A 72,089-nucleotide genomic window follows, 5' to 3' on the forward strand; every position below is an offset into this window, starting at 1 on the left:
TAAGGAGGCTGATTTCATGTGAGGCTTATGAAAATGATCTTCTTGGATTGTAGCCCTGTTTGGCAGTGGAGCCAGGCATGGAAGGGCCTTGCCTTGTTCCCACGTGCCTCTCCACCCAGAGAGAAATGCTTGGTACTGTGGGACCATCTGCAAGTGCATGCCTATAAATCCTTACTCAAAAAATCCAAGTCATCTTTTCTGAAACTGGAAAATGCCTATTCCTGGAATGTCTCATTGAGAACTGAACGGGTTACTTCAGGTCTGAAAGGTTATGACAGGGCACATGTTTGAGGGAGGTGAGGACTGAGTATGGATGTGAGGACTGGGGCTTCCAAGTTCATGCTGAGGCAATTCATGACCCTGGCCCAGGTGGGAAAAGAAGAGCAGGCAAAGAGGGAAAGATGCCTGGGGATGGCAATCAGCTGTGACCCTCTAAGGGGACTGAGGATTCTATTACTGTATATTTGTATTTGATAATCCAGGTTACTATGCATATTTGTCAAGGTAAGAAGATAGATTTTACTTAACGGCTTGTCAGCTTGATTTACAACCTTTAACTATTTAAACCTGTATCATATACTCTCTAATTAAATACATGTCCCCACATGTCTTAGAGGGCTGTCCTGCTAGTCAAAAACAGTTATTTTTTAGAATTTTTTGCTTAAGGGTCCTTAATTTTTTTCTTTCTTTCCTTTTTTTTTTTTTTTTTTTTTTAAGTTTTTCTGGCTACATGTTGTTCAACACAAATAATCTCCTCCAACTTTACTAAGGTGGCTGATCATGTCCAAGACCAAATCTGGAATTCAGTTGCTGACCCATGCCTAGCCTCAGCTTTCTTGTTGGCACCAGGGGGGCATCACGCCATCTGTAGGTGTCTCTGTCAGCTTCCCCTCTTGTGAGTCTCACCACTGGCCCTCCAGACCTTTGGGCCAAGGCCTGTCAATCTCAGGACAGCTGTGACACCGTGGGGCAGCATTATCTCAAAGAGAGTTAATCACAGAGAAACTAGATACTCTTGTTGGTAAGGTACCAGTAGAAATGTCTCCAGGCAAACTGTTTCTTCAGCCAGCCTTGATACCTGAGAGACTGGATGGCCTTTAAGACATGAAGCTTGGGCACATTTTTGTCTGCCAGTTCTGCATGCTTAGGCATATAGACATCCCTCTTGGCCACCATCACTCCCTCCTTCAACAGGAGTTCATAAATGGCAACCCAGTTCTTTTTGGACATCAACATCTTGGGCGCTGCAGTGTCTGGGGCAGAGACAGGAAAGGCAGTGTCCCTTAATTTCTTGATGTCAGTAATATTTTATTTTGTTTTACCAACAGTAAAATAGATTTCGATTACACCTCAAGGCAAATCATGGTTTTCATCATAACACAGAAAAACAATATTGCGTAAGTTGTATCTGTCTATTGACTTAACAATAATGGCAGTACTTCAGTAAAGCCCTTGATGCTGATTTTAATGGTAGAGAAGAGACTGCAGATGATTTGAAGCTTGTCTAGTTTGGTTTTTCACTCCTTTTTTTATTGCATTGCCATATTTCAGCAGATTCTCATCATTTCAAAACATTCGATTTGGAAAATGACAGTTATTATTATTATGTGATTTAGTTTTATTTTCGTGCAAGAATGTTATTTATTAGACAACAAATATTTTTGGAATTTATTGGGCACTCAACAATGACTTTATGAATATTAACTCATTTAGGTGTTATGGCACTTTCAGATAGGTATTATTAATATTCCCATTCTAAAGATGAGAAAACATGGACAAAAAGAAATTAAGCAACTTGCCCAAAGTCGCTACCATAATTCTTAGAAATAGCAGAGCAAAGACTCCAACCCTAGCAATCTAATTCTAGCTATGTTGCGCCTAAGCATTGCTTTTTCGCCCGTAAGAGTGTTTACGTCTTAAAAACATGGATCATGAGGTTTTATTTTAAAATTAAGAATGCAAAAATATAATTTTGATGATTAGCAGTCATTAAAGGAGCAATTACTCACTTGATGGCTTAAAGGAGCTTAATTTTGCCTTGTATTATTTAGATTTTTTAAAATTCTAATATTTTATCTTCAAACTTGCATGAGTGTTATACTTTATACCTAAGAGGCAACATATTTTGATCCAGAAAGAGTACATGCTACCATATTGCCTTATTTTTTCAGGAAAACCAGATGAATTACATTTTAAACAATATAGCCACACATAAAGGTTTTCTTTTTTCAGCTTGCCTATTATCAGATAGAAATTTTTTTTTTAGATATTTACAAATAGCAGTAGTCACTCATTCAGGCAACTGAAGCTCATATCTGAAATGTAAATGAATTAATGAATTTCAATGCTGTTGAGAAAATAAATACCTGTGGCTGAAAGAAACAAATCTGACTGGGGCAAGAAATACTGACATGTTTTATTCTACAATAGGTGTGCACATTTCTGTTAGAAATTAGAATGGCTCAGGTTCACTCTTAACAAGACAATTACATGTTCTGTGAAGGGAGTTCCATGACTTCATTTTAGCTGTCTATGTAGCAAGTACTTCACATTCATATAAAGGTTTAAAATGCATGCTATACAACTTTTGAATATAATTGATTCTAAAGGAATAATCTGTATGTAAGGATATTCAACAGGCATTCACCTATTTGGTTATATAAAAAAATCCATTTCACATTATATGACCTCACTTTGCAACCCAATAGCGAAAGAAAATATGTAACGAATTTTCAATACAATATAAATGATATTTCATAATCTATAGAGTAAGAACTGTTCTTGAATGTTAAGATGGTTTCCATATTTTCTCCCAGTATAAACACATAAGAATATTATTTGGCCTAGATCAGTTCCTTTTATATAAATTAGACTGGAAAATTGCATCAGCTTTATTTAGAAATATCCACAAGAGAGATACTCTGATTATTGAGGTCATTGCTGTGACTACAGTAGTGACTTGAAACCCAGTCTCACAGTGAGGAACTTTATTATGGAAAGTAATTAAACTTAACCAAAATTAGGAGAATTAAAATCAATATCTAAAAGATAAAAAAGGCTTATTTTTATTAAAAATAATCTTTCATCAATATAAATATTAGAGTTACAATACTTTCCCCATAAAAAGGAGGATTAATTTTATTCCAGTGCTTAAGGAAGCGTATGCTTACCCCCGCTTGCTAAGGACAGAACAGGGCTCATTTAAATACAGGTGGTTACTTGTTACACACCCCCTCACACAAACACACCCCTCCCTATGTATATAGAAATTTCCTGAGCCCCTTACTATTTTCAGCTTTAATTAGGATGTGAAGAGAGGGGGCATTTTAAAACAATGGATTCCTGTAAATTTGGATTTCAGTAAAGTAAAACTCTCTCTCTCTCTATATAAATACTTCATAGATATACTATACATACATATCATAATGCATATATATGATATACACATATATATCACACATATATACTGTCTTCAAGTGCTCTTTCTCTCTCTCTCTATATATATATATATGTATGTGTATATATATATAATCTGTGGCATAACATTGGGTTTCCATCTTTTAATTTTCTCTTCTAAAGTCACAAAAAGCAAAACAGAACACAAACCTATTCTATTATACCATCACCATCATTTCATATGTGGTCAAAGGACATTGAACATTAGTTAAGGAGGACATAATCCAAGAATACTGGATAGCTCTTAATAAAAACAAAAAACAAAAACAAAAACAAAAAAAACAACAACAACAAAAAACCTGACAACTTTACACAATTTTCTATTAGAAAAGGCAAAAATCTTTATGCACCCCTCTGGTTTCATGAATTGGAAAATAGTATTTTAATTTCCTTATCCTAAAGCAAAAATGTCTTTTTTCTGCCACCTCCCTTGTATTCACTTATTTGCTCATTTGATTTACAAATAGTTATCGAACTTCTATTGTGTACCAGGCCCTTATGTAGGTTCCAGAAATCCACAGTGGACAGGAAAGATACAATTTTTGTCTTCGTGGAGCTTATCTTAGTGTGATATATTGGAAAATCATGTTGGTTCTACCACCACTGTATATATTTTCAGTATGATTACTGTTCCTTTTCTGCTGCCACCACCATTACTTCCTGTCTGGTTTACTGCAAAGCTCTCTTAACTTGTCTCCAGGAGTTCATTTTGCCCCCACACTCTAACCCAAGTATATTAGTCTCCAAGTAGCCAGAAAGATTTGTTTAAAAGATGAAACAGACCGTCTACCTCTCATGCTTAAAACCCTTGATGGCTTCTCATTTTCTACAGCCTTTCCATCCTGCTGCAGCATCAAAGGCAGTGTGTTCTGGCCTTTCCTGCCTCTTCCAATAGCTCACTCCCTAAAATTTAACCACATCACTGCATTTCTGTTATTTTTGCATTTCACACTTACTCCTCTTTTGGGGTCTTATCAGACCCTCCCCTGCTTTTGTTGGTCTGTAGGAAACAAAAATATGTCTACTAAAACATTGCAGGAAATGAGTTATCTCACATAAAGAGAAATAAAGTGGTAGTTTCTAGGGTGATTACTGCAGTATCTCCTTAGGGGTACTCTCAGAACTTACATTTGGGTGGGGAGAGAAAGAAATATGAATAAAATTTATATTGTGTGCAAAATGGTAGAGATCTTATAGAGGAAAATGAATCAAGACGGAGTCAGAATGAAGGGATATGTTTGGTTTAAAATAGTGACATAGTAATTGCTCAGTAAATGTTAATGTTACTATTATTCATTATTGTGGTTTTTGTTACTGTTACCAAAATGGAACAAAATTGAAAAAGGTCAGAGATTCATATTTTTTGTATTTTAAGCAGTGTCAATTTTCTAAGTATTATGAAAAGTTGGGAATGAAAAAGAGACAAACTATATTGGTGGAAGGCAAACTGTCTCTCCCACACATTCCACCTCTTTATGTCAACAGTGTCAGGAGTTGTCAAGCTAATGATTCCACATTCATCCATCCCAGCCACATTTCTTATTCTTCTCGTTTTATTTTCTGTACACTAATATTTGCCATCATGGAGTGATATTCCAAAGTTAAGAAAATGTTAAAATATGGAAACAAATTAACAAAAACAAAGACAGGCTGTAGTTGGTCCCAAAGGAATTGACTTTTTGACAAGTAAAAATTCATTAAGAGAAAGTGTGTCTCAGTGCAACCCAGTTTACAAAATATAGAATAAATATTAAGATGAGACATATACTTTTACAGAAAGACAGACCAGGAAATTTCTTTTAAAATGTTTTAAAACATTGAAAAATGTTTTCATTGACTAAAAATTATGGTTGCCCATAACTTTTCAAGAACATATCAATTGTATAAAATATAATCTAAGGCAAACTTTTAAACACTTTTTCATTTCATGGGATTGCTTTTGACTGGTGAAGTCAGTGTACATGCAGTTGTGTGTGGTATTACACAATGTACATCAATTGTCACTGTCGGTCTTTTCAAGTTTCTGAAGCAGCATGGCCAGTTTTTGCAGGCATTAAACCAAAGATTTTAATTTCTCAAAATAATCTTTTTCCCCCTTTGACCTCTCCGTAACCCTACTCAAACCCATGAACACAAACTTCATAGTTTTCTCACGTTCATTTAACACAGGTGATGCATCCTGATAGACACCTAATTCATTCAATAAACATTGAAAAACATCGGCATTATTTTACCATGCATTTGCAGGGCTTTTGTATCTGTTATATTTTTCTAACATTTTAAAAATTTCAAAGCCTTGGAATTATTCAATGGCAATAAAACTCTCTTTTTCTTTATAAATATCCTGTCTAGAAATAATATTAAAATTCTAATATGATCTGATCACTTAAAAGTATGAATTAAAATGTGAGATTTCTTGTGTTCTGTGCTTCCATTTTCCTTTTGAATAGTAAAAGTTCTCTTTCCTACTCTTACTACTTTTAAAAATGTGGCTCCCTCAAAAATATCACTGCAAAAGGGTTTAAAGCAAGCAGTACCAATGAAAAGTATAGAAAGCCCTATTCACTTAGTCTTGAACACACTTTCTAGTCTGTATAATGTTGGATATTTTCCTTCTGATAATGTATTTTACTCTTGTCTTCCTTTTCTGCAATGTTGCATTCAAATAATTTTTAAATTATTTGCATAGCTCCATTTAAAATTTCTTCTGTTCTTATAGATTACGGCTTTCACTTCCTGTCTCAATTTTAATGCCACATTTTAAGTTCTGGTTGGCTTGTTTACAAACAATAATAGGAAAGAGAGATATTTTAGATTATGGTTTTTCTTACGAGGATAGCTGTGGATCATTGCACATTGGATTTAAAATGAAAATTGTATTTGGAGTTGTTTGATTTGCAGAAATAACAAGCCTAAGTGTTTCAGTTTCTAATGGTAATTAGTTTTCAACCCAGACAGTCTGGATAACTATATATTTAATACCTTGTAAAAAACTATCATAACAAGCCCTTAAGCATTATTTAAAAATTAATAAACTAAAGTATGAGGAAACCCTTTACTTTCCCATAGCAACATAGACTGAGTTATATTATTTTATTGTGAAATTTCATGTTTCAATTATAGGTTTACTAAATTAACAGGCTTGAAAAGCATAAAAAACAATTATTAGTTCCTTAACACTGCAGATGACTAATGTAATGAGTCCATTTACTGTAAAAACAAAGAAAAAAAAAGGTTTCTTTTTTTAAAGGAAAATTATTTTCTTGAATTGCCTGAGAATAAATTCTGATTCACAAATAAATGTTTCCATTGTACTAATAGAATGTATTATACATTTAGGTGTGATTTTTCTAAATTATGTAAAAGTAAATTATATACAAGGATCTTACTCTTAACCTTAACCTATTTTTTAAATTTATATTTTCATTTTCTAAAAATGAAGCTTGGAAGTAGAGCAATTTAATTGTTAAAAGTTGCAAATAAAATATTCAGTAATCTGGATTTGAACTAAACAACAAATGCTATTGATGATTATGTTAGATTCCATAGTTAAAATTGTGTATAAATTGGGTTAATTGCTTAGAAGAGAGTGTGGAAGACAAAAACTACTTAACCTAATTCTTGCCATCACAGGGTGAGGTTGGAGAGCCAATGTTAATACACCCTGGCAGGGAGGAGCCATGTAGTTCCTTTATTCTCTGACTCAGGACTGTGGCTGTGGTCTTCCAAAATATATACTTTTTAAAGATCTGATGTCTGACTCCATGTGAAATGTGTGTGTGTGTGTGTGTATGTGCGTGTATGTGTGTGTGTGTGTGTGTTAGAGCCTGAAGAAAGAGCAAAATCAAACTCCACAGAGACTCAGGGAGACTGAAGTACAGAAAAATTTACTTTTTCTTTAATTCTTACTCCCACCACCATAATTTTAAGTCAACATATTGATTCTGTTATACTTTATGGCATAGTGAGTAAGAGCAAGGGCTTTGTCCACAAATTGCCAGGATTCAAATTCTGGCTTGAACACTTACCAGCTGTGTGATACGTGTCAAGTTCTTTAACTTAATCTTTGACTCAGTTTCCTCATCTACAAAATTAAGATAATCTCCCAGGATTGTTGCAAGAATTAAACAAGTTATTAGGCATGAGTTTCTAAATAAGGCCTACCACATATAAGTCAGGATAGCAGGGCTTATGCAAAAGATAACAGTTTTAATTTCAAAATTCTCATTCCACCAAATTCTGTTTAAAAGTCCTCTTTAAAGGACTTTTAAAATGTTTAGTTTCCTAAATCCTTTAATCATTAGTTTAGTGTTGGTAAATGGAAGTGGACATAAGTTAAGGAAAAGGGTTGAAGAAAAGGGAAAGAAAAAGGAACTAAGAATATGAATTGTTGAGTAGAAAATATCTGTTAAATGTAGCACTTTTAATTTGCAAAGCGCTATCCTTGGGTTGCCATGAGTTGCTAAATATCAATTGAGAAATGAGATACTCAAGTGTATGTTCCCATTTTAAAAGGAAAAGCTTCTAAGGGAATGGAAAGAGATCAATCAATCAATCAGTCAATCAATCAATTCAAAACACATTACTTAGAATCATAAAAGAGTTAGTTTGATCCTCAGTGAAAGACACACAGTGAAGACTAAACTTTCCATTTCAGAAAAATCAAGAATTCTATGAGCACCTGTATAATCCTAGTTATCCTCCACACTATCAACATAATAGGTATTCAATTAGTGTCTGTTAGGTGAATGAGATGAACAAATATTCCCATGGCAGTCAGAATTGGGAACAGAGGTTAAAAAAACTAGTGGCCAGAAAAACTAAATTTGATCCCTAGATGCATTTTGTTTGGCACTCCTAGTGATTAAAATTTCAGAATTAGTTAGAAACACTTAAAATTCAGGGGATTTCACATAAAAATATAGATTTCTGGATTATTTTTAAAAATGAGAAGCTCTAATATCAGTAGGCTTTTGTTCCTACCTGGCAACAAATTCCTAAAGCTGGATAGTGGCTGCTCCCTTAAGATGGCCAGAATGTGGTAATACCACCCCAACTGCTTAAGTCATTTATACGACTTGTTAGATTTCTCTTAGCCTGAGTTTATGTATCTCTGATCTGGAGTTGCAAAGCTTTTTGCTAAACTTTGGTTCTTTTACAAGATTTTCTCATAGCTTAAAAGAAGTCCATACAAATCCTACAACCATTCAAGATTTTGCTTTTCTTCAATAAAAGGATGGGGGCCTTTGAGTTACTTCCAGGGTTGCTCATCCTAGGTATGAATGCCATTTTGGGCCAGAAAATGTTTGTTGTGGGAGGCTGTCCTGGGCATTTTAGGATGTATGGCAGCCTCCCTGGCTTTATTCACTAGCTCCTCTCTCACCCAGTGCACTAGCTAAAACCGTTTCCAGGCACTCCTAAGTGTAATCTCCCCTGTGTTGAGGACCGCTAAGTTAGACATCAGACTAAAAGAGTGCAGATAGATAAATTCAAAAGTGGCGCTGCTTTATATTAGACTAACTTGCAGTCTGGGAATTGGCTACAACTTTGGCACTGTGCCCAGGTTCTAGATTTAGTTGCTAGAGATTGACCACTGACTTAACTACATGTATTCAAATGTAAGCTATTTAAACTTGAGTGTGATGATAATACTATGATTTCTTTCAATCATTGGTTTTGGATAGAGCATAGAAGGGCAAGGAGGTGTAGTTAACAAAGTGATGTAATAAAATGAAACAATCTGCACGTGGTAACATCTGGATAGCATTCATAGGCTAGCAGTTCATTGCGTTTCCCACTCATATGTTGTTCCTGATGAATTATTTTTAAAGTACGACTAAATTATTCATTATACAAGATCACCATTATTTATGCAACTGAGGTTTACCACTAACATTCCAATATGGATTTTTTTTAACTATGGGACTTCTATAAAGCTTCTAAGAAATAGAAATATATGCCTAGAATTAAGTAATTCATATGGGACACACCATATGGTAGAGGAATAATACAGTGGTTGAACCTTTAAATCTTAAGGGAATCATTAATAACAACAAATCTGATAAAACATTATTTACAATAATTACATATGCAGTCAAATTTTATGTACACATCTCATTTTTAATATCTCAAAACTATCAAACTGATTAATCTGCCAGACCTAAACAAATTTCTCCCATAGGTTATCTGCCTCATATAGTTCATTTAAATAAAAATTAGGTAATACTATATAACAATAATAGTATAAAAGCATAAAATTTTTTATGAATTAAATTTTATTTTCACAGCATCGGAAAAATAAAAACAATAACGAAAACCTTGAGGTAGTTAATCTGTCTTTATCTTTCTTAGGTGTCTCTGCCTCTTCACTCTGTTGATGAAAGTATATTCCCTGTAGCTTGTACTCTGATGCCTTGCCCAATGTCAGTTTAAATGACTCAAGTAATAACTTCAAGTACAGTACAATTCTTCCTTTGGGAAGCTATTCCATTGACTAATATTAAGTGGGATACTATTGGTATGTTAATTAGCTGCTTCACTCAGCACAGACTATTTATGTACAATGTACCCTTCACCCATCAATTGACACATAAGAAAAAGCCAAATATGAAATTTAGGGATTTTTCACATTCCACATCCTGGGTTTTGGTGACTACTTTAAAATCTATACTTTCCCCCCACCCCCCCGAGCTACATTTGTTTTGGCACTAAAAGCTAAGCGTAACTTTCACTGTTTTGATGTAGAATTTGTCAAGTAAAAACAACCAAAAAAAAAAACTTCCCTCTAAATACACGCATTAATAATGGGACCAGTGTTCTCTTTGATAGGCTGACGGTACACTAATAAAGATAAATTCATTTATTCGTGTTAATCTATTTTTTCCCTTAGATTTGGAAGACAAAGTAATCAACATAGAAGCTATAGAAGGGATAAGACATTTGGTCAGAAATTGTGAAGAAGGTCATTTTTGAAAGTAATTGTTTCTTCTTCTCAAGCATATTAACATCCAAATCTCAAGATGCAGGAAGTTCTTCACTTTGAGGGTAAGCAGAAAATGTGTTTAATATTTAAAGCTAAACTCAATTCTAATCAACAACCTCAACACATCCTTAGGTCTTCACATAATTCAACTTTTGCGTAGTTTCTACAAAAACCAGAGTAGAAAACCCAGAGTATTAAGGACATAGGTCTTTCTTACACCACTGTAGGAACAAACATTCTTTCATGTTTCTTTGAGCAAGTTTTCTTTTAGCTGGAAAGCAATTCCAAATTATGGTGAGCACTACTATGAAAATGAATTATGGAACCACTCACACAATCTCAAATTTTTTTGCCTACAAATATGAAATAACTCAGCATATAAAATGCATGTTCAAAAGTATTTTTCTATTAAATTGAAAGCATTATGTTTATTGATATGAAGTCATTCTGCTGTGTTGTAATATAGTTTTTGGGTTTTATTTTAAAGCACTGAAGAAGGAGTTCACTTTCTCTGGCCCGTGAAAATTACTGTAGAAAAACCAACTAAAGTATATTGCTAAAGGACCTGCTTATCAAATCTCCCTTTTCAATGCCATGCACACGCTCTCAGATGCCTAAAATTGTTCAGCCAACCACTGCACTAGACTAAAGAAGGCTAAGCTATGTGATACCAATAGCGTCTGCTTAATCCAGCCTTGAATTAAGAGAGAAGATATGGAGGATGCTAGACCCACCAGTAATCAGGTTTCTGAAGATGCAAAGAGATGACCCAGCAAATGGACTACCAATTGAGCAGCAGGGGTCTAAATCTGGAATGTGAAGAGAAGATTACAAAAGAGAGAAAGTCACCGGGGGATCTCATGCCCAGTGGGTTTTCGCACGTGATGGCTCTTTTAAAATTTACCTCTGTGGCTTGCTGCCATGGCTGGTACCTGTAATCTCAGCACTTTGGGAGGCTGAGGTGGGTGGATCACTTTAGTCCAGGAGTTTGAGACTAGTCTGGGCAACATGGTGAAACCCCATCTCTACAAAAAATAAAAAATAAAAAAAATTAGCCAGGCATGGCAGTGTGGCACATGTCTATAGTCCCAGCTATTCGGGAGGCTGAGGTGGAGGGATCATTTGAGCCCAGGAGGTCAAGGCTGCAGTGAGCCATGATCCTCCTACTACATTCAAGCCTGGACAACAGAGCGAGACTGTCTAAGAAAAAAAAAATAAAAAGTTACCTCCATAGCTCGTTTCAGATTAAACACCTGAAGACAATTGACCAATCAGTCTCACATCTCAGTTCCAACAACTTTAAATTTGACTTTGACTAAGATAAATTTAAGTAGCCTTTTCTATTAGAGAAACAGCACAACACAAATGCAGTTTCTGAAAGAAAGGCCAGAGATATGTCAGCCCCCTTCATTATGAACCAAGCCTGGGAAGGAAAATGATGTGTGAGCTAACGAACTCACAAATAATTACACTAGACGTTTTTACGCTGCCACCAGACCTTTTGTAAGGCTATATAAACTGATCTTAATTTTGTTATACTGACCCCTAAAGGCACTTCCCATTGTAAAATAGTCTATTAAGAATTGGTCTATATTTGGGAAAGCAATAATATTAAGTTCATTATGGCTTTTTGCAGTCCAGGCACTAATTTAGCTTGTGTAATCCTCTTAAGATTTTAATGGGTAAAAGCTATTTTAAGAATTTTTGCAAGCAAACTATATAGGTATGCTTAGAAAGGTACTTGTCTTCCAGGCCCTTTAAAATACATATAAGATAATTATGTTAAATTGATTCATGTTACAAATATAACACACCTAGTCAAAAAGCCATAATAAGACAGACTTCTGAATAAGGTAGTATTACTACCCAATCTCAGCTAAAGAAACTCCATTTTAAGAGCCACGCATGGCCTATCTGTTGCAAGTATGTAACAATATATTATTATTATTAAACCAAGTTACTTTCATTGTGGAAAATATAAGTAAAAACAGATAAACAAAACAAAATGAACAATTAAAATCTTATTCTCCTCATAATGGAATCCTGCTGAATGCGTATTTTTGAGCACACTTTTAAAAAACAACAATAGATCCTGTCAATAAGTATAATAAATAATAATTTAAAAGCAGCATAGTGTTCTGTTGCATTGTAATAGTTTGCTTAACCCATCTGCTGTTTTTGAACATTTCTATAATTTCTCTCCCGCCTTTTTTTTTTTTTTTTTTTTTTGCTATTATAATGTTTCAATGAACATTCTTGCATCTTTTCACAGAAACCCGTTTTAGTGTGGTGGGATATTAAGAGTATAGGCTCTAGTAACAAACTGCTTGCAAGTCACAAGCTTCAGGAGCCCCTTAACTTATACATATAATTAAATTTTTCTGATTTAAAAGTGGAAACATACCTTATTTTAAAAAATTTGCATTCACTACTAAAAGATGATTTTTCCTCACGTGGTTATTGTTAATGTTCTTCTGCAAATTGCCAGCTTAAATCCTAGGCTTATGTCTTATTGAACTCATCTTGTTTCTTACTGATTTATTTTACCTCTTAATAGATCAAGGAATATATAAAGAACACATTGAAGGGCAAAGATTTTTTTTCCTTTTTTGTACTTTGCTATATATCCCTAGTACCAACAGAAACAGTGCTTGGCATTTATCAAGTGTTTACTGAAAACCCCAAAACCTTTGTTAAATGAATTAATAAATCTGAAAACAAAATTCTATAAACGGAATAACAACAAAAATATCTTCTGGATGGTTCTGATACATGAATATTCATGTACTTTATGATATTATCAATTGCATTTCCTGCCCCATTTTTATTCCAGTTGTACTCATTATCAGTCAATAGGCTGCAAGTTTTAGGTTTCCTGGGTACAATTGAGGTGGTTTATTGTTGCTGGTGTTATGTTCACCGAGGTTGACTAATGTGGTAAAGGAAAGTAAATCTTAGAAAGTAACTAAATCACAGATAAAGGGGACACAAACATCTGTCATTTTTAAATTTAAAACCAGCTAAATGCAGAAAGCACACTAGGCTAGGTTTTGTTTAGGAAAGGGCCTAAGTAATGAATTTATAAATCAGCATTTCCTTCTTTAAGTGATTAAAAATCTGAGTAGGGATAATAAAATGTGTCCACTTATTCAAAGGAAAGATTTATAAAGAAACTTGCAGTCAATATAGAATATATATACTACAAATATTTTAGCATATATTGAGGCCAGGTGTAGTGGCTCACGCCTATAATGCCAGCACTTTGGGAGGCCGAGACGGGTGCATCATCTGAGGCCAGGAGTTTGAGACTAGCCTGCCTGGCCAACATGGTGAAACCCTGTCTCTACTAAAAATACAAAAAATTAGTGGGGTGTGGTGATGTGTGCCTATAATCCCAGCTATTCAGGAGGCTGAGGCAGGAGAATCGCTTGAACCTGGGAGGCAGAGGTTGCAGTGAGCCAAGGTCATGCCATTGCACTCCAGCCTGGGCAACAAAAGTGAAACTCCATTTCAAAAAAAGAAAGAAAGAAAAGAAAGGAAGAAAGCAAGGAAGGAAGGAAGGAAGGAAGAAAGCAAGGAAGGAAGGAAGGAAGGAAGGAAGGAAGGAAGGAAGGAAGGAAGGAAGGAAGGAAGGAAGGAAGGAAGGGAGGGAGAAAGAAAGAAAAGAGAGAGAGAGAAGGAAGGAAGGAAGAAAGGAAGGAAGGAAGGAAGGAAGGAAGGAAGGAAGGAAGGAAGGAAGGAAGGAAGGAAGGAAGGAGGAAGGAAGGAAGGAAGGAAAAGAAAGAAAGAATAATAATAATAATAACATATTATATTATTCAGAGTTTTGGTAACCCAGGCAAAGGAAAAGCCTCGAAGACAAACAGTGAGTCAATTCAGAGAACATCAGCCATAGAAAGCTGGGAGACCAGAAGCCAGGACTCTCCAGTGAGAACTGAAAGCACAGAGGTCAGGTTCATGAAGCTGAGTCCACAGTAGAGATACGACTCCCTGCTGCTGCCAGAGATGCCACAGGAAGGAGAAAAATGGGGAGAGACACCCTACATTCTCCCCTCAGCTCACTTTCTAATCTTCCACTAAAGTCTCCCATTGGCTTGACTTCGAAATCAGAGGTCAAGGGAATCTGACAAATATTTCCTGAAATACAGAGAAAAGCAGAAAGCGGGTAGGAAAGAATCTGAGAGTAAACTCACAGTTGATGGATGCAGACCCTTAATCGTTAGTAAGCAGAGCCCACAGGCGAGCTGGAAAAGAGACTTTTTGGAGCATTAGCAGATAAGAGATTCCCATCCAGTATAAAGGTGGGAGAAAAGCTATCCAGAAGGGGTAAGGAGGTACAAAGGTGGAAACAAGCAAGTCAAAGGTAGGGACTGACAAGTAGGTTAGCTTCCTATGAGTAGAAATGCTGTGAAACAGAGAATGGAAGAGAAGTTTAATGAGAACCAGTGGCAAAGTGACGATGAAGATGATTCAGTTACCAAGTCTTTTAGCCAATTTGTTCTCATGTGTACTTACGGCCTACTATCAGATAACTATTAGTTCAGAAAACAGAGGAAAAAATTGTTCCAATGTTTAATTCTTTAACCGTAAGTAACCTGAAAATTGATATCCTTTAGATTTATCAGTTCCTCAGCACATATCATAGACTACATTATACTAATATAATAAACATGAGTCTCCAAATGTAGAATATTTAAACCTTCAAAATAGAAGTCAGAAATCCTTATTATAAAAATCTTTCATGTTAAGTGAGGCAACCAGGGGGCCATGTAAATAACGTTGGTGAGTTTGATTCACTTGGAGATGTTTTAGCAAAGCAAGACTTTGGTAGCACCATGTAGGGCTGCTCTGTCCAGAGACATTAGCTAAACACGAGTCACCTGCAGCCTCATCTTTGCTGGGTCTCAAAACCAGTGAGAACATAGTCTGACTAGTAAGAATTTATCTCTACTAGTTGAAGGACTGGAAATAATAGTTTACTGTCCTGAGTCTGGTGAACCTGAGCTTGAAGCTGGATTCTGTGATCTGGGAATGGTAGTCAAATCTTTCTGACCATGATCAAGAGCATCTAATATGATAGGCTTGCCCTGATTCCTGGTTATCATTCCAATTTTTCACTTGTGTGCTGACAAGAATACATTAATATAAAATGTAAGACTCTCTTCTTCTGGCCTTATGTCCTATTTCTTTGCCATTCAAAATTTATTCTTGAATACCGCCATACTCATTGAACTGCGTATAGTCTGCCACTGTGCTTTTATCTCATTGTTCCACTTGCTCCAATTCTTTCGTGCCTCACAAGCATCTACAAATCATTCTTTGTTCCAATTATATACTATTTTGTTTCCCTGAATGCATGATTTAAATTCATTCCTCTGTCCCACAATAGTAAATTCTGTTAGTCTTTGTCATCTATGTTAGAACTCACCTCCTATAGTATCATAATGGTTTCATTGTCTATCCTTTTCTGTCTTTAGAGTCCCCCAGGGGCTTGGACTATACCACATTGCCTTTACATCTTACAGTCGACAGCTACATGTTAAAATCTCAATAAATGTTTGTTGGACTGGACTGAGTCTGGTCTTGATTTCTAGCTCTACCAGTAAAAATGTAGGAATGCTTATTTGACTGCACGTCAGCCATCAAATTATAACACTGTCTCAAGAGTCTTCCTGCTCTTAAGGTCAGACCCAGGTTATGGAGACCTACCTAAATCATACCTGAGTTCTCCCCATGCCTTTGGGTTGGTGCCAGAACAATTGTCGATTTTGCTATTAAAAAAAAATTGACAAAAACAGCAATAACTTTTGCACGAACCTGTCAATTGAGAAAATTGATGAGAAAAGTCTCAATTATTTTAGGAAGTTTATTTGCCAAGTTAAGGATGCTTGCCCATGACACAGCCTCAGGAAGTCCTGATGACATGTGCCCAAGGTGGTTCAGTCACAGTTTGGTTTTATATATTTTAGGGAGATATGAGATGTCAATCAACATATGTAAGAGGTATGTTGTTTCCTTCCAAAAAGGCAGGGACAACTCAAAGCAGGAAGGGGGTTTCCAGGTCACAGGTAGGTGAAAGAAAAATGGTTGCCTGCTTTTGAGTTTCCAGTAAGCCTTTCCAAAGGAGGCAATCAGAATATGCATCTATCTCAATGAGCAGAGGGATGACTTTGAACAGAATAGGAGGCAGATTTGCCCTGAGCAGTTCCCAGCTAGAATTTTCCCTCTCATTTAGTGATTTTGGGTTTCAAGATATTTTCCTTTCATAAACCTAATAGAATAATTAAATCAAATCAATTGACATATTTATTACCTCAAAAACATATTCTGTGGTATTTGAAATTTACTCTCTTATTTTGAAATATACAATATACGATTATTAACTGTAGTCACCATACTGTGTGATAGATCCAAAAAAACCCCTCATTCTCCTAACTAAGGTGTTGTTCCCTTTGCCAATCATGTCCCCATACCCTCTATCCCCCAACCTCTGTAACCACCATTCTACTCTCTGCTTTTATAATTTCAATTGTTTCAGATTCAATTCATGAATGAGAACATGTAGTATTTGTCTTTCCATGCCTTGCTATTTCATTCAGAGTAATGCCCTCCAGGTTCATCCAAATTTTACAAATGACAGGAGTTCCTCCTTTTTATGGCTGAATAGTACTCTACTGTGTATATGTGCCACATTTCCTTTATCCATTCATCTGTTGATGGACACTTTGGTGGATTTTATAAGTTGGCTATTTTGAATAGTGCTGCAATGAATCTGGGAGTGCTTATAATAACCCAAATTACTGAAATACAAATGAAATGCATGACTTGATTATCATAAATACATACAGCCTCAGAGTTTGCAGGAATATTGAAGATGAACTAGATCAACAAGATGTCTGCCTCAAAACTGAATGTGCAAAAATGAAGCAGTAATTCTGTGGATGTTGGGTCTCTGGTTATGACGATAGATGATCTTTATTAAATTATTACTATGAGAAGTTCCTGTTCAAAGTGATTACATGTATCAATTCATGTAATCTTCTAACAATTCTATAAGATAGAGATTAGTATTATCTCCATTTTACAGAAATGGAGCTCTAAAGAGGTTAGGTAAACACACAAGGATACAGAGCTAGTAAATGCTTACCTATCATTCATGTAAATAGCCTGGTTCTAGAACCAGAGGTCCTAGTGACTAGGCTATGAGGCATTCCACTAAGTTCCAGTATATGGCATACTTCTTTCAATAACTCTTTGATAGGAGCTTACCCACTCAACACATATTTGTTGTATGTTATCTGTATATCAGGCCCTATATAGGTTCTGGGACTTTAACCTAAAATGGAATATACTCTGTCCTCTCAAAGAGCCCACGGTATGGTAGGAAAAAGTTCAGGTAAATTAAAGCATACTAAATGGTGCTCAATAAATGCTTGATGAATAATAACTGCCATGATAGTGGTAATATGGAAAGATATATGGGAGTAAAGAAAGGATGTCTCAGTAAGACTTGAGGCAGTTGGTTATCAGGAAAGACTTCCTGGAAATTAGCTAGATGAACGTAATAACTGAAGGTGTATTCTATGAGAAGGTAATAATAAGAAAGATAGTCTAGAAGTATGAGACAACCTCAAATATTGCAGGATAAAGGCAGTGATATGGTTTGCCCTCACCCAAAATCTCATCTTGAATTGCAATCCTCATAATCCCCACATGTCACGTGCCAGACCAAGGGTGGAGGTAATTGGATCAGGGGGACAGTTTCCCCTATGCTGTTCTCCTGATAGTCAGTGAGTCTCACCAGATCTGATGGTCTTACAAGCATCTGGCATTTCCCCTGCTTGTACTCACTCTGTTCTGCTGCCCTATGAAGAAGGTACAGGCTTCTCCTTTGCCTTCTGCCATGATTGTAAGTTTCCTGAGGCCTCCCCAGCCCTGGGGAACTGTGAGTCAACTAAACCTCTTTCCTTTATAAATTACCCAGTCTCAGGTATCTCTTCATAGCAGTGTAAGAACGCACTAAAACAGGTATCCTATAAGGAAGTAATAAAAACAAGTGAAACGGGGTCTGAGATAAGCTTGGAAAAAAGCCTGGAGTCTCAGTGTGAAGGGCTGTGGATGTTAAGCTATGAACTGTGAACTATAGCATGACAGCCTTGAGACCCATTTAAGGTTTGAAAGTCAGCTAGTGACATGATCAAAATGGCATTTTAGAAAGGTCACTCTGACAACTCTGAGGAGGGTAGATTAAAGGGTCCAGATTGTATAGAACAAGAGGCTACTGCAACAAAGTAGAAGAAAAACAGACAGGACTGTGAAAAAGGAAAGAAGAGAAGATGTGCTTGGAGGCATTAGGCAGGTTTACTCAGTCAGACTGTGCTAAGATAATACATTACACATTTTCATAATATTGCATCTACATTCTTGTATAATTTCCTCCCTATGAATCTTTCCTCTTTAGTAGTACATAACATGTTTTTAAATGTTTTTGAAGAAGTGAAAGAACACTTTGGTGACTGAGGAGATGTTGGGGGGAGGGAAAAAGAAGGAAATACAAAATGGCTCTCAACATTTCTGGCAAGGACAACATGGTGCCATACCCTGAGATGGGCAGTAAAGGAAGAGAAGAAGGTTTCACTGGAAGGAAGATGGATGAATGATGATGGCTAAAGGATAGTTCGAATACTGTTTGTTTGTCCACACCAAGGCTCATGTTTAAATTTGACCCCCAGTGTGGTGGTGTTGGGAGGTGGGGACTGTGGGAAGTGTTTGGGCTATGGGGGTGAATTCCTCATGCAAGGCTTGGAGCTCTTCTTGCTTGCTTGAGACTAGATTAGTTGTTGTAGGAATGGATTTTATGTTATTAAAAAAAACAGGATATCCCTCAAGTTTCCCTTCCTTCACATTTGCTTATTTTCCCTTTGCCCTTCTTTGGCATGTTTTGACACTGCATGAAAGCCCTCACCAGAAGCATAGCAGATGCCACTGCCATGCTTCTTGTACAGCCTGCAGAACCATCAGCTAAACAAACCTATTTTCTTTATAAATTACCCAACCTCAGATATTCCTTCATTGCAACACAAAATGGACTAGGAGAGATGAAGTTTAGATAGTTGCATGAGATTTTGATGTGTAGAGTTATCTACAAGTCAGTTTGATATAAAACAAAAGTGTTCAGAATATTTCAGGCCTAAAAATCGAGAGTCATCAGTGCATGTGTGATAGTTGAAGCTTTGAGTTTAGAAAATATCCTTTAGGGAGTGTGTGTGTGTGTGTGTATGTGTGTGTGTGTGTGTGTGTGTAAAAAGAGAGCACATATAGGAAGATAATTTAATTGATAATGTAAAGTACAATATTGTGGAGAAACAAGCACATAGGAAGAAGATACTACAGAAAAATCAGAGAGAAAGGAGGAATTCTAGGAGAGAAGGGTCAGGAGAGAGGGGTCACAGAAGCCAGGAAAAACTAGGGTTTCAGGAGAGGATGAATATTCAACAGTTACAACTGCCTTAGAGATGAAGCAAGGTAAGAATAACAAAAGTGTCATTGGGTCTGGTAATATTGAGGGCAATGAAGTTATTAGTGAAGGTAGATTCAGTGAAGTGTTGGAATCAGAAGTCAGAATGGAGTTGGGGGAAGAATAAATAGGATGTAAGGAAATAGAAACAATAACTGTGAAGTCTTCTTTCAAGAAGTTTTAAGACTTTTACCTAAAAAGGAAGCAATAAACGGTAGCTAGAGGAGGGTGTGTATTCAAGAATGACACTGTTTTAAGATGAGAAACGTTTGAGCTCTAATGCCTGAATTGTTCCAGGATAAGGTAAAATAAACAAGAGAATAGTTTTAAAAATCAAATAGAGTAATAGCAACTAAGTCACTGAAAAGATGGGCCATGGAGTCTAACTACATAGAGAAGAAGGTAAAGGTCAGATTGGAGATAGAAATTGTTCAGAAGGAGCATAAAGGGAAGAGGGTATAAGGAATAAGAGAAAAGCATAGCAGATTTGAATCAGACACTGAGATGTTTATGTTTAAATTTCTATAGTGAATCTGAGTAAGGAACTAAAGAAGAGTGATGTATTAACCAAACATGTTTTTGGTACATGTCAGCTCAATGGTAGGTGTGAGAAATACCTAGAGTGTAATCTTGGAAATATGCTTCTGAAATGCAGCAGAGGTGAAAGAAGCTGAGACTAAGAAGAGCAAGGAACTGAAGGGCTACCAGTTGGACTATTCTGCAAAGTATTTATTGAAATCACTCTGGCAAACTGTGAAATAGTTTTTATAGCTGAATAGTTTATATTCAGAAAATGTGGAGGAGATTCCCAAAAGGCAGCGACAAGGATGGATAGATAGCTGTATAGCTGGATGACAGCACTCTCAAAGAAGTGCTTTCTGGAAAGGTAAAGAGTATGTGTTTGGAAATGGCCCTGGAGATTAAGAAGGTGAACCTGAGTCTTGGCCCTGTGGTACAAGGGTTTGGGAGAATTGGCCACTGACACCAGTGAGTGAAACACGTGACAAACTTGCTTCAAGATAATGTCAGATTTTTAAAAAGATCAGAAGGCAAATAGGACACTAAGCGAAGAGGAGGATGCTATAGGGTAATTTGTTAATATGGGTCATGATTCCTGGAGAACACAGGGGAAAGCGTTGGCCAAAGAGTAGTGGTGGGAGGACAATTAGGAGAGTGATAGAAACACCAAAATTGTGGAGATGAGAGGATAATAGAGCATACTTAAAACAAGTGACTAAAGGGCCTCCCATTTGGGGCTGAGGTGCAACTTGACAAAGGGTGCGAAGAATGGTGATATTATTGACCTCATGTGGTGCTTAGCCACAAGTCTCCTAACAAGATGTTTCTAGTCAAAGACTCAAAATGTAACCAAGGCCAAGTATAGTACGCTTTTTGTGTTCTAGCCAAAAATCTGATATTTTTTCCTAAGGCAATCAATCCATTTACCCTTAGGCAATTCTGATTGCTAGAAAGAAGTTTCCATTGATTTAAGACGCCTCTCTTTATGCATTTCATTCACCCATCAAGTGTCATCTGTTGGGGTAACATAAAACACAGACTTTGAAGATGGGTATCATGTGCATTCAGAGTTCTTTTTTCTTCAGACTGAATGTGCCCAACACTTTTTTGTTGCTACTTGTCATGCATTTCATCATCCTACTCATTTTTCAAATGTTTTAATTCACTTTAGTTTATAGTACATTCTTAATATAGTGGCTAGAAATGAATCAGAAGCCAGAACGGAGTTGGGGGAAGAATAAATAGGATGTAAGGAAGTAGCAACAGTAACTGTTGAAGTCTTCTTTCGAGAAGTTTTAAGACTTTTACCTAAAAAGAAAGCAATAAATGGTTGCTAGAGGAGGGTGTGTATTCAAGAATGACATTGTTTTAAGATGAGAAGGGTTTGAGCTCTAATATCTGAATTGTTCCAGGATAAGGTAAAATAAACAAGAGAATAATTTTAAAAATCAAATAGAATAATAGCAACTAAGTCACCAAAACAATGGGCCATGGAATCTAAACTACATAGAGAAGAAGGTAAAGGTCAGATTGGAGATAGAAATTGTTCAGAAGGAGCATAAAGGGAAGAGGGTATAAGGAATAAGAGAAAAGCATAGCAGATTTGAATCAGACACTGAGATGTTAGACACTAAAGCATGTTCTAACAAGCACACTCTAGAATGAAATTATAAGGGAATGAAACCAACACTTACTGAACACCCACTATGTTCCTGGCCCAACGTGAGTCATGTACGTGCATAACCTCACTCAAGGCTCAGTGTTGAAAGCACAAGATCTTATGTCTGAGATCATGGGTTGGAGCCCATGTTCTGTCACACAGCTAATATAAAAAGTTAATTTACCTTCCTGAGACTCATTGCTTTCCTCTGCAAAATGGGAATAATAACGTTATTTATTTCGCAGGATTACTATGAAAGTTAAATGAAATAAGGCATACTTCCTGCCATGTATTGCCTGGCACATGGTAAACACACAATAAGTGAGAGTTATCATTATCTACAATTTTCCAGATGAGAAACCTGGCAGTGAGTTAAGGTCAGACAATCAAGTTTGAAATCCAGATGATTAAATTCCAAAGCCCATTACATCATCTTGTCCCACATTTTAAGTTTCAACACATGTCTTTCTGATACTGCAACCCAAGATGATTGTTTGTAGGTTAGTGCTGAGTGAATTGTCCACCACGATTCCTCTGATTTTTCACATATGCTACTACTGTTAAGGATGGTTTCCTCAGCCTAAACTTATGAAAATTTGTTTTTGAATCTCATTGAAGCCATTGTATTATCTAGGCTTAATGTTACGAACAACAGTGATAACTATGGAAATTTAAAAAGTGAAGAATGCAAAACATATTATAAACATAATTAGCAACATACAGAAATGAAATGGAGTTGTTTAGAAAAAGTAAGAAAACAAGATGAGTATAGGTCAATACTTATTTATTTTAAAGATATTAATACCATTGAGAGAAATGAAGAAATTTGGAAAAAAATGTTGGCTTGGGAGGCAAAATTGTATTTTACTGGGAGATTTATTGACAAAATAGTTGGATTGACTCTTCACAAATTATTATTTTATTTCCCCTAGATAAGATCCCAGATGAAGGAAGCACATAATTGAAGCCTCAATTTTTTTAAGAAGTAACAATGGTTACGACTAACTTGATATAAAAAGACCAAAGAATTTTATAATTCATCAGAAAACTAGTCAGAATTACAATAATAACATGGATCTGAGGCCAAAGTGAAAATGATATTTTGGTGTAACTGTCCTGTCATTTTGTGTGAGTTTGAGAAAATGTGCTCTGTGTCTATCAAAAGAGCTGATGCTAATGAAGGAAGTGCCCTAGTGAACTAGTGCTCTCTGCAGCGAACTATCAACATCCTGGGGCATAGTGGCTGACTTAGTGGGTTAATTTAGGATTCATAATAAAATAAAATCTTGCCTGAAAGAGAATTCTGTTTCATTGAAATCTTGGAAAGAAGTTGTGAGAATGAGCAGTATTCTATGACGAATGATAGTCCAGTAATGTAGAAAGTAGTGGTGGACTTTTTCTTCATTGGCCACTGTTAGTCCATTAGCAACTTAATTCCTTTGAAATGTAACTTCTTCAAAACACTTAAGGCTGTCATTTTTTATCACTGCTTATTAGAGTCCATCAATCATTGTCAAAAAGTGTCAATCATCGTCAAATGAGGGCATTTTCAGAACTAATGGATAGGAACTTTTTGACCTCATGTTTTTCAAAACCTTAAAATCACATGCAGAAGAATATAACTTAGACTCCATCTTCTGTTACTGGTAACTTTAGATAACCTTAGAGATTTTCAAAGTGTATTTTAAATACATAGTGCTAGATTTGTTTAACGGCTCACACTTTAAGAAATCAGAAACATACATAGCGGAAAATTCTAAAAATGAGAAACATGAGATCTGGGTTCTAGTCTCTGACTTAACATATGTGACCAAGGGCAATTTCTTCACCCAGTCTTAGAGCTCTGTTGTCTATTTTCTATAACAGATAAGTAATATCTTACCTTCCTAGTGAGAGAACTGGGAAAATGATCTCTCGCAGGGTCCTGCCACTTGGAGATTTATTACCATACATCTTTTACCTGCAGTTGAAATGCACAAAAACAAAATATAACCAAAACAAAATAAAGCAAAAGAGACTCAAATTGTTTCTTTAGACATATTTTCTCTAAGACATAAACATCTACCTTGTATATTTTGTCTTAGGATTTAATTTTCTACCAAAGTCCTTTTAGTTTTCAGGCAAGCTAAATCATTAGCTTCAGAAACGGTCCCTACAATTTCTGGCTGAGGTTAACTGTGACAGTTGTGATTCTGACAACTGCATCTTCATTTGCTGATTTTCCAAAGTCTAGCTGCATAAAGACCCAGGATTGCCAAATTCTGAGGAAAATACCAGTAAATCTGCTTCTACTTCTTTCCTGTCTACTACCACACAGTCCTGGGTTGTAGCTCATTGCCATGTTTCGTGAATACTGTGTATATTTTCCTGCAATGTGTACCCCTAAGATTTGAGATTTGCCTGTTAAATTCCACAATAGGTAAGTTAAAATCTACTTGCTGCTTTTTTAAACTATAACTTTATTTTTGACAAAATTCTGTCCTCTCCATGTTTAAATATTGACCTTTCCTATATTCTTAACAATTTCTGTCTACAGAATTGCATTCACTAGGGTGAAGTTTCTCCGTTTTTGTTTTGTTTTGTTTTGTTTCCAGTGTTTGAATTAAGAAAACAGCCCTCCTTTCTGCATTAGGGGAAATCCAAGGATAACCTAAACATTTTCCTTAGGAAATTCATAAGTGATTGAGGCTCTTGCCAACATGAAAAGTTCACTCACCCAGAAAAACTTAAAACATTTATTTAATTATTATTTGAGTGGCTCCTATGAGTCAGATACTTAAACAGTACAGCCCTTAAGGTTCCCATTATCAGTAGGTTCATCTTTTTCTTTAATGTCTGGGTCTGTGTTCCCTAATTATCTGTTGCCCTTTCTTCCTTTTTACAAAAAAGAGTGGGAAAGAGTGCCTTTAGGGTTGACCTAGCTCTGACAAAGCAAGTGGAAATAAATGAGCAATGTTTCTAGAAACTACACCAAAAAGGAAGTCACCATTCCCTCTTTTCAAGTTCTCTAAGACACCCAAAAGTACACACAACACAGGACAAATGCCCTATTACCCCAGGGAGAGTTTGACTCTTTCTATACAAAAATCAGTGCAGCAAAGGGGTTGAGGACAGTAAGTTAGTTTTATGAACCAGAGTTTAAAAATGTTGAAATCCTTTGCGAGGTCAAAAGGTATAAATACATCAGTATGTTAAAACTATTATTGATAAAAACTTGGAGGAAAATACAAATAATATGAAAATGACATAGCATTTTTTTCCTACTTATTCCTATTAATGCCTATAATATGTAAAGGTAAAGTAACATTACTTTCTTGCTTTCTAGAAAATTGTTGCATTAAACATATCACACATAAATCTAATTTGGAGCCATAAGTTTTCATTATTATAAATGATGCTATTACAGAGATAATTTTATTTGTGTCATCTTGAAAACAATATAGACCATCCAACATTAAATGAAATTTAAGTGTATTTCATGTATGTTATTTGTGACAAAAGAGGTAGTGTATATGCCAAATTCTGCAAAATAAGGACTTCAACGCAACCAGACACTGATTCTCTAGTGACTTCATACATCACTTTCACTACTCTGACTCATAAAGACAATGCAAAATTCATGAAAGCAAGGAAAAATATGATAAAATACGTGGTATTTTTTGTTTGTTTAGTTTTATTCTTAGCATTATTTTGTCACCATTTTTATTTTTAAAATATAATACACACAATTACATTTTTTTACTGCACTTCAAAGAATGTTATAGTTTTTAATTATTTTATTCTTGCATATCCCCTCTGAGAAAAAAGTGAGGTAGGCTGAAGTAAAGCAATTTAACCATAAAAGAAGATAAATTTCTGTATGATACTTTTTGTAGGAGACATAAAGCATATCAATTATATCAGTTAGTGTTCATTTCAGATTCCAGAAACCACAGCAGTTATTTCAAGAGAAAAAATTTGGCATTAAACATTGTTAAGCATGTAATGAAGAAGTGAAAAGGCATAAAGGGTACATAAGTTATCACAGAGGTAGAAACCACAAAAAGCAGCTTCTACTCCCAGGACTGGAGAAACAGGGGAAGAAGGGGGTATTATTGCAACTTGAGTGTTGGAGAAGGGGTCACACAAAGTTGTAAGTCCATCCTTCGAGAAGGGTGTGCTACTATGTGTTGTGGGTGGCTCTGATCTAGGAGGAGGGGCCCTACAGAGCTGGGACTCTATCCTATGAAGAGGGGTTATCAGCCAACTGATGATTCCATCTTTAGCGGGGTTAGGGAAGTTATTTCTGAAAGTGTTGGATCAAATGCAAAATGAAATTAGTTATTGCTACTAGAGCAAACAGTTATTGTCAGGATGAAGAAGCGTTGCTGGGTATTGCTGAGAGGAGCCTAAAGCAAACAGGAGGGAATGACAACCTTCTTTTGCTTTTTTCTCCTTCAAGTTGTCTCTAGCATGTATGATTAGCAGTCTAACAGAGAGTCAGTTGGTAAGAGAGAAATATGGTTTTGCAGAGCATAAAGGTGGGTGGGTGGGAAACATAAAAGACAATAGCTCTAAAAATCAGCACATAAAGTATCTAACATCTACTGGTATGCACCCTGTGACTGTCTAACAAAACTAATGGAATAGGCTGAGCACAGTGGCTCATGCCTGTAATCCCAGGACTTTGGGAGGCTGAGACAGGCAGATCACTTGAGGTCAGGAGTTCAAGACCAGCCTGGTCAACACGGTAGAAACCCGTCTCTACTAATAATACAAAAATTAGCCAGGTATGGTGGCACGTGCCTGTAGTCCCAGCTACTCAGGAGGCTGAGGCAGGAGAATCACTTGAACCTGGGAGGCAGAGGTTGTAGTGAGCTGACATCGTGCCACTGCACTCCAGCCTAAATCACAGAGCCAGACTCTGTCTCAAAAACAAAACAAAACAAAACAACAACAAAGAAAAACTAATGGAATAGAGGCTGTGGCTTATTTCCAATTCTTTTTCTCACATTTGAATGTAAATAATATTCAGACATATGCATGTGTGCATGAAAGGGCTGCAATGAACTGCAAAAATTATAGAGTCCTGGACTCAATAAGAGCCATAATAAATGAAAATGGGAAACAATGCAAGATTATAGTTAGTTGAGATATAAATTTAAGGTAAGAAAAGGGTGACAGAATGTGGCAGATCGTAAGACTGTATTATCCAAAATGGAGAGCAATATTTCTGGTTCCAAATTCTCTTCTAAAACTCTGCTAGTCCTCACCAAGAATTACACTCTGTTTCCCCTCCCATTGAAACTGGATTGGCCTTTGTGACTGCCATAATGAACAGAATGTGGCATAAGTGACACTGAGTATCTCCAAAGAGTAAGTGTTAAAATAGATGCATCTTCTTTTTGACCATCTCTTTGAGATGCTTGCACTTGAATCTGGGCACTATGTTGTTTGGCTACCTAAGCCATCTAGAAGAGCTAGATTAGGTGGCCTGGCCAACATACCCCACAAAAATCCCAGATGATTGCCAGTATCAATTTCTAGACGTGGAATTGAGAAAGCTTACAGGTGACTCGAGCTTCTAGTCTTTGAGCCACCTCAGTTGATGTTGAGTGCAGCAGTGATGAGCGATCTCTCTGAAGACTGTAAAATGTGCAGATTAATAAAGCAAAATATATTTACTTTTCAAGTAACTAAGTTTTGGGGTGGTTTGTGATGCAACCATAGTAATTGTAACAGATTTTGGTCCCAGGAGTTGTATGCTGTTATAACAAAACTTAAAACTGGCTTTGGGAGCAGGCAGTAGGTAGAAACTGTAAGAACTTTGAGGAGAGTGTTAGTGGAAATCGAAAGGGCTTTTGTTAATGAAAGTTTGATTGCCCCGGAAGAGACTGACTATAAGAGTTTATACAAAAGTGACAAAAATGATATCAGAACCGAGAAATAAGGGGATTATTGTAATGCAGTGACAGAAAGTTTACAACACTATTGCCTGAGGTAATGTGGAAAAAGGAAAACATATCTGGTAAATTGGATGATCTTACTAAGGAGATTACCAGGTAGAATACTGAAAGTCCACCTGGCTTCTTTTTGCTGCCTGTAATAAAATGAGAGAAGAGAAATACAGATGAAAAAGGAATTGTTCAGTTTTCAGGCAAAATTAAAATATGAAGGAGGCTAGCCTTGTTGAGTTAAAAAATAAGACATTCTCATACCCAACCACGCGATTCTCAAATTTGGAAATATTTTCAGAACAAAGATAACATCAAGGGTAGGACTATACATTAATTTGTTAAGACCTCAGAAAGAGTTATGGCAACGCCTCAGATAACTTTGTCAGACAAAAGGCCCTTTAGGGATCTTGAAGGTGCACCTCACAGATCCTCCTCCACTAAATAATAATGGAGTTTCTAAAAATCTTCAGGATAACATCCATCAACATCCTTACAGAAAACCCATGAAAGAGAGAAGGGTTTATCTCAATAAGATTTGTGAGTGTGTCTTTTGTCTCATGGAGTAAACTTCAGTAACAATTATAGGAAGGCTACAAAGATTTTTAAAGTCTGGGTACCATGGCTCACACCTGTAATCCCAGCATGTTGGGAGGCTGTGGTGGGAAGATCACTTGAGGCTAGGGGTTCAAGACCAGCCTGGGCACCAAAGTAAGACCCCAACCCCACAAAAAAGAATAAAAACATTAGCTGAGTGTGGTGGTGCACATGTGCAATTCCCGTTACTTGGGAGGCTGAGGTAAGAGGATTGTTTGAGCCCAAGAATTTGGGTTGCAGTGAGCTAGGATCCCACCACTGCACTCTAGCCTGGAGGACAGAGTCAGAGTGATATGTTTAGTATCTGTGTCCCCACCCAAATCTCATGCTGAATTGTAATCCCCAGTGTTGGAGGAAGGGCTTGGTGGTAGGTGATTGGATCTTAGGGACAGATTTCCCCCTTTTTGTTCTCAAGATAGTAAGTGAGTTCTCATGAGATCTGGTGGTTTAAAAGTGTGTGGCACCTCCCTTGTCTCACTTCTCTTCCTCCTGCTCAGCCTTGTAAGATGTGCCTCCTTCCTCTTCTCCTTCCTTCATAATCGTAAGTTTCCTGAGACCTTTCTAGCCATTCTTCCTGTACAGCCTGTGAAACTGTCGGTCAATTAAACCTCTTTTCTTTATAAATTACCCAGTCTCAGGTAGTTCTTTATAGTAATGTGAGAATGGACCCTGTCTCAAAAAAAAACCAGGAAGGCCACAAAGTTTTAAAGAGAGCTGTACTAGTAGCAATACTGCCAGCTTGAACTAAAGAAGACAAACAGAGGCCAGGTGCGGTGGCTCACGCCTGTAATCCCAGCACTTTGGGAGGCTGAGGCAGGCGGATCACAAGGTCAGGAGATCGAGACCATCCTGGCGAACACAGTGAAACACCTTTTCTACTAAAAATACAAAAAATTAGCTGGGTGTGGTGGTGGGCACCTGTAGTCCCAGCTACTCGGGAGACTGAGGCAGGAGAATGGTGTGAACCGGGAGGCGGAGGTTGCAGTGAGCCAAGATCTTGCCACTGCACTCCAGCCTGGGCGACACAGCCAGACTTTGTCTCAAAAAAAAAAAAAAAAAAAAAAAAAAAGAAGAAGAAGAAGAAGACAAACAGAAAATGATAAGATGTCTTCAGATCTCTATACTGTGCGCAGGAAAGAGATTGAAGAAACTACTTAGTTGCAAAATCCAGCTAGTTTTGATGAAAAATGAAGGATGTCGCAGAAGGTAGAACCAAGAGTCCAAACAGCAGAGTCAAGAGCTGTGAGAGATCATTTCCAGGTATCAGTCCTGGGCCCTAATCCAGAAACTAATTCTATGTACCTAGCTACATTTTAGAATTTCTGTGGACCAGTAATTGTTGTAGGCCTTCCATTTCCACCTGTTTTTAATGGTGTTTACAGTGGTTATCTATTAAGTCTGTCTCACCATCGTGTGTTGGGTATTAGGGAGAGGAGGTATCTTATCACTTTACTGCATAGGTCTTCAGGTTGAGAAGATCTGAATTCATAGGCCTGCACTTGAAAAACTGCACTAAGGAGCCTCATCTGTGTCTGGACTGGAGGTAGACAAAGAGATCCTGATTCTTGAGTGTAAGCCTGACTATGTAGTGTGATCTGAAGGAGTTCTTGGAAGAGGGCAAGAGTGGAGAATGTGGGCAGACTGGACCACTGTATTTTCCAAAAGTACACAGCAGCATTTCTGATGCCACTAGGCTCTTTCAGAATATTTTCAGTACTCCATCAAGAGATGAATCTATTTTCCTTCCCATTAAAATTGGGCAGGACTTCGTGACTGCCTCTAGAAGTAGAATGCAGTGGAAGTAATGCTGAGTGATTTCTGAGATTAGGACATTCAAGTGATTTGGTTCCTACCTGGATCTCTCTCTCAGGATGCTTTCCCTTAAACCCCAGTCATCATGTCATGAAGAAACCCAGACCACATGAAGTATGTTCTGGCTGACAGCTTTAGCAAAATTCCTAACTGACAGCCAACATTCACCTCCAGACGTATGAGGGAACAATCTTTCAGATGACTCCAACCTCCTGCTTTGAACCATCCCAGTTGATGCTGAATCACAACTGAGCTGTTAACACTCATCTCTGCCTAAATTTCAGATGGATGAGAGAAATACAAATCCTAACAGATTTAAGCCACTATGTCTTGTAGTAGTTTGTTTCACAGCCATATTGGAGTGGTTTGTTTCACAGAGGAAGTGTTATATTGACATGTACTTAGTATTTGCAAAAGTAACTAAACTAGAGAGGAGTAAATAAAAATAAAAGAAGGGAAAAGGTGATAATTCAAAGGAAAAAATGTGAGATCAGAAGCACAATGGAATGATGAACCATAAAAGATCTGGGGCATTTCTTCGTCTGAGAAAGGGGAGAAGGAGAATTGACAATATAAAGATAGTCAAAGAAGAGGAAAATATTTCTAAAAGACACATTTACTTTTCAGATATAGAGTTTATGGACGCTGAAAACCTTTTACTTTTTAGAAACTACGTTTCAAATCTATTTCATGTACTTTACTCACAATGATAAATATCACTTACCTTTTCAATTTTACAGTGTTCCTGGTCTGCTGCATATTTTAATTCAAATTTTTAATGTTTTTTTTTTTGTAAGGCTAAGTAAGATAAGCATAGTTTTCTTTAAAAGGCAAAAACCTTTGAAGCAGTCCACCCCAAATTAATCATCATGCCCCTTTTCTCATATTTCTTTCCTTAATGGTTTAGAGATGAGCAGTCACATTACCATTATGTATGAATACTACTAAGCATAAATAAGTGGGACAGGTTGCCCTGCAAACAAATTTCATTAAAGTACCTAGATTAACACATTTTAAAGGTCTCTTTAATGAATCTTTGTCCTTGTGCTACAACACAAGCAAGAATAGGGCAAACTAAGTTGTAGAATTTTATATTTCCATCTCTAGCTTCAAACAATTAAGGGAGTTATAAATAAGCTCTACTATCTTTATCCCACTCAAAAATAATGAATGAGCCATCCTCATGAATCACAAGACTATCACATCAACCCATCACAAGCCCAAGATCATGAAAGCAAGACTTTAAACCAGCATTATATTTTGGAATAAATCATGGACTTGGTAACTATTTCAGAATTGTAAATGTTATGATTTTTAGAGTTATAGCATAATTCATATATCAAACTGTGGCATCTATGAACCCCAGCATAGAATTACTAGAGCTTTTCCAATTATTAGAGCAAATCTTTGTGAGTTTAGATTTTTAAAAAATTACTATGATGAGAAAAGTGATCAAACAAAAACATTTGGACATATTAAAAGACGAATATTTGTAATGAAAATTATATAAATAGAAAGGCAATTGTTTAAAAATGTTGGGACACAATGCAGCAATAATTACATTATTATTGAAACAAAAGATTGCTTTTAGCTTTCATTGGCAAAAGATAACAAAGGATAAAATAGATAACTCCAAACAGGGCTTTACCAACCGGACAGAGTTTTTTTATTTTTGAGAGGGGGATGTGGATATATACACGCAATTAGAGTGATAAATATTAGGGGGATGTATCTTCTAATCATTTAATATCTACTACACATTAAAAATAATTTCTTCTTATAAACTATAATATTATAATTTCTATGACATATTGATATTATTAAAAGGTCTATGTTGAAAAGAATTATTGTAGAATACTACAACTAAATTCTAAAATGTGGAATTAAGGGAGGAAATCATCTTTTACTGTGCTTTGAACATGTAGCTATGAGGCTGGTTAAAACGTTTTTATTTCTTTATGCCTGTGACATCAGAGAAAGATTCAGATTATGGGACTTTTCAAAACTATTGCTTTGTTTTTTTGAGAATTCACAGATGTTTTCAATAGGCATCTCAGTGGTTGATTTCCATTCCTTCAAATGACACAAGAAAAAGATTAAGTACATACATATTTGATGTTTTTAAAATAAATCTGACCTTAAACTCAAGTAAATTAATATAGCAAGGTTCCAAATGTTCCAATCTGAATTTAGGACTCATATTATTCTTAGTCACATAATGCATTTTAATTAATTGTTTAAATTTGTTTTTTCATTGGTTTTCCTTTTGGTTTCTCATATACGGAACTTCAGGGTGCACAATTCTTTTAGACACAAAAAACCGCAAGATGCCTGGATCCTAATGCAATACAACGTTTTGCTAGGTTGACTCCTTCCTTGAAAGAAACAAAAATAATTCTCTGTAGAACAAAAGGTTTTGAAAATCCAATGAAATTAATAGAAATTTCAGTAAAGTGTCTCAGAGGAGCCACAGGCAGTGAATTTTCCACACAAAATATAGTGAAACTGGACAACTTATTGATGTGTTCATAAAAAATGTGTTTTGCTTTCCTTCTAAAAAAGTGTAGCAAGAGGAATTCAAACACAAAATAGAAAACCAGACCTAAATTTAGTATTTAATATAATTTATAAGAAATCCTATTTAAAGCAGCAGTCTATAACTTTTGCCTATTTCAACCTTTCCTTTCAATTTCTAGCACTTCCAAACTACTTTTTCTTGACGTTCAATTTGTTATTACTTACTGCCTTTACTTTCTTATGTTACCAACCTTTTGTCTCTTTTTCATCAAAGTAAGAACATCATTACTGCTGCTACATAAACAAGTGTGTGTGTCAGCATATACACACACAAACACACCCACCCATAAAAGCCTCAGGACTCCCAAACTGCTTATAATCCATTTTCTTATTATATAATGCTAATTTTAATATCATAATATACTAATACGATCTAACATACCCTCTCAATTCCAAAAAGGCTTGCTGTGTATTTTCTGCAAGAGAGACAGATTCTAACCTAACTGTTAATGTAGAAAGAAGAACTTTCTTACTTGAATTTTAATATTAATAGGAAGACTTAAAAAATGATTAGTGGCCAGATTTCAGATCGGACAGAACAAAATACATATAGCATCATAGCTAAAATTCTGAGGAGTTTAGTTTCATGGAAAAAAAGGCATAACACAAATAACCAACTCAAACATACATTCTTCCAGAAATCTAGACTTGTACCATTTCTCTTATATTTGCTTATAAGTTTGATTACTAATTTGATCAGAGTAAAAACAAAACATCTAAGACTAAATCATGTCTAAATGACTATAGGCCACAGAACTCCCCATAGTCTATGGCAAAAATTTCAATTGTCATTCATACTTTGACTATTTTTATATTTTTTTCTCATTATTCATGGTTGCTGAGAAAATTTTTTAAAAGTCCTTAGAGATTTAGTTCAGTTTAGCAAACTTAAACTGAATAACCTTGATGTACCGAAATGCTGAACTAAGTAAGGGATTACAAAAATGACTAGAACACAGTCTTTACATTTCTTTCTTGCAACACTTGTTTCTCTTGTATTGACTGACACACTAAGAGCCTGGGAATTTTCAAAATAATTGGAAAGTATCAGCATTCAAAACCAATCCCTTGGGCAGTCAGGATAAAAAAAGAGAAAAGAAAAGAACTATCTGCCCTTATGAGACATGGGACTTACATCCTGATGTAAGGGGGTGTAAAATAAATATAAATCACTAAATTATATAATCTGCCTGAATTCTGGAAAGGAATAAGTAAGATGAAAATTAAAGAGCATGGCAGGAGAAACCCAGACTATTGGAGCAGAAGTGAGTGTCAGAGCGGATGTCAATTCAGATAGGTTGGTCGAGGGAGGTAAGATTCATCAAGAAGGTGGCACTCAAGCAAACACTCAAAAGAGGTGAGAAAGAGATGGGTTTCAGTTCCTGGAGGAAGATCACTGCAGGTTAAGGAAATAGCCAGGGAAAAGGCCTTAAGAAGGCATTGTTGTTTTGATGAGCAGCGCATCACCAGTATAGCTAAAGAGAGTGAGCAAGGGCAGAAGCGTTGATTAAATCAGGGAGTTAATGTGGGCATGAGGAAAGCAGTTCACATAAGGCCTTTACTTTGAATGGACAAGAGAGTCACTGAAGTATTTGTAGTGGCAAGGTGCCATAGATCTTACATTTTGAATGTATTGCTTTACATGCCATATTAAGAATGCATTATAGAGGAGCAAGGGTAAAAGCAGAAAGACCAGATGGAAGACTATGATGGGGTGAAGTAATGGTGATTTAGGCCAAGATGGCATCAGTTGTTGATATAAAGAAGTTGACTGCTTTCTAGCCCAATGGATTTTATTTTTGTTTTTCTTTTTTTAGAGATAGGGTTTGCTTTGTTGCCCAGGCTGGAGTGCAGTGGTGTGATCATAGCTCACTGGAACCTTGAACTCCTTGTCTCAAGCGATCCTCCTGCCAGACTAATTTTTAAAATTTTTGTCTATGTTGCCCAGGCTGGTAGCACATTGGATTTTAGATGAGCATGTTGGGAAATTATCCTGGTCTGAGCCTAGTTTACTGATTACTGAATATTAAATTATATTTGCTTTTGTGAGCATATTTGCATGAGCAGAGTTCTATGTTTATGCCTTTTCTACTAAGTAGAAAGCCATTACCTATTATAGTAATTTTTTGTTGAATGCTAATACTCTCTTTTGACGTATCACTATAATTTCCTTCAGTTTGACTCCCAATTTCTCCTCTCTGTGAAGCCTTACTCCACCTTACTCTTACTCCACCCTACTGTATTCATGCCTTCAGCAATTACACATTCAATTTGTTCTGTGTTATTTTGAGCTTGTTTCTTTGCTATTGTGATAGTTGCTTCTTTTGTTTCTCCAGTTTGTTTCTTGATAAAACACAAGCAAGGAAAATACTTTTAGACACAGTAATCCCTTTACCCTCCAGGATAATTAGGTTATCATCCCAATTATCAATTTTTGAGAGATAACTAAAATGATAAATTATATTCTAATACTCAGTAACAGGTTTAATCAAGGACATGGTAGTTTTTGTACAAAGTGAGTCTCAGAAACTCATGCTACATAGGCTGAGAAAGGAAATGTTCTGAGTCATGAGCTTAGGTAGGAGAGGGATGAGTACATTTATTTTTTCAGAAATTAAAAGCCAGAATCAGGGACTGAAAATGGAAAGTTTCATACCAGTAAATCTTTCAAAGATTATCCTTCTATCTAGCAGAGACATTTTCCCCTCTCATCAGACACAATAAACATAAAGATGGTTTAGTTTCTGTTTGTTTTATGGTTTTGGAATTCTGAAAAAACAAGTTATAAGAGCAAGTTAATTTATTAAAATGCTTTGAACTCTTTGAAGAAAGGATATTTTTATGAGATACATGTTCAAGGCATTCTTTCTGTCTTTGCAGTTTTTCTCTCATAAAAGATATTCTCTTTCAAATGGACTTAAAACTATCAAATGTGTTTTTACTTACATTTACTTTATCTCCTTGTACATGCTAGGGCCCATCTGAAGTAATAACCTCTTTGTTAAACTTTGTCTCTTAAAAAAAAAAAACCCAAGAATTCTAACAAGCCAAATATTATACAATATGCTCTAATATATGAATTGATCTCATTATTGATTCATGATGTCTTGAACCATCCCCCTCTGCCGTTCACCATATCTTAACACACCCTGACGATCTTCTTCAAAAGTATGTCTATTCATGTTGTAGCCACACACTAAACTGCAGACAATTAGCTGGTCCACTCCTCTGCCAAGGCTTGAAATAAATCTCTATTCCAGATATTGGGAAGACAGCAACACCCCTTGTCCTCCACATGTGATTCCTTAAATAGTACCCCAGTGGCCTTGAAGAGTCAATGCACTTCTTTAAGCCTAATTTATTCCCAGAATATGACCTAGGTGCTGGGGAGGATAGAACACATTATCTGATGTTCAGTTTGCTCAACTGTACCCTAGAGAATCGAAACATTAAGAAGCATATGGTATGAATATTGTCCTGATGCAGGCACATTGTTCCACTTTAGAATTTAAAACAAGCAATACGGCAATTGTTATTAACTAGCTTAGATCCTTTCTTCCAAATCAAAAACTTTATAAAGTTTCAGGAAGCAGTATGGTAGGTTATGTGTCCTAAAGGTTTTCTGTCTTAAACATCAGAGTCAATGATTCCACAAAGAAAAAGATTCCTTAATAACTGCCTACATAGACCATTAAAAACACATAACTTTATGCTTTGCCTTTTCCCCACCTCTACAGTGGCAATGACCATGTTCAATAACTAAGCCTTTGAGCGGCTGCCTGATGCTGAAGTTAAATGCATATGACAGAACTACCAGCACTGATGGATGACTCTGGACCCGCTGTGCTGACAAAAGTCTGCGATGTTTGCAATAGTTGGCTATCATTGAAAATGGGCATTACCTGTTTTGGCATTTGAACACTGCAGATCCTGAAGTGATGGTCAGCATTGAACCCTGAAGACACAATGCTAGCAGGGTTAATACATGGCAGAATCTGTCTATACACTGTGGTGACTGATTATTTACTGAATCCCAGAAACAGACCTTTTGATAAACATACCTTTTGATAAATTTACTTTTGGGAAGTAAATTTCCAAGTTTATATTTTCTTCAACTAAAAATACCAGCAAATACAGAGATCCTCACTGGTTTGTAGGATTTTTTATGAGACCTTATAGAATAAAAAAGCTTTCAAAATATTTTGATTTTCATCATTTATTTTCTGTCAAATCACTGTAAATTTACATTTTGAAACTCATTTGCCTCATAGGCATTATTATTTTTCTTAGTCTGTCTATAAATAGAATGATGATTTTGCATGCTAGTTTCATCTGGTATATTTTTGTGTATTTATTTATATTAAACTTACTTTAGAAATGTAAACTAGACTAAAGGGTTTTCTGAAAAAAAAAAAATCCAACAACAAAGGATTTTCCCACATAGTGGGAAAAAACAACCATCAAAGCAAGAGGAGAAGAAAGTATTTCAAAAATCATGCTGAAGATATTGCAATTAAAACCAAATTTAACTCTGGGGTTCCAAGTAGCCCAAGCAAAAAGAGAAATATTATAGCATACAAATCTCTTTTTATCTTGAAGCAAGCATATCAATTCATCAGAAAAACACAGCATTTTTTTTTTTTGTTCCGCAGTTATGAAAGTAAAACTTCCAAGTGTTTGTTTTTCCTTTTAAAATAAGGGCCATTGAATAAAATATTGACCAGCACTCGCAGTAGAACTTTTTATAGTAACTACAGTGGTATTCTTTATACAGGTATTTCTTTTACTTGACCTTAGCAGGAGACAAGAACACAATGATGAACCAGAGTTATGTCAATGAATAGAGAAAAATGATTTAGTTCGGTAGCATTTTGACAGCCTAACTTAAAATGAGGTTCAAATCTTACTATAATTCTAGGAAACAAAATTTAACCAAAGGCCTACTGAAAGGCCAATCATTATTATATTGAAAATTTTATTTTCAAATCATTTTAGTAGCTTTGATAATTTTTCAGAATAATTATCAAGTATTAAATAATAGAATAATACAACAAATCAAAATAAATAATACAGCTGGAAGATATATTAGAGTCCCTATCCATATATAGAAGAAAAAACTGCATGCTTTCGAAACTCTGGTTGAGGTTGTCCATAGCATCCCAAATGCAGAGCAGCAGAAGCTGGAAACTTTGAGCTAGTCATTACTAGGTTGTGCCAGTGAATTGCAATGAATCAGAGGGCATTCTTTCAGGAACGTTATTTCTAAAGTATATGCAGAGATAACTTTTTAGTCAAAAGAACTATGAATACTCCTGAGACTCCTTCATTTCATAATATATAATCAGGAACATAAACAAATGAGAAGTTAGCTGGAACAGTTAAAATGTCTTGAATAATTGTGGATTCTAGTATTTACATTGAACAATTGAAAATTCTCATTTTGTAGATCAAAAGAAATTGGATATTAGCAATTTCACACATCTCTATCTTTTATAAGATAGATTTCGTTTCCTTCACTATATATGTTATACAAATATAAATATAAAGCTAGATTTTTTATAGTATAGTGCTTCAAATAATTACATATAGTTACAGAAAAAGTAAGTTATAATTATATTGAGAAATTGCCACTTTTAGAAGTGATGTTGCAAGATATTTTTTTTTATTTGTTCACATAACTTAATAATATATTTTACTCCTGCTGGGCTGATGCTTTTGTTATAAGAAAGTAAGTAGATGGTAAGAAACAGACTGATTGATTACACTTACAGAAACCTTAGGGGTAAAGACACAAAAGTAAATCACATAAATTTATCTGAAAAATATATATTTTTACCATGGAACTGAACTTTGTTTTTTGGCTCTTAGTTTAAAAAGCAAGCTAATATTGTATAAATTGCATGCTCTAAAGTAAATTTTTCTAAATTGGTGATCTGAATAACTAGAAATACGTTACAAGAAATTGTTCTGTGCTGAAGTGTAAGAAGATGCAGGTTAAAGAAAGTTAATTAGATTGACTCACGGATTGATTTATTGATTTACTGATTACCTTCACACCTCTATAATAAGTATAATTTTCCTTTACCAAACTTTTTTCTTCCCTAGACAAACCAAAATCTTATTTATACTTTCTTCTCCATTCTAAGAAGCTATTTTGAAGAGCCATGAAGAATCATCAGCTTCATAGAAAGATAATATATTGCTTTATTTTCTATTATTTCTGCAATTTTGTTGTTAGTTCAAGGGACTGGATATCAACAGTCTAGAGGAACGGTAATATCCGGGAAGATATCCTTAACACATCCCTTGCACCCTCGGTTAATTCCTAGGCAGCCTATCAGAAGTGTTCAGTTGGGTCCCAAGTGATTCGGGGATCTCTCCAGGCTCTGACTCCTCATGGTCATCACCTCTCTGCTCTTGTCTGAGGGCTCCGGTTTCCATCCTGTGATGCCGAATGCCTCACAGCAGAGCCTTCAGTAGCTTGCCTGTTGCCTTTCAGTTCTTGTTGGCCCAGGAACCTGTCTCCTCAGTTTGTCCACAGTGTCAACCACAGGATCCCATCCCATTACCAGGCAGGTCAGGCATTTAAAATTTCAACCTGAGCCCAGAGATGGGCTTTGGATTGTGCAGCCATAAAGAGTAATAGCTATGTTTTCATGGTTCTTGGTAATTACATTGAATTTCCTTATTGTAATATTAGGAATATACACTGAAAATTTGTAGGTTAAAAAAAGAAAAATAAAAACAAATGAATTTACTTTATGATTCCTCTTTAAAAATAATGACCAATAAAATGTAGGTAGCAGTAGCTTTAGTAGTAGCTATAAGAAGAAACACTTTAAAATAATGAGGTCCTTCATTCCCTGGACAAATATATTATTCAGATACCAACTATATCTTAATGCAATGTTTTCCACTTAAAATAACTATTAATAAAGTAAATGAATGAAACATTGGCTCCTTGTTTCCCAAACATGTATATAATACTTAAAATAATGATGCCAGTATGTATTTGGTATAAACATTCTTTCCAATGATTCTAAAGATTAAAAAAGAAAAGGCTGTCTCTTCTCCTGTTCTCCCACTGAAGATAACTAAAGGAGGTAAAAGTTCTAGACCTCATTGTTCAGAAGAATATTATAAGATGCTAGCGTTTGGCCTTAGGTTTAACTCTATATTTTATTTAAATATAAATAACTTTATTTAAATGAATTTAAATATAAATAACTTTATATTTTATTAAATAGCATGCAATGAAGTTGATGCCTATTTTATTGCTTCCTTACCAGAAAGTTTCAACTCCAGCAACTGGGTGAAAAGCATCTCAGATTTCTTAGGAAAACAAGGCCCACTTTGTGTACACATATATCACATAATCAAATAAACTAGAAAATACTTATATATAAGAAGTGAAGTTATACACATTATTTAGATATATATAATAATGGATTAAAAACTAAATTGTTAGTAAACATGATTTAAACCTAAAACATACAAGTGTTAAAAGACAAGGGAAACTATTTTGCAGTAAGTATTCCGAAGAGTTTTTCCAGAATTCCAAAAATCCTAGATAAATTTATATACATATGAAAATACAAATATCAGTCTTAACATTATCACTCTATTATTATATAAATTTCCAGTTAAAATATATAAGCTATGCTTTTCTGTCCAGCTCTTAGAGGCCTAAGATGATGTCCCTGCCTCAGCATGGAATGTCTTCTCTTCCTCTACCCACCAAATTACTACATCTCTTTCAAGGCCCTTTTCAAAAGCTCTTTTTCATGGAGCTTTCCCCACTGTACAAGTCAGAATTAATTACTTCTTCCTATGGGCTCTCAAAGCACTTTGAACTTCTAAATGGCAATTACTTTATTCTGCCTTGCACTATTTACATGTTTAAATATGTCTGCCTCACAAGGCTTTAGTTTCCTTGAAGACAACATCTTAATCAACCTTCCCCCCCTCACCCCATTGGATTTCTTTCATTCATGTGTACTTAATTATAATTTGGAAAATCATTACCAGTTAGAGAATTGCTGCCCAATAACTCTGGGTTAAAAATAACAGAATTGAAATTATTGTTCTTTACAATCCCTTCCAGTCAAATTCTGACTGTAAATGATGCCTTTCCATGTTGATCATTTTGTACCTTCGACAAGAAGGCAGCAATGTTAAAACTGTCTATATGTGGTATTTTCCAATATTCCTTGGACTCCTAAATGCACCCTTTAATATATCATACCTGTAGAATGTCTGAAAATGTCACTTGGATAACTATCTTTTCCCTGTGCTTTACTAAGTTTAACCTTTTGAGTCATATAAATCAAAAATTCAAGGAAAGAGAAAAAGCTGAAATGGATGTCACCTTTGTCCCTTTACTTGTGAAACTTTCAACTTGAATACTGTATCATTGGTGATATTTTAAACTTTTAGCCATGTATCTATGATGTTTCTCTCCATGGAGGTAAGAACAAACATTATTCACTCTCAGACGTCTTCTAATTTGGGGAAAGGCATTTTGCAGTTAGAAAAATATGAGACTGGGTTTAAACAATTCCCCCAAGGAGTGCAAATAATATCGGAATTGAAAATAACCCCTAATTTTTCACTTCTAATCAGCATCTTAGTCTCTAGAGCATCTAAAATACTGGTAATTTGTACAATACTGTACAAATGATGATTCTGAAATCATATATGTAGACATGTGTAGACCACCTACATAGATGTATTAAAGTGTATGTAGATCTATGTAGAACACATGAATTAAACCTCAAAGGGCTAGGTAAATGTACTGAGCATTGTTTTCTAGTCTAACCTGTTACGTTTTCACTAATAACTAGCTTCATATAAGATCAAATAAATTCCTCCTTCACTGAGTTTAATACTGTATTTATCTTTTCACACTTTTTACTTAGTTTTACAATCATCTTATTTTCTATGATAACCAGATTAAGATGGAGATCTATGCTTATATTGACAGAAAAAAATGAGGTTCAGTCGTTTAATGTCAAAATTTCCCCTTTTTTCTTTCGTATTTCAGCATCTTTTCTCTTTGTTAAACTTAGTAACAGGAAAAGAAATGTTAGAGTCATGAGTGGGTGAAACTTAGAAGCACTTTAGAAGAGCTTGCCTTTGAATTGATTGCTATTTAATGATATATATAGATTAATTTGGCATGTGCTAATGTTAATTCTTATTTTTCTTATTTATGAAAAATTACATCAAAAACACCACATACCACTGTAATGCTTATATTTTAAATATCTTTATCCCATATTTGGTGTTTACATAAAACTTTTGTCTTTGTATATTTCTAATCATGTATTAAACTGAGTTTACATAAAAAAAGCACATTTTAAACATCAATAGTGGCTATATTGCTTTAAAAATTAGTGTTCATGGGTTACCACATAATCCATATATTATTGTAAAATTATGCCAGAAATTATCAATGGAAGGATTTGTATAATATAAGTCTATATAAACATAGTGGAAGTTGTACTATATAAAAAGGACACAAAGCAATATTCTACCTGTATAAGTTCAGGTTTGGACTTAAATTTCAAAGTATCAGTTGTTGAAATCTGTAGCAATTGAGAAACAAGAAAAGGAAGCAATGATAAACTAAGAAAAAATTAGGAGAAATATTTGCTATTATTTAATTTAAATATTCAATTTCATCATTCCTATTTAGGAGAAAATAGAAATTTAGAGAAAATAAAAAGGTTCAATGTGAATTTAAAATCATATACAGATATATGGCCACTTAAAGGCTAAATGTGACACCTTTTATATAGCCAAAATTATATTGGAGTCTAAATAATTAAAATTGTCTGAATGAGGAAATAATTGGGATCTTAGTTTACAGCAGAAACATTACTCGTATTTGTAGTCTGCAAAGCAACTTTGCATACATAATGTTATCTTCTAGAATGCTAGTATGGGTATAGCAACGAAATTACAGGTAAGTATTGTTCAACAACCAAATAAGTACAAATACTTTACAGATTGTGTATTTGATTGTGGTGAAATCCCTTTTGCATCTGCAGGAAGCTTATGCTTTTGTGCAGTTTCATTTAGATCAAAAGCAAAGAGAAAACCTACAGAATTTTTTTCTTTTTAGTTCTTATCCTCATCTGATCTCTAGCTGAAGTTACCCTTAAATGCTCCTTTCCCTCTTCACTTGGAACAACCAAAATACCTAAATTATAAAAGCCACTGGAATATAAATGCCATGAGAAAAATCCCAAAGAATGAGAAGGAATAAGAATGGTGTGCCACTTTATCACTATTGTTTTTAAGAGAAAAACAAAATATTATTATATATACAGCTGAATTAAATTGTGGTTTCAGTAATAAGATAAATGCTTATTGAACCCAACACAACTTATTTTAATTGTAACAAAAATGAAAGAGTTTAAAACTGGAGCCTTAGATTTTTGGTATTATGTACTTGATTTTTAAAGTATAAACATACAAGTTCAGTGCATGATATGTATAGACCATATATCAACATGTTCCTTAGGAAAAAAGATATAGTAATATTATTATTATGAATATTATTACTACTAAAGTCACATTTTTATATAAATTTCTACAGTGTAAGGTCTGACTTGGGTACTAGGTAGGATAGGAAGAAGGTTCAGATAGAAATCTCTTCCTACAGGAGTTTACAATTTACAGAATTATACCTTGGTTGTAATAAATCCAAAGCAAAAGTAAATCCATAAAGCCAAACAACAGATCAAATTTGGCATGTGCTAATGTTAATTCTTAATTATTAACAGATTCTCAACAGATTCTTCTTACTAGTGATCAATATAAAGATACAAAACTCTGAACTGACATAGAACAGAGCCAGTAAGTAAAATATGAATTAGTATAAGATATTTTTGAAAAAATAATCTTACTATATTTCAAAATGGATAAGTTGTATTCTCATTAAGTCATCAGGAAAAAACAATCTAGAGCTTACCATGGCTATGAAAGTGCCCAAAAGTTGAGTCCCTGCTTTGAAATCCTCCCCACACTGACGATTTAGATGAAATTTGCAGAACTGGAAAGAAATACACAACAATACTCTAAATAAAAATACTCTACATCCTGACCAATTTTTGTATCTCAGCAAACTTCAAATGTAATATAAAATTCAGTGACTGTCATGCTGGCAAGTTATTCAGACATATAATAAAGGAAAATAGCTTTGATTTGTAGCTTTAATTTGAAGATTCTATTATCTTCTGTAGATTTTAACTACAATTTTAGTTAATTTTGGTAGAGAACGCCAAGTTGAATTACTATATTCGAAAGGTTTATTTAATTTTCTTAAAAAAGTATAAATGTTTTATATACACACAAAATATTACATATATGCTTATAAACATATAGTGTCACATACATGGTACATAATATGCTTTTATTGAATCAAAAAAGCATAGGAAGTTTATGCCATTTACATCATTCTGGGTTTTTTTATTATAATGCCCACTTAAAAGGTTAAAAAATTCTTATTTCTCTGGATATTGGGAAATTTGACTTTTTGGAAACTCCTTGTAAGAAGTAAGAAATAAAGCTATCATGATATTAAACAGGATTATAGAATCTGTAATAAAAATTTATTTCTACATCATTACATTTTATTCTGAAGTCCCAGTGACCATCTCCCATTTTCTCCTATATGTGTGAGAAATAACTGATGTTTAGCAATTGAGTTTATTTTTATTACTGAACTCAAGTCAAAGTCTCAGCGTGGGGTTCAAGTTCTCAAAGATGGGCAGATTTAATATATTTGTCACCATCTTGATATTGCTGAACTTCAGATGAAAGTGATGGTTGGTGAGTCTGTGAATTGAGGACAAACCCTGTGTTAATGTTGATGTGGTATTCAAGAGCACGTTTATTTTTGTTCTAAGTTGCAATACATTTTACTAGGCTGATAATAATTTTAACAATTGCCTCTTTTTCTGCAGTTTAGCCAGTCATTACTTTAGTCACTGACCTAGCTGTTGTTACATTTATTATTCAAAAAAAACAGAATGTGAAAATTTATGTATGTTTTTTATTTTTCTTTAAGTTTATAAAACAAGTATCTAAAATTATTTTAGTGAAAACCTATTTCCTTTAAGTAAAAAAAAAAAAAAAAAAAAAACTTAAGTTGTATGCTCCCATTAATGAATAGTTTTTGAAGATCAAACAAGCCAGGATCAATTTTATACATATCAGGTGATATGTCCAGAGTTTGCATTTAAAAATGAATTTGCAATTGTCTTTCGTCTCTATTTCCTAATTCATTTTTAGGGCTTTAAAGATCTGTTGTAACAGGACTCTTGTTACATTTAATAAGTGCCACGTTGATTGGCGTTCTCTAAGTAGGCTTTTCAGTTTGCCTGTGGGGAAATTTAATATAAAAACATTCAACATTCTTTTATTAGTGTTTTTTACTATTCCCAGTCCCATCAGACCTTTGGTGCAAGCAGTGTATTATTGAAAAGCTTATCTGTAAGAAGTGAGCCAAGGGGAAATTCAGCCTTTATTAATATTGACATCATGTTCCCACACAATGGCTGTCTAAAGAAACTTTTCAATTGGATTTCAACTGCTTTGATGCAATATAAATGGAAACAACTGAATGCATGGTTTAACACAGAATAGTGAATGATGCTGTATCCTCCAAACCCAAACAAAGTTGGAGTTTAGAGGTATTTCAGGACCATATCGAGTATGTTAAACTTATAATGATTTGCAGAATGTTATGTTAACTTGGTAGGTCCTAGAATACATACATTTTCTTAGGGCCTCTCCCCTCCCCACCATTGCCATTTTAAAAGAAGAGAACAACTAAGATATTTTCAAGACAGAAGTTATATTGAAGTACCAGGATAAGACTTCAGTAAAGAAATAAGTTATGTTTGAGAATACACTAAGCTAAGATTATTATTTCTATATTTATTGCTATACAGTGTCAACATCCAGAAAAGATAATAGAAACAACTCAAACCAATTTATTGAAACTTAGTCGTAGGTATTCTACTTTCTTCTACAATAGCAAAAAAAGGGCCAATGAGTTAGATTGCTTTTTACAAAAACCTAGAGTGCAGATCGAAATGATCCAGGTGAACAAGATTTTTAAGAGAAATAGGTATTTGTCAGCTTCACCACAGAACTACACTGTGGTTAAAGATATAACTATCAGTGCAAGTAGTAAACTCACTCAAGTCAAAGGAAGTAAGATCTTCACAATTAGAAAAAGTAGTTGACAGTTTGCTTAGAACCCTAAATGTAATTTTTTTGGAGAATAAATTCTTGACTCAATGATTTACTATCACTTTTTTGGTTAAACAGTCCAAATTTGACATCTAGAACATTACTTTAAAGTCACCATTTTCCTGGAAACACTCTAATTTTGAGGTGTCTAGGGCTATATTTAGCTTTTGAACAGTAGTCTTTTAAAAAATATGGTTATGAAACAGATTGATTTGGAGGAGCATTATAATTAGCTGCTGAATATGTTAGAAGGATAGATTATTCTACATGAATCACAGAGCTCACTTTAAGTGTCATTCCCCATTCTAAACTGCCAGCTTAATTTCTTCTCATTTTTCACCACAAGAGCCTTTTTTCTATTATGCCAATAATAAAGGTTTAGTTGTCACAAAATAGGCATACCTTTGTGAAATAATGAATTATAAACTGTTTTGTTTCAATTTTTAAAATAACTGAGTCATGATTACTTGATTTGACAATAACCAGAAAAACCCACCCAGAAAACAACCTTATTTAAAAAATATATACCTGGATTTAGTAGATTTATAAGCCTCTGCAAAACATTTTTAGACAAATAGAGAAAAATCTATAACATAGAATAGCATAAAATGATAATAAGTGTGGTTGGTCAAATGATGTATTTTGGGATGTAAGAAAATTATTATGTAAAGAACAACTGAAACAATACTGATGATCGATATTTAAGAAAAAATTTAAGATGATACATATAAACTAAGATATGCTTTAAAAAATAATTCTAGAAATTGATGATTTGACAGTCAATATGAAAATGCTATTAATCTTCAAAACCCATTTAAAATTTATCACTTAAAAATAATAGCATTATCCTAGGTGAATTTTATGGAAGAATCTGCATTATACAATCTTGGAACAGTCTTATAAGAATTGTGTAAAACATATAACCTTGGCGTTTATCACAGGTGTAACATTTTAAAAATTGAATGAACATTTAAAACGTGCTATTACTCTGAACATATGTCATTCTGCTAGATGCATAATGAATGTTCAGTAAACAATAAGTTGAATACTAAAATACAAATAACAGGTAAACCCTTCATTGTTCTTTAGAAATGCCTATTTCTTCCTATTTTTTTTTTTTTTGCATTGCTTTCTATTTTCAAAAAAAAAGTTTCCAAAGTTAATTACACTGGAACCAGTAATAGAAAATAAAGTGATTTGTTTCTAAAATTATGATGTTCTAGAACCCAGACTGGCAAGCAATTACAGAAGCAGCATTGCTATAATAGAATCACGTTGGGCTGGGCTTTTTGTTGCCCGGTAGGTTTGAGAAAGAAGCAAGGGGAGAAAGAATGCAGAAGAAATCCTTCATAGATATACACAAAAGCACAAGAACATGTTGTGTTGCTGAAATGTAGGTACAGAGTACAGAGTGCTGGAGACTGGGGAACCTGCACTAACTCTCCTCTGAGAGCACTTTGAAGACTTGTTATAACAGATTGCTGCATCCCATCCCAGAATTTCAGTAGATCTGGGTGCATCTAAGATTTTTTTTCTTTTTCTTTCTACCAAGTTCTCCAGTGTTAATAATGTTGCTGTTTCAAGAAGCACAGTGTGAAAAGTAATGTATTAAAGCATGAGCCTGGTATGTATGTGAAAATATTTTTACCCTTATCAGATGGGGAACGTTGTTTTCAGGGGCTGTTAAAAAAATAGTGTGTTACTACAGTATTAATATTTCCCCGATTCTTGGAGTTACATGTCATATTTAAAGAAGAAAACAATCACTAGATATCACCTACCACATGGTCAAAATTCTTAGGATAATTACACTGCTATATGGCAAACCTATAGTTAGAGAAAACTGAGATAGATATAGTACCACAGTTCTTGTGAGTGTCTAGATGTAAGTATATTCGTAGTTCAGCTCTGGATCTGTACACTTTTTACCCAAAATCATCAGAAAAATGTTTTATTCTCCAATTATTTGCAGAACCATATGCCACTATGGAGAAATGTCTCTGACTGTGGTTAAAAACTCTGCCATTGAAACAATTTCTTAGATTAACTGACACTCAGTATTCCCTGGCACAGGAGACGTTCACAACTTTAGGAACATTTCTAGAATTTCCGTGTCCTGTCTGCTCCTGCTGGGTGAACCATGTGCCTATGCAGAGTCAGTTGTTTGTTCTTAAATCTGTTTTACCAGTTGTAGTTATTATTGTAATAATGTTATATATATATCTGTGTGTGTGTGTGTGCAAGTATTTTTTGAGACAGAGTCTTGTTTTGTTCACCAGGCTGAAGTGCAGTGGCGTGATCTCGGCTCACTGCAACCTCTGCCTCCTGGGTTCAAGAGATTCTCCTGCCTCAGCTCCCTGAGTAGCTGGGATTACAGGGGTGTGCCACAAAGCCTGGCTAACTTTTGTATTTTTAGTAGAGACGGGTTTCAGCATGTTGGCCAGGCTGGTCTTGAACTCCTGATCTCAGGTGATCTGCCTGCCTCGATCTCCCAAAGTTCTCTAATTACAGAAGTGAGTCACCACACCCAGCACCTGTAATAACAGAATTTCATAAAATATTGCATGAAGATTTTTTAAATAAGTAAAAACTTACAAAACTTAATCCCAATAAGTTATTATAATGGTGTCAAATTAGATGGAGATAAGATAGCTGTAAAAATGCAGAAAATAATGCAAATCTAGAACTATTTTTGTAATTGTTTTGCTTTGAAAGTGATTTTAAATTGTGACTTCACTGTAAGGAATTGCAGGGAATCCTGGAGAATGCATTTTAAATATTTATGAAAGAAAGATTATGTTGGATTCTATCTGAGGTAGATGTGATTTTTAGAAAAAAAACTTTTGCCCTGTATCAAAAGATTTATGAATAAATACACACTTGGATTTAAGTTAAAATAAAATGGCCATGACAGGTCTGCTTTATCCCCATCCTCATCCTCATCCTTCTCACTACCATCCTCTGCTTTAATTTACCCTGACAAAGATTGCTCCTTTTCTAGCCAAGTAAGTTCTCACCTTCTTTCATATTAATAGAGTTGTTGATGGCATGTCTTACTGGGCACCACGTTTGCTAGTTCCCTCAGCCCCTTACAGTTAACTGTGGTTATGTGACTAAATTCTTATCAGTCACAGTTGAGCATCAGTGATGGATGCCAATTCCAGATCTGGTCCTTAAAACACTGCTGAGTCAAAGTTGCATCACAACTTGCGACTGTGTTCTTCCTCCTCTAGACCTGCCCCTTCGCAAGAGCAAGAACACAGATGTGCCTGAGACACAGCTTTCCTGGAAATTAGGGATACATCCCTGGGGATAACAGAAAATGGAAGAAGCACAGGTTTCTGAATGACCACATGCAAAAAAACCTTGCTGCATAAACAAAACCAAAACTAAAAACCATTTGCTTCTTAAGCAAGCAATGTCAGACTTTTTCGTTCTTGTTGTAGCAACTTAACTCTTACCCTAATTCATTACCTTGTTTTTTAATCATAAAATTGCTAAACACTGCTCCTGGGTGTGAAAGTGGAATTCTACTATACATGAAGAACTCTACAAAGGTGGCCTCTTATTTCAACTGTATAAGGATTATGTTACATTATTAATTTCTCACCTTTTGTTACATTTTTGTTTGCACTATACAAAGAGTTTTTCTCTTAACATAAAATTTTTAAAGAAAATACAATAAAAAGGAACATATATTCTTGTAACAGAACACCAAAAACAATAAAATACTGTTCTCATAATTCATGTAAAAATGTGGTTTACATATTAAATATTTTATTTACGAATAATTGTCATCTGTCCATACAGTTGATGCAAAATATACATTTGCAATTAATAATACAATTAAAGTTCTTAATTATATTTAAAGTTGTTAAAATTTTTTAAAACTTAACATAAAAGTGTTTTTTTTTTTTTGATAATGCTCAGACAAATCTATTTTATGGGGTGTCACATGCTTCAGTTGATTATATAATACACAAAATTTTAGTATAATTACCTGCATTGAGAAAGCTTATGCAGAAACACATTGCTAGAATCTCAAGTGGAAATCTGGAGATGTGTTCCAGTGGTGTTAAAAATAAGAATAAAATGGTAGCTGTTATATATAAAACATTGCAAAACTAGCTGTCTGAATGTGTGCTTTTCGCTTTTCAATAAATTCATTAACCAAACAAAATATTTTTATTTAACCACAGTAAGAATCAAGGCACCAGGAATGGTAATGCAATATTTCTCAATAGTGATACTGAAATCCCACTTAAGGAAAGAACTCTCTTTGTTTAGAATGCCTTGGATATACAACTAAATGTACAGATGAGATTTTAAAGGGATATGTACAAGCAGGAGCTCTAGAAACAAAGGGAATATGTGTGGTGAACTCCTCTTCAGGAAATGAGATGAGGCTTTTGTTTTAGTTGGAGGAAGAGCAGATAAGCAGAGGGATGAGGAAACACGGAAGGGGAGAGGAGAGAGAGGGAAGACTGAGACAATGTGCAGCTAGGCAGAGGAAGCAAAGAGGAAAAGGATGCAATTCTTCTGAAGTGAGTGGCCAAAGGACATGTTCCAGAATATGGATGCCCAACATTTAATTTGAGGTGTTTTTTTTTTTTTTTTTTTTTTTTGGCATTTTGAGATGCAAGCCTCATCTCCATTTCTTCTCCCTTTCTTCCCCAAACCCAACACGACTTCTTTAAAGTAACCTACTCTCACAAAGCATGTGTTTGTGTACCTCTTACTGCTGTTTTCATTTTTGCTATTGTGCATTTGTGTGTGTGTGTGTAATTCAGGGAAGGGCTAATTTTCTGTAACTGAGTAAACTGGGTTTGGGGTAAAGGTTATATACAAGTAATCTGGGATGGAGGGTGCAAAGATCAAGGCAGAAATGGAATTTTTTAGGATTTTGCATCAATTTGGAGAAGAATTTGAATTTCCATGAACCATACATTTGGAGACTGGATCCAAAATTAAGTAGGTCTTAAAGAGATATACTGGATGTAGTTCCCGCCCTCGTGAAACTAGTGGAGAGATGACAAATGAAAATCAATGTGGCAGAGATACTTGCTGCTCACTGAATATCCATGTATTCCTGCATATTTCCAACCTCTCTTGTAATTTGGTATGGCTGTATGGCCAAGTCTAGACAATAGTCTATGAAAGAACATTTCAGTTCACCTTTTCTGACTAAAGTATATAAAAGTCAGTGTGCAAATCTGTAGCTTTCTTCACCACGAAAGCCACATGTTATAGAGAGTGTGGCTATCATGTCCAAGGTGTCTGAGTCCCCTAGTCATCATGTGAAAACAGTTGCCCTAAAGAGTCACCAAGTCCACAGATGACTCAGCATCATGGAGAAATATAATCCCATGTGTTACATCACCACAATTTCAGGAGGAGCTTAGCTTCATACTATGATTAGGGGCAATACAGTGTCATGGACACTAAGATACAGATATGGATGGGGTATTTTGGAAGGCAAAGGAGAGGAATTAAATTTTATTGGTGGAAAGCGATGTCAGAAAAAAGCATCTTGCAATTTAACTTTTAAGGAAGCAACAAAGTAAACATCACAGAGTAATGAACAGAAAGTTGGATTAAGAAGAGAAAAATACCTAATGCATGCGAGGCTTAAAACCTAGATGACGGGTTGATGGGTATAGCAAACCACTGTGGCACATGTATACCTATGTAACAAGTCTGCATGTTCTGCACCTGTATCCCAGAACTTAGAGTAAAAACAAAAAAATAAAATAAAATTTAAAAAAAGGAAGAAGAGAAAAAAATGTTTCTGAAGACCTTAAGCAGAGTTCATGTGAGACAAAAGTTGCTTTTGCTTCCATCTTACCAAAGTCACAAAGGCTAGCAGGTGGTCTACAGGATGGAGAAAAGGTAGTAATCATTTTCCAGGATAACCCCAGCTCAGTATTGATAAAACCATGGGAAAAAAAGCATAAGTGTTTCTAAACCTTCCCATTAGATTTATTTCATGTCCTGCAAGTATCCAGATCCACCATATGTATATTATTTTACAAATTAATATACAAATGTGGATTTAGTCAATCAACTATATATTAGTGTATATTTTAAGTCTATAATTAGATGTGTATATATATGTTCTATATTCACACATTTGAGTATAAAGTATTTATTATGATATTTAGAGGAAGTGTGGTGTAATGTTGAGAACATAAATCAGAGTCTGCAGACCTGGGATTTCTTTCATATTCCATCACTAATTCACTTAGTGATTTGAGCAAAGCAGGTATTTCATCTCTTTGAGCTTAAATTTCTTGTGCTTTAAAACACTTTAACTTTACAGATTACTTCCTAATGATTCCATTCTACATTCTGCATGTGGAAAAATGGCCACGGTGCAAGTTATTTTGTTTTCTGAAACTTACTGTTGCTTTTACTCTTAAGACAATGTCAGAGGTGTTCAGGGAATAAAAAAATAATATGGTTTCTTTGTCTTGCTCATAAGACAATAGGTTTTCATCATCTTTTTCCTGACAGTGGAGAGTAAAGCTATAAAGAATGTATTACAGAAAACATGATGAGCATGCTATATAAGAATTTGGTCATGCCCTTCCTGTCCCTGGCTTTGTTTCCTGCTTTTCTCCATTCCTTTCACAGTTGGAGTTGCAGAAGACACCATGGCAGGAGGTTTTCTTAGTACCCCAAGCCACTCTTCATGCTTTTCCTTCTGACTGGGCTTCTTCTTGCTTCTGGTTCATTCTTCAAATCCAAGCTCCAATATTACCTTCTCTCTGTGGATGCTATCCCTACACAGATTTAGTCATTTTCTTTTCTATGCTAGCTGTATAATTTGAACACAGTTCCATTATTTGTTTACCTGTTTCTCTTCTTTCTCTCTTGTCATCCTTGAATACAATTAAATCCAAATAATAGAGTTCTACTATAAAAAGAGAGCTGTACTGCTTTATACTATCACCTATAGGCATTCTAGTTATTTGTCCCAAAACACTTTTCCTCATACTCCAAGATTTGATGGGTATTTTAATTCCATTAATCATGAATATAGACATTGCAACTTTGTCAAACAGTGACATAGATTTTGTGTTATCAATTCTGCCAAAATTGCACCCCAACTTTTATTTATTATAAAATAAATTTTGTCATCCAGAAACATACATATTGTGAGCTTACTTTTTCATGCAAAGAAATAAAGACTTTTTGAAGTGAAGTGATGATTTATTTAAAGTAGAAATAAATTGTAACTTTTTGCATCTTACACTGAAAATTGGACTTGAATTTTTGTTCTTGATAAGGTTCCTGAAGAAAAGGAGTAATTATGGGAGCCAATGCAGCTCATCATATTGGCTATTTGTTAGTTTGCAGGAAGAAGACTTGATGCCTTCTATTCATCAATGACTTGTGTTGTAACTTTAAATGTGCTATTTTATTTCATCGTACAAAACCAATGAGTGAGATACTATCTTCTTATCCCAAATGATAACACAGACTCAGTCAAAGCTGATGACTTACTCAAATTATTTGGTAATGTAGCAGGTCTTTAGTTTGAAGCAAGTGTTTTTTAGTCTTAATTTATTCATCTGTACCTTTCCCATAGGGCTGTGAAAATTAAATGAGTTAGAATATGGAACACTCTTAGAATAATATCCGACATTAATAAGTGCTTTGTTTAAGCATTGGTGATAATTGTTGTTCTTATTGTTACCTAACTCCACAGATGGTGCTCTATTTTCGAAATAAAGGCAACCTGGATATCGACTGATAGAAACTTGAAACATGGTGTCTCCAATGTGTACCTTTAAGGTGCTAATGTGCACCTCTCTATAACCTAGGAATACCTCCAAGATGGAGTGTGTTGCTCTAAGTGCAGCAGAAGGGACATGGAGGAAGGAAAGGAAGATGATGTGGAGCCTTTAGTAAATCTATATTTTTGTAAAATATAAAAGACTAAAGAACCTTTCATAATAGGAAAAATTTATATGAGCTGCCATGGGCTTTTGTTAATTTTTTAAAAAAGCAAATAGCAACCATCATTCAATGTTTCAGGGAGGTGAAAACGTTCTAATTTCCTTTTGAATTATCTCTCTCTCACTGGACACACTCCAGTGAGATCTTGCCAAAGTGTAAGCTCTCCTTCTTACCGGATGGGTGACCAGACCTAGGCAAATTGGCCCTTGGAATATAATCCTATCACAGGAACATAATTATTGACAATGTTTAAAGCTCACTCAAGGAGGTGTGATATGGTGTCTTCTAGAAATCCTTCTACCACGTCTTTTGGGTTTTTCTGGCTTTTAAATTTACTCTTCCTTTTTGATTCTATGATTTTTCCCTATAGTCTGCCATGAATTTTCTTTTTGCATACATTACATTAACCAGAGTCAGTTTCTATTGCCTGCAACCAAAGTACCCTAACAGCATAATGGAATGGAATAAAATGGACCTCAGGGTCAATGCCTATGCTTTGACTCTGGCTCTGCCACTACAAGCTGTGTGGCCTCAAGCAGTCAATTAATCTACCTAAGCCTCAATGTACTTATCTGCAAATGAAAATAAAAATATTAAACTTTCTCAGATTGCTTCTCTGCTTAAATTAAATAATACATTTAAAGCAACTATTATGGTATTTGACAAAATATACTTAATAAATGATAACTATTATTAGAAACACAAGAAAGAAAGAGGAAATTAATTTTCTTCTTCTACCCCTTCTCTATAACCTGATTTCAGAATCAAACTTGCTGTTGCTAAAGAGAAAGTGGCTGTAGTTTCCTTCTGACCTGGCTGCATATTTCTTCATCGCTGCCTGTCCTTTGATGAGCTAAAGGAATCAGTGTCACACAGAATCATTCTGCCTTCCAAAGGTTCGGACTCTTAAAGAAGACCATACTGGTGATTGTTATTTTTATATTTGATTTTATTTTAATGCAGTTTTTTCAAAGGCATTGCCAGTAAGTCACATTGTCTAGTCGTCCAAAGCCCAAGCCAATTAGCAAGTGAAAAGAATGTTCTGAACCTAATGATCTCTAAGTTGTTTCTTTATATTAACTCTTTAATTCTACATACAAAAATTAGTTCTTATCTTATAAAATGTCATTCCTTCTTTCATTCTCTTAGATTCTCAATCATTTTGATTTGGGGGAAAGAATTAGGGAAATTTTCTTTAAGTGACAGATATTTTTAATGGGTTATGAGACTTTGAACAATAGACATTATTCTAGGGCAGAAAAGTCTTTAAATTCAGGCCTTTTTGCCTGCAGTTCAAAGTTCTTTGTAGTAAAAGACTAATATGTATATTATAGTATAGTATTTATTGTCCAGAATTAGGCTTTTTTTTTTTCATGATGGTTTCATGGATCTATAGAACATGGACATGACTGTGTCCATCAATATTCGCTATGAATTCCTTTTGTGAAAATGCAACTTTATCTGTATACCTAGGTTAGAGTGACTTATACAAAAAGGAAGCAAGTCCACAGAAGGGCAGTGAGGGGACAGAAATGAGAAGTAGTGTCTTTTTGTTTAAGCCTAGACTGAAATTTTGTATCAGGGCACTGGGTGGTTGGCTTATATCTTAACCACATTACTCCATGATAAAAATTCCAGTTCCTTTAACTGATACTTTAATGTTTCAGTCATTTCTGATTTTCTTTGCATTTGAAGACCTCTAAAATCTAAAATGAATATTGTTTAATTATTACTTTAAACATATCTTCTGTATTCTGTTACGAAAGAGAATAATAAAAATTATGTCAAATTTTGAAAACAACATTCATCTTAGAGTTTAATGTCAACTATTTGTTAAATATCATACTATATAAACTATTAACGATTATTTTAAATGTTTAAATTTATATTTGAATAATGACAAGAATAAAGAGCTTCGGCAAAAACCAGTTTGATGTGAGAACATTTTAGCAATGTTTAAAATAATATTAAAAAAATAGAGAGTTTATAAATCAAGATAGATATCCAAAACAAGGGACCTGGTACTGACTGCAAAGGAAATCTCATTCTAAACAACGCAGCCAATGTAGAGAAAAGACACATGAAAAGAAAGGAAATTACTGAAGCTACTACACACACAACACACCCAGCTGGGAGTCCAGCTGCTGTAGGAAGCTGTTGGTTCTTGATCTATGGAAGTTCCTAATTAGAATACGAGTTAGAAATATAACAGAAAACATAAAAAAGAAAGAAATTTACTATAAGACTTAGCTTTTGTTTTGCTTATTTACATGTTAGCAAAAACTGACTTAGAGAAGCCTGGCTAAATAAGCAATAAATAATTTTTATAACTACTGACTTTTGATACCAATTATAGTTTATCAAAGTTTCCAATATTCCATCATATATTTATTCCTGCTTCCAGATAGGCATGCCTACCAATAGCTTTGAACTGTTTGCTGCATTTTAAAGCTGCTGTATATGAATCAAACGGTGTGCACTTAGGATGCATATATATATTCCTTAAAAAGCAGATTTTTCTTCCATTTGGCTCTCACTACATACTTCTCCAAAGGTTTTTGCAATAGATGTGCCTTTATAGGATTATAAATCATAGTATGCTAAAAGAAATGCTATATAAATTGAATACATGGTACAATATTTTGCACAGTGATAATCACCTATAGCCCCAAATCATATAAATATATGATTAATTTTTATTTTTACATTAAGAACCCTAATAAATATGTGCCCACATATTCTATTATTTATGGTATTTCAAATTACTCCTTTACAGGTTTGTATGACTAATGTGACCTTCCCAAGGTCTATTCTAGCAAAAAAAAAAAAAAAAAAAAAGAGAAGATCCAAAACAATTATCCAGAAACTTAAATATATGTATATATATAAAACAAGCTCTACTTCCATGAAATTGTCTAGATGTTTCAGGCAAATCATGTTTAGGTCCAAATTTAAATGGATTATTACTTTCCTTCTGTATTTCATTGCTAGTGAAGTTTATTTTTCAAGGTTGATCAGTATGCAAGACAAAGTATCCTCTGATTGATCAGTATGCAGGGCTGGATTACTCTAGAGAACGTTTGGGCATTTTGACTATGTCCTGTGGATTAACCTGCAGAGTGTGCATTTTGGAGGGCAGGTACTGAGGGAGGAAACAAAAATGACTTAATGGTCTTGCACCGTGGAAGTCTGATCAACTCCCTGAGTGGAGGTTGAACCATCTTATGAAATCACTCGCCATATGACAATGATCCTACAGCTCCTTGGAAAATAAATGTACCTAATTGTCAAGATGGACTAAATAATAAAACTGATTAAACAAAGAGTAGTGGCATTCATTTTGAGTTTTAAATTATACAATCACACTGATATTTATTCAGATATATTGATTTTCTCTTGGCAGTAGTTGTTCAATGTTTGTGTGATATTTTTAGGACTGAAAGTATATGGGCATCTACTACATTATATTTCATGACAATGACTTTAGATTTTCTGCTGTAAGTAGTGAGAGTTTTTATTCACAAGATTTTTGTCACTACATTACTTGCCGGTCTTATTACATGAGAAGGCACTTGAGAATCTCTACAGAATATTTAAGGGATTCTCTGAGCATAATTTTAAGAAATCATCTGGTACAAAACAAAGGAAAGATGAAAGGAAGGTGGAAAGGAAGAATTTCTTTGTCAGTAATTCAATGTAGCTTCCAAAAATTAAGTGAAAGTCAAATATTCTAAATTCTAGGTTGAACCTTTTTAAAAAATCTTTGAAACATTATTGGCTTTTTGGTTTTTCTTTGGATTAGCTTAAATCTTTGAAATTGGATAACATCAATGATGTATCCAAATCAGGGGGAAAAAAGATGTTTAATAGGTAAAGAAAAATTTTGAAATATGTGTTTTATTATCTCATGTAAAAATAAATTGTGATATATTAACATAGAAAATGCAACCGTGAAATCTTACAAATAGCAAATGGATATAAGAGGGCTGTATGCAAGAAATCTAGAGAAGCATGTAGAAGTGAATATTAAAGGGCTTATAAATTTGCATTGTGAGACAAATGCATAAAATAGAGGGCTCTTTTTCTGTCAAAATGACATTGATTTGATTAAAATAGTTTCAATTAACAATTATTCAAACTTTACAGGTGAAATACCCAATTGTAGAATGGTATAAGATAAACAATTTATTTTTCTAGGCTACCCAGTATGTGCTAAAATATGAGATTGCCTTAATTATAACCATGACAAAAATTATTTATCTGACTCCAGCCTCCATTTCTATTGTAGAAAAAAACCCTTTCAAAAGCAGATATATTATCTAAAGAAAGGCTGACACATTAACCCACCCTTAACATCCACTAATGCATTGACATTTGTTTTATCATATTAATTTCCATCATGGATGCTGGACAATGAATGATAAGAGTCCACTAAAATACATATTAATATGGAAGATAGAAAAGTTGTTGAAAGGGGTTCTAGATTAAAATGCTAGAAAAATGTTTGTTACTTAAAATTTGACATTTTGGCTGACTTTGCCACCCTTGCATAAACTCCAAGATTGAGGTCATGATTTCTTCATTAGATTATTTTAGTTTAGCAGAGCAGAGAGTTGATCAAGTTCTTTTAAGTGATAGAGATGTTTATTGTCTGGATGCATTTTGGAATAAAAAAATCAAGGTCTTTAGCCAAGTAGGTCTTATAAAAACAAGCAAACTAGGAAAATGAACCAAGCAGGTCTTAGTGGCAGCTGGAACTATAATAGAGTCGAGCTTTACTGATACAAGAATTGGTGCTGCTGCTGATGTTGGTGGGACTGGAGATATTACTAAAAACCTCACATCCTCTCTGGGATCCTAGCAGCAGGAGAGCTTGGCCCCTGAAGAGTCCTGCTGGTGGGATTCAGTTCTCCCTCTTGGCTACTCTTTGCGTTTTGGTGGCCATTTCCCACTATAGTACCCTCTGCTATTGCCTCTGAGCCTCTGCCTGCTCTTATATTCTGCTTCCTCAGATTTGGCTCAGTTGTGATTACACCCCTCATCCCAGCTCCTCTACGTAACGAACTCTGTTGGTATATCTTTTTAGCTACCTCTCCTGTTACTAGTGCCTTGATACTCTTTGACCTTTGAAAATCCTAGCCATTAAGTCAGAATCTCCATTTCTTTCTTGATGGAACAATCCATGATAAGTGACCATCTAGTCAGAGCTATCTCCGTTAGATCAAGTTTTGGCCAGGCAGATACCATGACTAGCACATAAGTGTTAAAACTATTGGGAAAGTAGTTGTTTATTTTTTCAAATATGATCCCCCTCCAAAAAAAATCCCTTAAATATCTGATAGTAGGCATAAAAGTCTCTTTTTAAATACATGAATTTTCAATTTATTTATTTATTTATTATTTTTTAAATAAATTTTAATTTTAAATTTTTGTGGGTATATAGATGTATATACTCATGGGGTACATGAGAAGTTTTGACACAGGTATGCAATGCATAGTAATCACATCATGGAGAATGGGGTATCCATACCCTCAGGCATTTACCCTTTGTGTTATACACAATCCAATTATACTCTTAGTAATCTTAAAATGTATATTTGAATTATTGACTATAGTCATATTGTTGTGCTATCGAATATTAGGTCTCATTCATTCTTCCTATTTTTGTCTACCCATTAGCCACACCAAACCTCCCCTTCATCTCCCACTACCCTTCCCAGCCTCTAGTAATGATCCTTCTACTCTCTATGTCTATGAGTTCAATTGTTTTGATAAGTGAGAACATGTGATGTCTGTTTTTCTGTGCCTGGCTTATTTCACTTAACATAATAACCTCCAGTTCCATCCATGTTGTCGCAAATGACAGGATGTCATTCTTTTTTATGGCTGAATAGTACTTCATTGTGTATATGTATGTTTTCTTTATCCATTCATCTTTTGATGGATATTTAGTTTGCTTCCAAATCTTGGCTATTGTGAACAGCACTAACAAACACGAGAGTGCATATGTCTCTTCAATATCCTGATTTCCTTTCTTTTGGGTATATACCTAGCAGTGGGATTTCTAGATTATATGGCAGCTCCATTTTTAGTTTTTTTGAGGAACCTCTGAACTGTTCTCCATGGTGGCCATACTAATTTACATTCCCACCAACGGTGTATAAGGGTTCCCTTTCCTCCACATCCTCGCCAGCATTTGTATGAAACCCTTAAAAGTTAAAATCGTGGTCCCTGAGAACTCATATACATATTTGTTGACACTGAAAATAAAATAGGATTAGCAGTTCATAGGAAGCAGGGAAGTTTATCTCTAATCCCAGATAAAATTGTCTTCGCCTTCAAAAAGCCTAAGCTGACTTATGGTTTTACCTGAGACATGTAAACAGCTTGGAAGTCATCGCTCTCACCTTTACAAGAAAACATAGACAAACAGAAAATCAATGGCTATTCTTTGACCCTTCGGAGTGCTAAGGTAGCAGGGTAAACTGACTGATGCCTTCATATCTAGGGAGACAAGTAAATCCAGAATGATACAGCAGTTGAGATCTGCTGACCTGCAGAGAAAACTGCTGGAACCATAAACTGGTAGAAACACTTAGAGTGATTTTGGCAAAAAAAGAGTTAGGACTGACTTAAAAATTTTTCCCATTCACATGAGTGAAAGAGAGTTCCAGTGCAAAACAATGAAATTCCTCCAGTACAGACTTACAGAGAGAGAATTTCTTCTCAGGATAACAGGCAACAAACAACAGACATTGTCCAAGGTGACACTGGCATTAACAGTATTGCCTAAACTTGAGAAGTACTGTATTAGAGCTATAGTAGCTACAGCTACATAAATACATTAAATGAATACTCTGAATCTAAAATGAAATTTTTGAATAATTACAGAGTAAACAAAAATATTTTAAAATGGGAATAAACAGCTGAACATATGAAAACAAGTATTGTGTAGAGTTGTAAATGGAACATGGAACTATGTAAGACAGGAGAGATGAGAAGATGATAGAGACCCAGAAAAAACTAAGCAAGAAGAAAGGGACATTTTCCATAGGTATAACATTATCATAATTTCCTATATTAGAAGTGGCTGTTGAAATTCTACTATACACTATTTTTTTTTTTTTTTTTGAGGCGGAGTCTTGCTCTGTCGCCAAGGCTGGAGTGCAGTGGCACTATCTCGGCTCACTGCAAGCTCCGCCTCCTGGGTTCACGCCATTCTCCTGCCTCAGCCTCCCAAGTAGCTGGGACTACAGGCGCCTGCCACCACGCCCGGCTAATTTTTTTGTATTTTTAGTAGAGATGGGGTTTCACCGTGTTAGCCAGGATGGTCTTGATCTCCTGACCTCGTGATCCACCCACCTCGGCCTCCCAAAGTGCTGGGATTACAGGCTTGAGCCACCGCGCCCGGCCTACTATACACTATTTATCATTGGTTACATAACTAGTTCAACATTGGGGAATTTCTATTTTAAATACATAGTGGAAGGTCAGTCTTTTTCAATTTGAGTAAATATATTGATTTAGATAGGCTTCACATTATAGAATAATTTCAGGATGTGCTGAAAATATATTTATTAGTTAAGAAATTATTTATTCTGATCCTTTTATGTCTTAGGGACTTCATGAGACATTGAAGGAACAAAAATGAGTAAAGCACAATGTCTGTCTTCGAAGTACTCATAAGCTATGGAGGATATTTAGTATTATAATTCTTTTGGTTGTAAGTTAAAAAGAAAAAAGAAATCCTAGACCCAAACTTACTCAGCAAAAGGGAAATTTGGGGTATGAATATTATTGAGCAGATACTTTAATATCTTGTGCTATCTGTTTCTGAACTAAAGCAATGTCACCGTGGCACTGACACCAAGGAGTGGGTAATGCTGTTTCCTCAGGTGACATCCACACTCAGGCTCCACATGAGTATCCTCTGACAGCTTTAGACTCTCTCACCGAGGCTACAGCAGTTCCAAATATCACATCTTCTCATCATCAAGCTGAGAAGAAATGAAGTCAACATTCGGTAATTCTCAGCAAAAGTGCTGAGATTCCCTTCAATTAGTCCATCCATAAACCATTACTGCTTTCAGAGGGGTGCCAGGTACATGTGCTTGTGTTTCCTGGTCATCCCTGATGAAAACGATGGGATAAAGTTATCCCAGTGGTGAGGAAGATAGGACAAGCCGATTGCCTCAAGCTGATCAGAGCCAATCCCTTAGAGCTGAGGGTGAGGTATATTTCATTCTAAACTTCTGATGGAGATACATTTCACTCTAAATTTTAGGGTCTCATTTGGAAAGGGAGAGATGGAATACACAAAAGCTTACTCCAGAGTTTACAAATAGAAGACTGAAAATATAATTTATTCAGCACTCTGGTAAATATAAATGTATCTGCTATGGTATGGAAGAAAAGAGGCACTCGCCCACCTGATTACACTAGTCAAGACATCTTGAGATGAGAATTAATAGATAGGAATAGATTCAATTAATAAAGGTTTGGAATGGAAGAGCATTCCAGAAAGAGAGGGCAGCATGAACAAAGGCATAGACCCAAATGAGGAATAGCAAATTGTGGCAGGGAAATGGTAAGTCATTTCATGACATTAAAAAATAAAATTAGAGCAGGGAGTGGGCACTGATGAAGCTGGAGATGTTTAAAATTGCCAGATTATTATAGGCAATGTCATAGCAAGAACAATTAATCCTGTGGTGTTAGAGAGTCAACAAAATTTTTTTTAGGATGTTATCAGTCTTGTTTTTTAATTAGATAATTCTGTGTACAGTATAAAAAATGGCTTTAAAAATGATCATGAATAATGTCAGGGTTCTGATCATACCACTCTGAACATGCCTGATCTAATCTGAGTTCAGAAGCTAAGCAGGGGCAGGCCTGAATAGGAAGTGGATGGGAGATTGCCTTGGAATCTGGGGTGCTGCAAGCTTTAAAAAAATAATAATAGAAGAAAAGTCTGGAAGATGGTGGATTAGAGGCTTTTAGCATTCCTGAGCCATTTGGAAATAGCAAAATTGTGCTTAAAGGTAAAGTGTGAGCTCTAATTCAAGAAGGAAAATGGGAATCCATCAGAATAGCAAAGGACATCCCAGATCCTGGGGAGGAGAAAGTGAGCAAACAGCCTCTGCAACGGCATCTGGCTGATAAAAGTGAGTGAAGCCCCAGTACATAAGAGGGGCAGACAGTCTCCCTCTGTGACTCATGTGTATGTCTTCTTTTGAGAAGTGTCTGTTTATGTCCTTTGACAACTTCTGATCCAGAGACAGAAGTGTCTGTTCATGTCCCTTGCCCACTTTCTAATGCAGCTCATTTTTTTTCTTGTTGATTTGTTTAAATTCCTACTATGCGGGCATTTTATTCTTGGGTCAGAGACTGCAGCACTTATTCTGGAGTGCGGAAAGGGCCTCTAGAGCCAGAATTGAGCGATGAGTGTGGAAAGCACCCACCAGTAGGTGCTGGAATTATGCTCTCCCCCTTCACTGGTCCAGAGTGGGAGGAGAAATGCCACAGCAGTGGTTTCTCCTGGGCAACAAGACTTGTAGCCAGGACCAGCCTGGGGACCTGGAAGCAGCCTGTGTGTTATTGCTGGGTGCCCCAGCCTGCTCCCTTGAGATTGTGGTGCAGTGGAGCACGCTCTGTTCCACAGTCAGATAGATCTCCAGGCATTCAGAGCGTCCATTCCTCTGGATTCAGAGTTTAGGTCACCTCCAGATGCCCCCATGCAAAGAACTTGAATTAGAGAACTTAGGGCTGAGGAGGTTTCCCAGCTCCATGCCTAGGCACCCTCTGGGCACTTGGTGGCTGCCCCATGTCCCCTGTTCACAGATCTGATGTCTGTGTCTGCAACTGGGTGACTTGTAGGGAGGCCTGCTCAGTCTGGTCCCACCCATCTTGGTCTCCCAGGGCTAAGCAGCGAGATCAGACCACTGTAAACTCCACTGATTAGTGCTTTGTATGCGGTAACAGAGATCTTCTTCCAGTAAACAAGAGTCAAGTATATATCACCCGCATTGACCACAGTTGGCTTTTACCCATAAGAGTCACCTACTGGTCTGGAGGTTGAACAGCAGTACAAAACAATAGGAAATCTGACACAAGTGCATTAACATTGGGGACCTAGATAATCTTCCTGAGACTGCTGCCACGTGGGACCCACAGGACACCGTGATTCTGCTCAAATGCCCAGGACATCACTATCACAACTAGCATTTGGGTAAGCCACCATATAAGGACTATCTATAATCAAGGAACTTACACAGACTCTTTCCTTCTGAAAATAGCCCAAACCAGAGATCTAACCCTTAGCATGATCTGCCCCTAATAGGGGGGAAGCATAGCCCACGAGTCTGTCTTGGATTAAAGGAAACATGGAAGAAGCTCCTGGAGGCACAAGCTCCTGGAGGAAGAACCACTATAATCTAGTAATAGATGTGGAGATAAAGCCATCTGTCATCTCCTGTCCTCAACCTCAGTGCACTGTTGTGGACTCAGCAGCAACTCTTCCCATTAGGGTGGGGGAACTAAAGGCAAATATACACTGCGGGAGGGCACTTTTCATGCTTCTCTGTTACCTCTGCTCCTGCTCCTACCTGCCAGCTGTTACTCTTAAGTGCCACCTACTGGACCACAGCTTCAACTATATCCTGAAACAAAATTATATCACTACAACATGCAATGTCTGAGAAACCCACTGTACAAAACTATCTGCATCCAAGGAAACCCCACAGAACCTTGGCACCTTGAAATCACCCAGAAATGAAGCCAATAAGTGATACACAATGTACACCACAGTCATACCCCAAGGGAAAAAATAATAAAAATAGAAAAGCCCCATACAAATGATAGCAAATTCAAATAGAAAAGGAAGCATCAGCTAGCTCTGTCAGATGAGAAGGAACCAGCATAAGGACTTTGGCAATACAAAAATCCAGAGTGTTTCATCAACTCCAAGGATCTCACAAGCTCTCAAACAATGGATAACAACTTGAATGAAATGTCTGAAATGACAGATATAGAATTCACAATATGAATGGCAAAAAGATGCAATGAGATCCAAGAGAAAGTTGAAATCCAATAGGAAGAAAACAGAAAAAGATCCAAGACTTAAAAGATGATATAGCTATATTAAGAAAGAACCAAACAGAACTTCTGGAATTGAAAAATTCACTACAGGAATTTCAAAATACACTTGGAAGCCTTAACAAAATACTAGACCACACAGAAGAAAGAATTTCAGTGCTCAAAGACCAGTCCTTTCAATCAATCCAGTCAGACAAAAATAAGAAAAAAGAACTTAAAAAAATGAACAAAGCCTTTGAGAAATATGGGATGTAAAGTGATCAAATATATGACTTATTAGTATTCCTGAGAAAAGAGAAAATAAGCAACTTGGAAAACATATATGAGAATATAATTCAGGAAAATGTCCCTGAGAGGTCTGCATGCAGATGCAAGAAATCCAGATAACTTCTGTAAGATACTATACAAGACTGCATCTCTAAGGCACATAGTCATTAGTCTATCTAACGTCAACATAAAATAAAAAATCTTAAAGGCAACTAGAGAAAGGATCATATTATCTATAAAGGGAAACCTGTCAGACTAATAGTGACTCCTCAGCAGAAAACTTATAAGCCAGAAGAGATGGAGGTCCATTTTTAGCATTCTTTTTTTCTAACTTTTTAAAAATTTTTAGTTCTGGAGTACATGTGCAGGATGTTCAGGTTTGTTACATAGGTAAGCATGTGCCATTGTGGTTTACTGCACCTATCAATCAATAACCTACATATTAAGCCCAGCATGCATCAGCCATCCTTTCTAATACTCTCCCTTCCCCTACCCTACCTCCCATCAGATCCCACTGTGTGTTGTTCCCCTCCCCATGTCCATGTGATCCCATCATTCAGTTCCCACTTGTAAGTGAGAACAGGCAGTGTTCAGTTTTCTGTTCCTGCATTAGTTTGCTCAGGATAATGACTTCCACCTTCATCCATGTCCTTGCAAAGGACATGATCTCATTCCTTGTTATGGCTGCATAATATTCCATGCTGTATAGGTACTACATGATGGGCATTTGGGTTGATTCCACGTTCTTGCTATTGTGAATAGTGCTATAATGAACGTACGTGTGTGTGTGTGTGTGTGAGAATCTTTGTAATAGAATGATTTATATTCCTTTGGGTATATACCTAGTAGTGGGATTGCTGGGTCAAACGGCATTTCTGGTTCTATCTCTTTGAGGAATTGCCAGACTGTCTTCCACAATGGTTGAACTAATTTTGCACTGCCACCAACATTGTAAAAGCATTACTTTTTCTCCACAGTCTCACCAGCACCTGTTGTTTCTTGACTTTTTAATAATGGCCATTCTGACTGGCGTGAGATGGTATCTCATTGTGGTTTTCATTTGCATTTCTCTAATAATCTGTAATATTGAGATTTTTTCATATGTTCGTTGGCTGCATGATTGTCTTCTTTCGAGAAGTGTGTGTTCATGTCATTTTCCCACTTTTTAATGGGATTGTTTGTTTGCTCTTGTAAATTTGTTTGAATTCCTTGTAGATTCTAGATATTAGACCTTTGTAGATGCATAGATTGCAAAGACTTTCTCCCACTGTAGGTTGCCTGTTCACTCTGATAATAGTTTCTTTCGCTGTGCAGAAGCTGTTTATTTTAATTAGATCCCACTTGTCAATGTTTGCTTTTGTTACAATTGCCTTTGGCAATTTAATCATGAAATCTTTGCCTGTGACTATGTCCTGAACAGTATTGCCTAGATTTTCTTCTAGGGTTTTTAGAGTTTTGGGTTTTACATTTAAGTCTTTAATCTGTCTTGAGTTAATTTTTGTATAAGGTATGAGGAAGGCATCCAGTTTCAATTCTCTGCAAATGGACAGGCAGCTTATTCCAGCATCATTTATTGAATAGGGGATCCTTTCCCTATGGCTTATTTTTGTTGGTTTGTCAAAGATCAGATGATTGTGAATGTGCAATCTTATTTCTGAGTTCTCTGTTTTGTTCCATGCTCCATGTGTCTGTTTTGTAACAGTACCATGCTGTTTTGGTTATCTGGTTATTGTAAAGCCTTATAGCATACTTTGAAGTCTAGTAGGGTGATGCCTCCAGCTTTGTTCTTCTTGCTCAGGATTGTCGTGTCTATACTGGCTCTTTTTGGGTTCCATATGAATTTTAAAATAGGTTTTTCTAATTCTATGAAGAATGTCAATGGTAGTTTAATAGGAATAACATTGAATCTATAAATTGCTTTGGGCAGTATGGACATTTTCATGATATTGCTTCTTCCTATCCATGAGCATGGAATATTTTTCCTTTTTTGTGTGTGTCCTCTCTGGTTTCCTTGAGTGGGGATTTGTAGTTCTCCTTGAAAAGGTCCTTCACTTCCCTTGTTAATTGTATTCCTAGGTATTTTATTCCCTTTGTAGCAATTGTGAATGGGAGTCCATTCATGATTTGGCTCTCTGTTTGCCTGTTGTTGGTGTATTGGAGTGCTTGTGATGTCTGCACATTTATTTTGTACCCGGAGACTTTGCTGAAATTGCTTATCAGCTTAAGAAGGTTTGGGGTTAAGACAATAGGGTTTTCCAGACATAGGATCATATCACCTGCAAACATAGACATTTTGACTTCCTCCCTTCCTATTTGAATACCCTTTCTTTCTCTTGCCCGATTGCCATGGCCAGAACTTCCAATAGTAAGTTGAATAGGAGCGGTGAGAGAGGATATCTTTGTCTTTTGCTGGTTCAGTGGGAATGCTTCCAGCTTTTGCCCATTTAGTAAGATATTGGCTGTGGGTCTGTCATAAGTAGCTCTTATTATTTTGAGGTGTGTTCCTTCAATACCTAGTTTATTGAGAGTTTTTAACATGAAGAAGTGTTGAACTTTTATCAAAGGCCCTTTCTGTGTCTGTTGAGACAATCACATGGCTTTTGTATTTAGATCTGTTTATGTGATGAATTATATTTACTGATTTGCATATGTTAAACAAGCCTTGCGTCCCAGGAATGAAGTCAATTTGATCGTGGTGGATAAACTTTTTGACATGCTGCTGGATTCATTTTGCCAGTATTTTATTGAGAATTTTTATATAGATGTTCATCAAGGATATTGGTCTGAAGTTTTTTTTGTTGAATCTCTGCCAGGTTTTGATATCCGGATGATGCTGGCCTCATAGAGTCCCTCCTTTTCAATTGTTTGAAATAGTTTCAGAAGAAATTGAATCAGCCCCTCTTTGTATTTCTGGTAGAATTCAGCTGTAAACCAATCTAGTCCTGGGCTTTTTTTTGGTTGGTAGGATATTAGTTACTGCCTAAATTTCAGAACTTGTTATTGGTCTATTCAGGAATTCAACTTTTTCCTGGTTCAGCCTTGGGAGGGTTCATGTGTCCAGGAATTTACCCATTTCTTCTAGATTTTCTAGTTTATTTGCCTAGATCTGTTTAAAGTATTCTCTGATGGTAGTTTGTATTCCTGTGGGGTCAGTGGTAACACTTTTTGTTGTGTCTGTTTGATTCTTTTCTCTTTTCTTCATTAGACTAGCTAGCATTCTATTTTATTATTTTGTTCAAAAAACCATCTCCTAGATTCACTGATTTTTTTGAAGGTTTTTTTTTGTTATCTCCATTTCCTTTAGTTCAACTCTGATGTTGGTTATTTCTTGGCTTCTTCTAGTTTTGTGGTTTGTTTGCTCTTGGTTCTCCAGTTCTCTTAGTTGTGATTCTAGGGTGTCGATTTGAGATCTTTCTAGCTTTTTGATGTTGGCATTTAGTGCTATAAATTTAGATTCCAGTAGGTTGTCTCTTTGTTTTTATTTGTGTCAAATAACTTATTGATTTATGACTTAATTTCATGATTTAAACCAGAAGAGATTGGGATCCATTTTTGGCATTTTTGAAAAAGGAAATGCAAGCCAAGAATTTCATATCCTGTGAAACAAACTTTCATGCCTGAAGGAGAATTAATCTCTTTCCAAGACAAGCAATTGCTAAAGGAATTTGTCACCACTGAACTGACCCTACAAGAGATTTTTGAGAGAGTTGTAAACACGGAAAAAAAGAACAATATTTACTACCACAAAAGTACACACAAGCACATAGCCCACAGACCCTATAAAGCAACTACAAAATTGAGACTACAAAACAACTAGCTAACATTATAGGAATAAAACATCACATATAAATATTAACCTTGAATGTAAATGGCATAAATACTCCATTTAAAAGACATAGAGTGGCAAATTAGATAAAAAGGGAATACCTATCCTCTGCTGTCTGCAAGAGACCTATCTCACATGTAATGACACCCATATCCTCAAAGTAAAGGGATGGAGAAGGATCGATCATGCAAATGGAAAACAAAAAAGAGGCTGGGTTATTATTTTCATATTAGATAAAAAAAGACATTAAACCAGCAACAGTAAAACAGTACTAAAAAGGGCATTACATAATGAAAAATGGATCAATGCAATAATATTTACACCCAACACTGGATCACCCAGATTTATAAAGCAATTACTTCTGGACCTAAGAAAACACACTGACTGCCACACAATAATAGTGGGAGACTTCAATACCCCACTGACAGCATTAGACAGATCATCAAGGCAGAAAACCAGCAAAGAAATTCTGGACTTAAATTTGACCATTGAATTAGACCTAGTAGACATCTATAGAATACTCTGCTCAACAACAGAACACATACTCTTCACCTGCACATATAACATGCTTGAAGATTGACCACAAGCTTAGTCATAAAGCAAGTCTTAATAAATTCAAAATAAACCAAAATTACACAAAGGATCTTCTTGGACTGGCATGGAATAAAAATAAAATAAATAACAAGAAGAACCCTCAATACCACATAAATATATGGAACCTAAACAACTTAGTCCTAAGTGACTTTGGGGTAAACAACAAAATTGGTGTAGTAATAAAAATTTTTTGAAACAATGAAAATAGACATGCAACATACCAAAATCTCTGGTATATGGTAAAAGCAGTGTTAAGAAGAAAGTTTATGGTACGAAACACCTACTACACAAAGAAATATCTAAAATTCACAACCTAAATTTACACTTAACTAAAAAAAATCAAGAACAAACTAAACCCAAAGACAGCAGAGGAAAATTAAGAACTAAAATCAGAACAGAACTAAATGAAATTGGAATCCCAATCAATGGACTACTAGCTTGATTTTGAACCTGGGAGGTAGAGGTTGCAGTAAACCAAGATCGTGCCACTGCACTCCAGCCTGGGTGACAGAGCAAGACTCTGTCTCACATTTAAAAAATAATAATAACAAAGAAAAGAAAAGAAAAAGAGAAAGAAAGAAAGAAAGAAAGAAAGAAAGAAAGAAAGAAAGAAAGAAAGAAAGAAAGATAGAAAGAAAGAAAGAATTAAACAAGAGTTAAAAAAGCACAATCAGAAATAACAAAGGTGACGTCACAACTGATCAAAATACAAAAGAACCTTAGAGACTGCTATGAACATCTCTATGCACACAAACTAGTAAATCTAGTAAAAGTGGGTAAATTGCTGGAAACACACAGACTCTCAATGTTGAACTAGGAACATATAGAAATCCTGAACAGACCAATAATGAGTAATGAAATTGTATCAGTACTAAAAAATCTACCAACCAAAAAAATAATAAATAAAAAAGTCTTGGATCAGGTGGATTCACAGCCAAATTCTACCAGATGTACAAGGAAAAGCTAATACCAATTCTACTGAAAGTATCCCAAAAAATTGCAGAGGAGGGACTCCTTCCTAACTCATTCTACGAAACTAGCATCATCCTGATACCGATATCTGGCAAAGACACAACAACAACAAAAACTATAGGCCAATATCCCTGATGAGCATAGATGCAAAAATCCTTAACAAAATACTAGCAAACTGAGTCCAGCAGCACATCACAAAGTTAAGTCACCACAATCAAGTGAATCTTATCCCTGGGATGCAAGAATGGTTTAACATAAGCAAATCTGTACATGTGATTCACCTCATAAAAATATTAAAACCAAAAACCATAGGATCATATCAATAGACCCAGAACAAGCATTTAATAATATTTAACATCCATCCACAATCAAATTTGTCAAGAAACTAGGCATTGAAGGAACATACCCCAAAATAGTAAGAGTCAAATATTACAAACCCACAGTCCACATTATGCTGCAAGAACAAAAGCTATAAGCATTTGCCTTAAGAACTGTAACAAGACAAGGATGTCCACACTCACTACTCCTATTCAACACAGTACTGGAAGTCCTAGTCAGAGCAATCAGGCAAGAAAAAGAAAAAAAGGCATTCGAGTAGGAAAAGAGGAAGTCCAACTATCTCTCTTTGCTAACAATATGATTCTATACCTAGAAAACTCCAAAGATTCTGCCAAAAGACTCCTAGACCTGATAAATAACTTCAACAAAGACTCAGGATACCAAATCAATTTTCCCAAATCAGGAGCATTTGTATATGCCAATAAATTCAAGCTGAGAACCAAATGAAGAATGTAATCTCTTTCACAATAGCCACAAAAGGAAGTTAAGATACCTAGGAATATATCTGGCCAAGGAAGCTCTCTACAAGGAGAACTACAAAACACTACTGAAAGAAATCAGAGACAACAAGAACAAATGGGATAGCTTTCCATGTTAATATTTGGAAGAATCAATATTGTTAAAATGTTCATAATGTCCAAAGCAATCTACAGATTTAACACTATTCCTATCAAACTACCAATCTTTTCTTTTCACAGAATTAGAAAAAACTATTC

The sequence above is a fragment of the Chlorocebus sabaeus genome, chromosome 3, assembly GCF_047675955.1.
Source record: "Chlorocebus sabaeus isolate Y175 chromosome 3, mChlSab1.0.hap1, whole genome shotgun sequence".
Taxonomy (NCBI): domain Eukaryota; kingdom Metazoa; phylum Chordata; class Mammalia; order Primates; family Cercopithecidae; genus Chlorocebus; species Chlorocebus sabaeus.